This window comes from Papaver somniferum, chromosome 9 (assembly GCF_003573695.1).
Source record: "Papaver somniferum cultivar HN1 chromosome 9, ASM357369v1, whole genome shotgun sequence".
NCBI classification, from domain to species: Eukaryota; Viridiplantae; Streptophyta; class Magnoliopsida; order Ranunculales; family Papaveraceae; genus Papaver; species Papaver somniferum.
The window spans coordinates 16,548,772-16,609,719 of record NC_039366.1 but is presented as its reverse complement, the minus strand read 5'-3'; the positions used below and the strand labels follow the sequence as shown (position 1 = coordinate 16,609,719).

The 60,948-nt window shown below is 36.4% G+C and overlaps 3 protein-coding genes and 1 pseudogene across 8 annotated transcripts; 3 read left to right on the top strand and 1 right to left on the bottom strand.

The window, feature by feature from the left end:
• The first annotated feature begins 465 nt into the window (after positions 1-465).
• Positions 466-2,926, top strand: LOC113313451 (26S proteasome regulatory subunit 7 homolog A-like). The gene is made up of 9 exons (XM_026562218.1): positions 466-555; positions 652-733; positions 876-967; positions 1,306-1,383; positions 1,479-1,540; positions 1,655-1,799; positions 1,955-2,355; positions 2,470-2,645; positions 2,769-2,926. Exons 1-9 carry the CDS (start codon positions 466-468, stop codon positions 2,924-2,926), a joined length of 1,284 nt encoding a protein of 427 aa, XP_026418003.1.
• A 4,116-nt stretch (positions 2,927-7,042) lies between these two features.
• Positions 7,043-9,926, top strand: LOC113311470 (annotated as a pseudogene).
• Positions 9,927-17,896: 7,970 nt separating this feature from the next.
• Positions 17,897-25,217, top strand: LOC113313172 (probable sodium/metabolite cotransporter BASS4, chloroplastic). 6 transcript variants are annotated; one of them, XR_003341737.1, is made up of 15 exons: positions 17,897-18,262; positions 18,385-18,492; positions 18,582-18,649; positions 18,896-18,974; positions 19,071-19,129; positions 19,214-19,282; positions 19,426-19,539; positions 19,659-19,680; positions 19,844-19,911; positions 20,443-20,528; positions 20,722-20,851; positions 21,170-21,271; positions 21,388-21,482; positions 22,851-22,907; positions 24,912-25,217. XR_003341737.1 is itself a non-coding variant. In XM_026561911.1 (14 exons), exons 1-13 carry the CDS (start codon positions 17,953-17,955, stop codon positions 21,460-21,462), a joined length of 1,290 nt encoding a protein of 429 aa, XP_026417696.1. In that variant the 5' UTR covers positions 17,897-17,952; the 3' UTR covers positions 21,463-21,482; positions 24,912-25,202. The 6 variants fall into 6 exon arrangements, 2 of the variants coding, with proteins under 2 accessions (XP_026417696.1, XP_026417695.1); XR_003341739.1 differs by having other exon boundaries at positions 22,823-22,907; XR_003341738.1 differs by having other exon boundaries at positions 21,388-21,486.
• Positions 25,218-26,860: 1,643 nt separating this feature from the next.
• Positions 26,861-28,438, bottom strand: LOC113307751 (CEN-like protein 2). The gene is made up of 4 exons (XM_026556201.1): positions 28,112-28,438; positions 27,935-27,996; positions 27,488-27,528; positions 26,861-27,383 (listed from the first exon to the last, which is right to left on the bottom strand). Exons 1-4 carry the CDS (start codon positions 28,310-28,312, stop codon positions 27,166-27,168), a joined length of 522 nt encoding a protein of 173 aa, XP_026411986.1. The 5' UTR covers positions 28,313-28,438; the 3' UTR covers positions 26,861-27,165.
• Positions 28,439-60,948: the final 32,510 nt, after the last annotated feature.

The window sequence follows — 60,948 nt, the reverse complement described above, 5'->3', positions numbered from 1 at the left end:
GATTACGGAGAAGAAGAAGATAGAAGAAAATGAGAGGTTTCCTGAAAAGAGAAATTCTTTTGAGTTCGTTTTAATGGAAGAAAGAAAGAGAAAAGTTATTTCTTCAATATCTGCACGTACAATAAACAGGGCAGGCCGGTCTTTTTACAAGACTAAAACATTTTTGGACCACCGATTAAATGTTTTTTATGAATGGACCGTAGATTAAACGGGTCGCGGGTTTCTGGACTAATCAACAAATTTCTCGTTGGGATATGGGTTGGGTGTGGGTGCTCGTAAAATTGAGCGGGTTAAGCTGATGTGGCGGGTTTTTAATTTTGGTAGTTCCCGAATCATCTCCTCAACTTATTCCCAAAGCCAGGTCCGACTGATAAAAGGATATGAAAAATCCCTATATAAGCAGACCAGACCACTAACATAATATTTACTCCAGAAAACACTCTGCTGCAGAACAAGAAAACAACCATGGCTGACGAAGATCATAATATGGCTGACAACAACAACAAAAACCCTCCTCCATTAGATGAAGATGATATAGCGCTCCTTAAAACTTATGTATGCATCATCAACTCTATTCCATTCTGCTCTATATTTTTATTTCGAATAATTTGTCCGTAATATTGTTGTTTTGGGTTTTTAATGGTTATGTAGGATTTGGGACCGTATTCTTCAATCATATCTGCAACTGAGAAAGAATTGAAGGAGTTGTCTAAGAAGATTGACAAATCACGTGGTATGGAATTTGTCGCATAATAAATCCATTAAGTTTTTTGATTAGTACGTACTTGCTATGTCTAGTGCCGGCCTAGCTAGGGCTCTTCCTACTAGAAGAAGATTAATATTCTGTTGTTGTTGGGTTTTGCATTGGGAAACAGGTATTAAGGAGTCTGATACTGGTTTGGCTCCACCAAGCCAGTGGGATCTTAAAGCTGATGAAGCAATGTTACATGGCGAAAAACCACTTTTGGTATGCTTAATTTTCAATCCATCTTCTTCATTAAATTGAATAATTTGTTATAAGTAAATTAGACTAGTTCGAAAGATTACTGTGGAACGGGTTGTTATATGAGGGTTTAACGTGGGTACTTAATTAGGGAAGATAAACCCTTAAAGAAACAAGCACGACCGCAACAAAAAGACGAAGAAACGGACACAAGAAACAAAATCATATAAACCCTAGTTAATTCTTGTGTCCGCTTCTTCGTCTTTTTGTTGCGGCAGTGTTTGTTTCATAAACTAGTTCTTGATGATAGGCTTAAATTTATTTTCCAACTCCTCATCACTAGTTTGTCTTTAATTATATAGGTTGCAAGGTGCACAAAGATTATCAACCCGAATACTGAAGATGCGCAATACATGATTAATGTGAAGCAAGTTGCAAAGGTATTGTTGTATTATTTTGATATTAGTTATGTACCCTTGCTTCACTGTAGGGATCAACTTAAGTAACTTGGTACCCGAAAACTGTTGTTCTGCAGTATGTTGTTGGGCTGGATGAGAAATGCTCGCCAACTGATATTGAAGAAGGAATGCGCGTTGGGTAAGTATTTAATCCTGTCTGTATGTGTGTATGAGGAAGCTATAACTGTGTATATATTCTTTTGGAAATTCAACTGTTGTTTTATTTCCCTGTTGTGACTACCTATTATTTCAGGGTTGACCCAGTTAAATATCAGATTAATATTCCATTACCACCAAGGATTGATCCAACTGTTACAATGATGACCGTAGAAGAAAAACCAGATGTTACTTACAATGATGTTGGTGGATGTAAAGACCAAATTGAAAGGATGCGAGAGGTGCCTTTACTTTTTATCTCTTTCATTGTCTCGTTGATACTACCCATTATGTCGTGGTCATAGGAACTAGGAAATCAATGTACTTGACGAGCAGTTTTTCTGCATTAGATTTATCATTTATCATGAGTTGCTCATTCTGTTGCTGGTTTTTTTAGGTTGTTGAGCTACCAATGCTTCACCCGGAGAAATTTGTGAAGCTTGGGATTGATCCTCCAAAGGGTATCCTCTGCTATGGTCCACCTGGTACTGGAAAAACACTACTTGCTAGAGCTGTGGCAAACCGAACTGATGCATGCTTCATTCGTGTTATTGGAAGTGAGCTTGTTCAGAAATACATTGGTGAGGGAGCTCGTATGGTTCGGGAGATTTTTCAGTTGGCCCGTTCAAAGAAGGCTTGTATCCTGTTTTTTGACGAAGTAGATGCCATTGGGGGTGCGCGTTTTGATGATGGTGCTGGAGGAGATAACGAAGTTCAACGTACAATGCTTGAACTCATAAACCAGCTTGATGGATTCGATCCACGTGGAAACATTAAAGTACTCATGGCGACTAATAGGTTTGTAAAGTCTTTCCCTGATGATTTTGATTGGGTAGTATGATTCTACTAGAGTTGTTGTATTGCTTATTCTTGGTTATAAACATCATGTCTTCTTAACTTTTTGTTATCCAGGCCTGACACTTTGGACCCTGCGCTACTGCGTCCTGGACGATTGGATCGTAAAGTTGAATTTGGTTTACCTGATCTGGAAAGCAGGACCCAGATTTTTAAGATCCACACTAGAAGCATGAATATTGAGAGAGGTATTAGGTTTGAGCTCCTGGCTCGGCTTACCCCAAATTCCACTGGTAAGAGTTATTTGAATGTCTTTTATTTTGTTTTACTGGTTTGTTTTAACAACGCAATGTTACACCAATAGTAGATGTCTGTTTGCGGATCACTTATTTTGTTGCTTGATTTTGCACAACCAGGAGCGGACATAAGGAGTGTATGTACTGAGGCAGGAATGTATGCAATTAGGGAAAGGAGAAAGACCATTACTGAAAAGGATTTCCTAAATGCTGTTGAAAAGGTCATCAAGGGGTACAAGAAGTTTAGTGCCACTGCAAAGTATATGGCCTACAACTAAGTGGTCAATAACGGCGTCCTATGTGCTTTCAACTTTGATTAATGTCCTCTCACATTCGCTTAATCAGGACCTCTTGAAACTACCTTCAAACTGTATTTTTACTGTTCATTTCTTTCTGGAGGTTTTGTAGAACATGGGTATCATCTTATATCAAATTCCCAAGTAGTTCATAATTTTACATTATTCCATACAAAGCCTGTCACACTTGTATCAAATATTACATTATTTCATTATTTTACTAACAAGGCAGCAACAAAACCTCGAGTCCATGTCATCTCCTTGGGATCAGGCAGATGAATCTGGCATCTCGAAAGGTTTTCTCCCATGACGAAGAACTCATATGACAAGCAACCCACTGCATTCTTTGGTTTATCTTGATTCTTGCCAAGTTCCTCATTATTGACTAGTTCTGTTGATAGAAGCTTATGTGCTTTGTGACGAAGAACTCACAAGTTTTCTTATAACCAGCTATTGGACTACATAACAGTAAAAAATTTCTTAATAAAACTAGTGTTGAGCCCGTGCGTTGCACGGGTTTAAGTCTGTCATACCGAATTTGTTACTATTATATAAATGCATAAGTTAAGTAATTCAATGTTTTTATATTCGGGGATTTTGCTTAAATTTTGTAATTTTTTCCCAGTTCTGAAATTGTACTAATCATCTTCAGTTACCAATTGACAAATATTTTCTCTTCTATCAGTTTCATCAAGATATGATTAGATTTTCGTAATAAAAAAAAAAAGAAAATTATTACTTTTTTTTACAGATTCATCTTGGTTCAGAGAGATTATAAGTTTGGAATCTAATTAATGTTTCTATCGAGTTCTAATCCAAGGAAAAAATGCAACAGTAACAAATTAAAAGTTGCTATCATAAAAATTATAAAATAGTTAAATCGTCATCACTCTCATCACCTTCATTTTTACCATTGCTATGGTCGATAAATATTTTATATATAAGCGCCCGTCCGTTGCACGGGTTCAAATTGGTTGTCCCAAAGGTAATTAATCCATGTAAGCGTATAGGTTTTTATGTAAAAAATAGGTTATGTATATTGAAAGTGATTCGGCGCTCATTTACCTACTCATTCTATTTTGCTACGTCAATCCCACGATTCTTATTGGTCGGAGGCCAAGAGCATGATTCGACGCTCATTTACCCACCCGTTCTATTGTGCTACGTCAATCCTTGATTCTTATTGGTCGGGGGCCAAGAACATGATTCGGCGCTCATTTACCTATCCATTCTATTTTGCTACGTCAATCCTTGATTCTTATTGGTCGTGGCCCATGAAGAGCATGATTCGACGCTCGTTTACCCACCCATTCTACTGTGCTACGTCAATCCTTGATTCTTGTTGGTCGAGGGCCAAGAACATGATTCGGCGCTCATTTACCTATCCATTCTATTTTGCTACGTCAATCCTTGATTCTTATTGGTCGTGGCCCAGGAAGAGCATGATTCGGCGCTCATTTACCTATCCATTATAATTTGCTACGTCAATCCTTGATTCTTATTGGTCGTGGCCCAGGAGCTCTAGAATTCGAGTTTTTGGCCTAACTTTCAATGTGAGGCCAGCAAAATTATATATAAAATAACAAACCACACATCCTGCCGAAAAGATATATCCTTCTTTTCATAACAAAAAATCAGGTGGCCAAAGTTAGGAATCAATTCTCACCAGTCATGGTAGAAATGTATATTCAAATAATAGTTGCAGTATAGACCTAACAGGAGTTTTAATAACTTGCAGAAATATAACTGTACAGGGATCGCATATTACTTTCTAATTCCAGCAAAGTTGTATCCTGTTTTTTCAGATACAATGCAATTTCACAAATAAACATTACTGGTTTTGGAATACCCAGGCGGAAAACTCTTCATACAAGATATTGTGACTAACAAGGCAGCAACAAAACCTCAAGTACTTGTTGTCATCTCCTTGGTATGGCATCTGCATAGTCCAAAAACAAACCAATTTGAATTTTGCATCCTCCATTAGTCTTTAATCTCAAGAAACGGCCACCTGAACACGAACCATCCCCCTTTAAGTATTCAATGGAGTCGGAAGGCAAAGAGAATAGAGGATATTGAAGTCATCAAGCAAATATAAGTTGAGTTCCAGCATACAAGAGAAAAGACATAAAACTTCATAAAGAAATTTTAAACACAATCTTGATTGATTTTCTCCAACCCACGCTTTGCCATGACTAAGCTCCCATGATGAACGGAAGAACTCATATGACAAGGAACCCACTGCATTCATTGGTTTATCTTGATTCTTGCCGTCCAAAAAGTTCCTCATTAGGGACTAACTTTGTCAGACAGAAGCCTATGAGTATGAGCTTTTTGACGAAGAACTCACAACTGCTCATATTTGGATTAACAAGATTGAAGTCTAAATAATAGAATAAATTTCCAACAAACTACACATCCCACAGGGAAGTATATGCTTCGGTTCACAACCAAAAATCAGGCAACCGACGCATTAGTTATAGATAAACTTATAACCATGATAAAAGTATAAATCTCCATGAAATATATTTCTCACCTTATATGTCATTTCTAAATTGACAAAACAAACAAAGAGAAAAACATTAAACATACGAAAGAACCAAAGTGAATTCAAATAATGTACATACCGCCACTGACATATTAATCTCAGCAATTCCCTCAGTTCTGTAGCAGCTCTTGGTAATTCAACTGACGTTCGAATACCTTCATTAGTCCAGGAACATCTTGCTCATATTTTTTCACAAATTTCTCCAAAAAAGACTCATCTACCATTGCACAAAGTGTAGTTAGAGAAATGTCTTCTTTAATCAAACCCCTTGAGAAATGTCTTCTCAGAGGCCTTGAAACACTTAGGATCCTTCCTGAATGCTGATTGAACTTGATCCTCAGACCAACCCCCACATCTCTTGAAAACATCCATTTTGTTTCTCCAACAGTCTTCGCCCATTACTGTCAGCATATCAACAGCTTTAAGAAATGTGATTTCTACATGATTAAAACCCATTTCCTTAACCTTTTCTAGGATCTCTACAAATCTATTCGCCGTAAATACTTTTGGATGTAGGATTAGATACTTGGAAATATTAGTTTCAGGAACACCTTCATTTCTCAAAGGCTCTACATTTACCATCACTCTTCTGACTCGATCAGCACTGATAATCCACGCATCTCGTTTAATCATTTGAACGACGTTTTCATCAGACTGAACAATGCTCTTAAGTGCATCAAATGAAGGAATTTTTTCTTTATTTAAGGCTCGCGTCAGAATTCCTGGGAAACTTGAGATGAAATCCGCAAGTTAAATTTCAGAAAGCCCTTTGGATACGAAGAAATCAAATTTTGATTTAAGGGTTTCATGAGGATTGGAATGGAGGACCGATGGATTCCTATTGATTAGTTTAGAAATGTGGGATTCAGTAAATGAGTATTTGGTTCATAGAATGTGTGTACTCTGTGATTCATGTTCTTATCATATAATACACTCCCTATTTGGGTTTGTTTAGCCTAATTCCCAGTTGATCATCCTTGGAGATGTCCAGAGAATATACACTATTTATTATCGTGAAATGTTCACGTTTCTTTTTTTTCTTTTCGTATTTTGGAAGTTGAAGTACATAATTGTAAACAACAAATGATTTCTTCTGAATTAATTTATTTAGTTGACAATTTGGTTCATGTAAACTCTATAGGCATCCAACATATACTAAAAGGAAAAATGGCGTAAGCAGACGAAGTGGTGGCTTCTGACGCAACAATAATTACGAAACCTAACTGAATTGGGTTAGTGTTTCTACATCTAATACTTACTGCTTTTTGAAGCAACTATGATTAGATGTTACAATACTAACCCAATATCAATTGGAAAAAGAAAGACAACACGACCAGTTTTTTGTATGTTAGGAACTGAGTAAGTTAACCCAATGTCAATAAACAACAGGACATAATGTTTCAGAGTCAAGGAGTTAAAGAGACCGTCTTAGAAGAAGTAGGACCTACGATTAGAATCATACACAAAAATGTCAAACTACTGTGATTTGAGATGGGATTAACTGGAGTTCCACTAGGAATTTAATTTACATTTAAATTATATACTACTCGATGAAATTTATAGTTCAGATCCGTCTCCCTGAAGATGTTGAATCTTACCTACTTTCCAAGTTTTTTTATGTCGCATCCTTCAAAAATGAAGGTAAGTCCCATCTTTTGCAGAAGTGACAAGTGCAGTAGAATTTGTTAACAAAATCATACTTATCTTTAACTTTAATTATGTGTAACATTATTTCTTTCCATTTGAACTTAAGTCCATGAATTTATTTGATGGATTATATTTTACAAGGACAGAAAACGGAAATAGGATAACAAACTTAACCGTAACTGAAACCGAAACACAACACAAAGAGTCAAAGACTGTTGTGTTCACTATCTTCTAAGTACTCCTAATTCAGGGTATTCCTAATGCATCGTACAAAGGTCAATTTTACAACAATTGGCGGAAGGACCCTGCCAACCAATTTAAGAATTAAGATGTAAAGCAGTGGTAAATATAGTTCAACAGTGAGCACTTAATATCCAAGAAATCTAAACTCAAGCCCGTGCAACGCATGGGATAAACACCTAGTAACAACTAATTAGACTTAGACATTGCAAGACGCCAAGATGGAGCCGCTCAAATCATATTAACACACATCATAATACCCAAAACTTTTACAATACTGATTCAAGTATATCATTACACTTCCACAAAAGTAATATAGAAACCACAACCTTCAATCTCATTCTTCTTACTCTTTAGCATAAGTGCCCAGTAAGAAACCCATACAGCCCATAAGAGAAATACGCAATTTATTTAGACCATAAAAGAAAAAGAGGGATATTACATGTTGGTGGATGCAAAGACCAGATTGAAAGGATGCGAGAGGCACCCTTTATGTCGGTCATAGAAATCTTGTACTTACAAGCAGTTTTTCAGCATTAGATTTGTCATGAGGTGCTCATTCTGTATGTGGTTTCTTATTTAGGTTGTTGAGCTACCAATGCTTCACCCAGAGAAATTTGTGAAGCTTGGGATTGATCCCCCAAAGGGTAATTCTCTGCTATGGTCCACTTGGGAATGGAAAAACATACTTGCTAGAGCTGTAGCAAACCAAAATGATGCATGCTTCATTCGTGTTATTGGAAGTGAGCTTGTTCAGAAATACATTGGTGAGGGAATTTTTTCAGCTGGCCTGTTCAAAACCAGCTTGTATCTTGTTTTTTGACGAAGTAGGTGCCATCGAGGGTGCACGTTTTGAAGATGGTGCTGGCGGAGATAACGAAGTTCAACGCACATGCTTGAACTCATAAACCAGCTTGATGCATTCGATCCATGAGGAAACACTCATGGCAACTAACATGTTGGTTAACATCTATCCACGCTTGATGAATTTTTCCTTCCGAAGTAGCATAATTGATGCAGGGGGATCCTATGACAGATTTTTGCTTGCATTTCTAAATTTGAAAATTAATCTAGTAGTTATTAAAGTTCAGCTGTCTTTTGATTTCATTGGTGTGTGTTATATATGTTACATGCTGATTATGCTTGTTAACTTTTGTTTGACGAAGTAGGACCCTACTCTACTTCGTCCTGAACGATTGGATCGTAGAGTTGAATTTGGGTTACCTGATATGGAGAGAAGGACCCAGATTTTTTAGATCCACATTAGAAGCATGAATGTTGAAAGAGGTATTAGGTTTGAGCTCCTAGCACGGCTTACCCCAAATTCCACTGGTAACAGTTATTTGAATTTCTTTTATTTCGTTTTACTGGTTTATTTAGGGGTTCACTGTGACGGATCGGAGAATCTGGACTTGCAGCAAGCCGGGTTTCGGCCTGCTTCACAAACTCCGACTCTCCGATACGCCACTTAAGAGATCGGACCTGCAAATTTTTCAAAGACCCAAACTGCATTATAAGTAAACACACTTAGCATTTGTTCTCTAATTAATTATGAGAGACGACCAATAGTAGTCAAAATGAGAGGCAGCCAGTTGCCAAAAAATAATAGACTTATCTGGCCAGTTTCAATTCTAACAATTAATATGGCCAGTTGCCAAAAACGGAAGAAGGCCAGTTGACAACTCCAATAATTTATACACGGCCAGTTGCCGATGTTACAAATTGGCCCTGAACTAATGACCCGTGTCGGTAGGCATGAATACAAACTTAAATCTGAAGTCTATGAACACCCCTATTTGGGATACTCATTAAATCCCTAGAAATTCTACCACAAAAAGAGTACAAAGCAATCACTTGACTACTAACCTTGATGACATATAAACAAAACACTAGCTTTTCTTTCTTTTATGAGCTCTCTTTCAGCACCATTCAGGCACATCAACAAACACTTTGTGCCTAGGTATGCTAAACCATTTCCTTGTCACTTTCCCTTAATCTGAAGAGCCAAACTCCACTTCTAACCCAAACTTCGTTCCCTTCCTCAACTTCAAATTACATCTCTAACTCTTTGCGACGACGATCACGGTTCAGCTAGAACTCATAGTATCAGACTTTGTGCCTAGGTATGCTGTCACGGAGTTTCACATTCATCAATTCTGTTTTGCATGATGAATTCACGTTATAATTCCAATTACACAAGAAATACAATTTAAGATAGATAATCAACTTTCCAATAGGTAAATTATGCAATTGCAATTTAATGACGTGAAACTAGGTTGAGTTCGATTTTGACATCCATTAGTTTGGATTAATAGTGTGAACTATAGTGTTTGATGGATTTGTTTGTTAGGTTAGGGAAATAAGTTTAACAATGCAATGTCACGCCCCTAGTAGATCTCTGTTTGCATACATACCACTTATCTGTTTGATTTTGCACAACCGGGAGCGGATATAAGGAGTGTATGTACTGAGTCAAGAATGTATGAAATTAGGGCAAGGATAAAGACAATTACTGAGAATGATTTCCTAGAGGCCGTGAAAAGGTAATCAAGGGGTACAAGAAAGACAATTACTGAGAATTATTTCCTAGATGCCGTGAAAAGGTAATCAGTGCTACAGCAAGTATATGGCCTGCAACTAAGGGGGCGATGATGCTGCATCGCATGTCTTTCGACTTTGATTGCCCTCTCACATTCACTTATATATAGTCTGGACCTCTTGAAATGACCCTAAACTGTTTTTTTTTTTTTTTCTGTTAATTTCTTTTTTGGAGGTTTTGTAGAACATGGGTATCATCTTATATCAAATTCAAAAGTTGTTCGTAACTTTACACTATTCCATTCAAAGCATGTCTTAGTTATCTTTGAATTTAAACTAGCGATTGAATCATGGGTCTAATCTAGTGTTTAGAAGATGGCAGTACCAGAGATCACAATGCTACTTAGCTTACGAGTTCAAACATACTTTTGCGTTTATGTATTCAGCTATTGTATATAATACCTCACTACCGTCCCCATTAGATGATAATAAAGGAGACTGAAAACAAGGTTTGTGGTTGTGGAGATACCGAAGAGTTATTCCACTTCCACCATTTGCTGCAAACATACAATAACCCAAAAACTGTACTGACAAATGAAAAAGAAGATGCCAAAATTCCAATTGCAAGCCGACAACTGTGTTATTATACAACAACACATAAATAGGTGTAAAGTCTGGCGGCTTTGATGTGTATACTCAGAAGTTTCCAAATACCAATTGCCAGAGCACATGTAAGTTCAAGCCGTCAGCTGTGGTTTTTGTAGAGAAGCACATAAGTAAATGTAAAATCTGACGACTTTTGATGTGTATACTCATTGTCGTTGTAGCAAGAATCATTTCCAAAATTAAATTGGCCATAAATATTTTTGGTCAGGGTAGCATACTCTGAATCAAGGTGAGTGAAAGACGAAAGACAGAGGAAATGGACAGAGGCCCAGTAGATCAGCTTTTTACATTGTATTTACGAAATTGGTGGTCTATGTTTTCATCAATCAAAACTAAATTTCTGAAAACCGAATAACTAATTTAGAAACTGTATTAAAATAGAACAATCATTTAATAAGTTTTTAATCCGTTTGAATAACGATTTACACGAAGTTACATCCATTATTAACGAGTGTCCGCTAAAAACCCTTGTTGTAAAACTTCATGACAATGTATCCAAGTTGTCAACAACCACCATGGAACTGTGCCCTTTTTATGTCTTCATCCGTTTTAGTTTCGTAACTTAGGAAATCATCATTGTAAATAATAATAATACTACCTCCGTTTCAAAATAATAGGCAGGTTTGTGTGTATATTTACACACAAACTTGCCTATTTTTTTTAGAGATGGAGGGAGTATAATTTCTGGTTGAGAGGAAAAGTCATTAGGAATTCAGAAAATTTAAGGATTGGTTTTCCTAAAAGATAACTTACAATCAAGGCAGACCAAAAGATGCAAGCAGCGGGCCTTTGGGAGCACGAAAAGCAAGAGAAAGAAAGTTTCAAGAGGTGGAAGCAGATCTGCTTGGGAAGAACATTAGAGCAATAGAACATCCTGAGTTGTTTAAAGGAACACCCTTTTCTTTTTCCTGGATCATGCTGAAGTGGATAGTCTCTTTATAATGGTTGAGGATCAACAGTTTATTATTTATCCTGGATTCTTAGCTGAGATATCGTCTTATGCTACATTTTATTCCACCGCAGGATCCTGCTAGAAAAACATATCAAGGTTTGACATGAATAATAATATAGATGGGAATGATCTAGTTTCTCCACCATCAACTCTATCTTTTGAGCCAAGTGTCGCAAGACTATCACCAAGTAAAAAAAAAAGAGAAGGGCAATACGAATTGTCCGCAGCAAAATCTATACTTTCATCCCTGGGGATTTATTGGAATGGCTTCATCACGGGTTTACAGCTACTGATGAGAGGCAATTGGGATCAAACCTAAGACCTCAAGGTTAGACTTTGATATATTTCTATCCAATTTAATCTTCACAATCTTTGTGGATGTTGCAATAAATCGATAAACATTAATCTTTTGCCTGAATTTAAAATTTATGTGAACATATATATGGTATAGAATCATGCATATATTCATGATTGTTAGTAGAAAACAAGGAAGGCGAAAATCTATGAGAATAATCGACTGTAAGCCTTGTTGCTAAGATGAAATTCAATATCTCTAGTGCTTGAAACTATAAAGAGTTTACGCTCAATACTATATATATGCAAAGTCTGACCAACCACCATATATGTTGCTTTTGTATGCATTACCGAATCTGATGACACATTGTAAAAATATATTAAGAGTTCAATGTACCTAGTTTAACTTTTCATTGTATTTAGAAATAAATACAAAATGTTCACGATAATTGAAAAAGGTACGCACTTGACACCCACGGTTAAATTAAAATATCGATCACGTGGAAATATTAAATGCTTAAAAGATACAGTAAGTATCTTTCAAGATTTAGCAAACTCAATTTATTATACCCAATTAATGTTGGAGCAAAAATTTATGACTCATATTTTTAATAATTTACAATACCATGTAAGAGGTGTAAATGTAGTGAAATTATGAAACTAATATATAAATTTTCATATATTAGATTTTAGGAGATAGAGTTTAATGAATTCACAACTGTGAATATTTTGTTTATTCTTATTGATATATATATATAGTGAATTAGGTTACATAGGAATTAACTAAGAAGTTACAACAAATAGAGATATTCTAGGAATATGATTATATTTACGTAAGACTAAAACTAGTAAAGAACTAGTAAACTAGGAAACCTAGTAAACCTAGTAGACTACAGATATATCGCTAACACCCCCCCTCAAGTTGGAGGAGTCGATCCACATCGAATACCCAACTTGCTAACCAAATGCTGAAATTGCTTGACACCTAAAGGTTTTGTGAATAAATCTGCAAGCTGTTCAGAAGACTGTAGATGTTGTGGTTTGATTAAGCCGTTGAGCAGTTTTTCTCGGACAAAATAACAATCAATTTCGATGTGCTTCGTCCGCTCGTGGAACACTGGATTTTGAGCAATGTGGATAGCTGCTTGACTGTCACAGCAAACAATTATTGGAAGAATGCAAGGAATTCTTAAATCCTGAAACAAATAACGAAGCCATTGTAGTTTTGCAGTTAAATGTGCAAGGGCCCGATATTCAGCCTCAGCAGAGGAACGAACAACAGTTGGTTGCTTTTTAGATTTCCAGGAAACTGGGATGTTACCTATAGTAACAAGATAGCCAGTAGTGGATCGTCGGGTCATTGGACATCCTGCCCAATCAGAGTCGGTATATCCTTTGAGTATCAAGGGAGTGGAAGAGGACAAAAAAATTCCATGACCAATAGTACCTTTAAGGTATCGTAAAACATGATTAGCAGCATCCAGATGAGAAGAATGGGGACGTTGCATAAATTGACTTAAATAATTCACTGCATAAGTGATATCCGGTCGTGTGACTGTAAGATATAATAGACGACCAATTAAGCGCCGATAAATACTAGGATCTGGCAAAGGTGTACCAGCCTCGGATGTCAATTTCAGGTGCGCATCCATAGGAAATGAAGAGGTGCGCGATCCAGTGAGTCCAGAATCCTTTAGGATATCCAGAATGTACTTCCTTTGACAGAGGAAAATTCCTTTGGAAGAACGAGAAACTTCTATGCCCAAGAAGTATTGTAATTTTCCTAAATCTTTGATTGAGAAATAGGACGCAAGTCTTGATTTGAGAGAAGTGATGAAAATATTATCAGTACCAGTGATAATTATATCATCTACATAAATAAGGACAAAAATGGATGTGTTTCCTTTATGATATGTGAAGAGAGAATTATCACATAATGATTTTTGAAAACCTTCAGCAAGTAACACCGAAGAAAATTTGGCAAACCATTGCCTAGAAGCTTGCTTCAGCCCATATAAAGATTTTTTTAATCGAAGAACTTTGGAGTGGCCCTCAGAACCTAAACCAGGTGGTAATTTCATGTAAATTTCTTCATCAAGATCTCCTTGAAGAAATGCATTATTGACATCAAGTTGATGGAGAGACCAGCCTCGAATGGCAGCAATGGATAATAACACACGCATTGTGACTAGTTTAGCAACAGGAGAAAAAGTATCATAAAAATCAATTCCTTCTTGTTGGGTATATCCTTTTGCCACTAAGCGAGCTTTATATCGTTCTATTGAACCATCTGCATTAAATTTAATTTTAAACACCCATTTACAGCCTATTGAGACTTTACCCGGTGGAAGATCAACCTGAATCCAAGTGTCATTGGCTTGTAGAGCAAGAATTTCTTTGGCCATAGCTGCTCTCCATTTAGGGCATAGCTTGGCCTGTGAGTATGTTTTGGGTTCCTCCGTAAGAATTACATTAGCTAGGAAAGCTTTATGAGCAGGAGAAAATTTATCAAATGACAAATATTCAGTCATTGGATAAACTGAAGTGGAATTGCATTTTGGAATAGTGTAGTGATAATCCTTCAAGTACGAAGGAGCGGACTTTGTGCGAATTGGCCGTGATGATGATATATCTGTAGCAGGGGAAATTGGTGAAGATGAGGTGCAATGGGAAAGGTCAGAATAATTATTTCCAGTTTGCAAACGAGAGGATGTCATCTCAGCAGTAGTGAAGATAGGCCGAGGATTTATAGAAGAATCCTGTGCCATTGGGACAGGTGACGGCGTTGAAATAACAGATTTTTGTATAGAGTTATCTCCATGTGGAAGTAAAATGGAGTCATAGAAAGCAATATCAGAGTCGCGATCATGGTGAGTGATAGTTGATTGCGGAAGAGAACTGATATCATGAAATAGAAAAATAGTTTCATGAAATACAACATCTCTGGATGTGTAAATTGTCTTGGATTCAAGGTCATATATTTTATAGCCTTTCTGATTATAAGGATAGCCAACAAAAATGCCCAATCTAGTACGAGCGTCAAATTTGTGAGATGGACGTGGGTTGCGTCCAAAACAAAGACAACCAAAAATCCGTAAATGAGAATAAGATGGTAATGTGGATAATAACATTTCATGAGGAGATTTATGTGATAAAACTGGGGTTGGAATTTTGTTGATTAAATATGCCGCAGTTAATATGCATTCACCCCAAAAATTCAAAGGAACATTAGACTGAAAACGTAAGGCACGAGCTACATTGAGAAGATGTCTATGTTTACGTTCGACAATGCCATTTTGTTGGGGCGTGTAGACACAACTTGTTTGATGCAAAATACCATTCTGATGAAACCAAGATTGTAGTGTTTTAGATTTAAATTCAGAACCATTATCCGAACGAAAAGTTTGAAGTTGAGGAATGAATTTAGTATGATTCCCAGAAGTTATGGTAGCAATATTGTGTCCATATTGTCGGATTCCAAATTGGAAAATTTTTTGTAGACATGTGAGAGTCTCGGATTTTACAACCATGAGATAAACCCAAGTGCATCGAGTGTAATCATCAACTAAAGTGAGAAAATATCTGGCACCCGTAGAAGATGCTACGGAAAATGGCCCCCAAATATCAGCATGAATTAGCTGGAAAGCATAAGAAGATGTAGAACTACTTTTATTAAATGGTAACCTTGTTTGTTTAGACAAGGGACACACAATACAAGAGTGAGTATTTTTGGAATCAATGCAATCAAAAGTACGAGATAAGAAACGAAAACAATCCTCGCTGGGATGGCCTAATCGGCAATGCCATATATCCATTGGCTTCTTATTTGCAATAAAAGATAAATAGAAGGACGTAAGCTAAAATGATATAGGCCCGCAATGCGCCTACTCCATCCAATCTCCTTGTTCGTTTGAAGGTCCTGGAAGACACATGAGTCATGAGAAAATTTAATACAACACTTGGTTGTTTTGGTTAGTTGACTAACCGATATGAGATTGAATTTAAAACTGGGAACATGAAGAACATAAATTAATTTGATTGTTGGGGATAAATCAATATTGCCAATATGGCTCACAGAGGTAAACGATCCATCTGGCAATTGTACTTCAATTGGTTTATCAACCACCTCATAAGTGGTGAAATATGATGTAGAAGAGCATATATGGTGTGTAGCACCACTGTCGACAATACAGGTAGACAAAGAACAAGTAAACACATATGGGAAGGAAGGCAACAGGGCAGTAGAGACCGTACCTGCACAGTTTGCTGCTGGAGAAGACACAACACTGTTGTTGTTCGGGTTCAGTAGGTGAAGCAGCTGAGCGTACTGCTCAGGAGTGATCGATGGGGCCATGGGAGAAGCAGGTACAACAACGGAGGCTAGAGCATTGGGAGCAGCAGTGTGGACAACAACAGCAACGTGAGAGTTGTGGGCAGCAGCGTTGGAAGGGCCATTGGGATAGCCGTGAAGCTTCCAACAGACCTGGCGTGTGTGACCATGTCGATTACAGTGATCACAAAAGGGTCGAGGTCGTTTGTTGCCATAGGATGGATTCACAGGGACTGGACGGAAGTGCGAGCAATGACGCTGTGGTCTTGCGTCTGTGTGAGAAGCATTCAAAGCAGCCGATTCAATTAGTGGAACAGCAGCGGAATTTATTCCTTGTTTCTCTTCTTCTTGGCGTACGAGGTTGTACAACTTAGCAGCCGATGGCAATGGTTCAGTGACTAGGAGTTGGCTTCGCAAGGCAGAGAATCGATCTTGAAGCCCCTGTAAAAACTCCATAGCACGATCTTGATTATGGTGTTCAATAATAGACTTACCAGCATGGCAAATACATGGTGTTGGAGGCCGAAAAGAATCCAATTGATCCCAAAGAGTTTTGAGCTGGGTGTAGTATTGAGCAACTGAATGATGCTCCTGTTTCAAGGTGGAAATCGATTGCTTGATTGTATATAATTTTGTGGCATTGGACTGAGCAAAACGACTCTTCAAGTCCATCCACATCTCATGAGCAGTGTCGAAATACATTACACTACGACCAATTTCTGGTTCACAGGAATTACAAACCCAACTGCCAACAAGATCATCACAGCGTTGCCAGTACGGTATATCAGCTGGAATGTCTGGCTTAACAATTGTGCCATCGATGTAGCCTAGTGTGGCCTTGGCACTCAAAGCCTTACGGAAACCACGAACCCAAGTGGCATAGTTTTCACTTGTGAGAACTGGTTCATGTCTCATTAACTCCCACGCAAACCATTATCTTTCAGTTATTCGGGGGCTCTTGGTCAAAATCATGTATTTACACCATCATCTTCTTTCATGTATTTACACCATCATCTGCAATTAAACCTTCTTCACAACTCATCCAGTATTGCTTACTCCAACTCAATTCACGGCTGAGAGTTTCATAAAAATCTGAAATTCATTTCAAAATCTTCATTGAAAACAAGTTTTGATCATAATTCTATGATGACCAAACCGTGTTCTACAAACCCATTTAGGGATTTTTGCTGCTACCATTAATAACAGTAGTGAATTTAAATTGTAATGAAGAGAATCGGTAGTAAGAGTGTTCGTCGTTAATTCGAAGAAGAAGACGATTTGGTGCTGCTGTTGAGATCAATCGAATTTAGGCATGAATTTATTCTCTAAATCAGTCGAATATCTCCCTTTTTCTGAGATCTAGGTATAGTGGAGAAGAAGAAGAAAAAAAGACGAAGAAGAAGAAAAAAAAAAGACAGAAACATAATTTAATATATTTTGGGTTTGAGAATAATTTTCTTCCAGAATGGGTGCACGCCTGTAGTTTTGGGAACGTGGGTTTCACAGTAGAAACATCAGGGAGAATGAGTCTCCCTGTAATTTTCACATCTAAAATTAATTGTGGGCCTGACAATAAGAATATTATTTTTTTTGGGCCTGACAATAAGAATATTATTTTTTTTGGGCCTGCGCCTAAGTTTCCCATAAGTGAAAAGAGTAATAGCCCGGTCAACTTGGCGAACTCAAATCGGTTAAACAGGACTGGTTGGCCTTGGCTATAAACATCCAGGCCGGATAAACACAAAAATTAAATCAGAGCAAAAACTTCTCTTTCCGGAGATCTCTCTCTACTAATGGCGGGAACTCTCCACACCTTAAATCCCAAACCCTTGATTTCTCATCGAATCTTATTCAAAACACCACCACCATCATCATCATCATCTAATCTTATCAAATCCTCCCCTAATTTCTTCATTTCTTGCCCTAATTCACATTCACTTCGGTTGTATCGATCGATTTCTTCACATACTGTTGTCAAATCCAATCTAAGCTCCAATCAGGTAACTGATAATGGAGATCAACATGATAAGATATCGTTGAAGAAGACGGTTTCGTGGGAAAAATCGTTGTTCGATTTTGCTGGAACTAATTTCCTTCCATTAGGTAATGTTGTTGTTCAAATCAATAGCTTAGATTCAGAATAGATTGAGCAAATGAAATGATTGGAACCAATTGGATAGTGAATAATTTTCTGATCTGTTTTTTTTGTGTGTGTAATTTTCTAGCTCTTGTGAGTGGAGTAGTTCTAGGGCTTGTAAATCCTACTCTTGGTTGTCTTGCACATCAATATTCAGTATCCAAGTTCAGCACATTTGGGATTTTTCTCATATCTGGTAATTGATATTTAATTTGTTGTTGGATTTTTTCTTTTTCGTTTTAGTTTTATTTATCATAGAATACTTCTTATTTTGTGATGTATTAGGGTTGTTGTTGCGGAGTGAGGAAATTGGAGCTGCCACAGAAGCGTGGACTGCAGGATTGTTTGGGCTAGTATGATCTTAATTTCTTGAATCACCTTATGTATGTTGTATGTTCTTTCAATTTGAGTTTGCACTCCGTAGGTTGTTTTTAAAAACCTATTTTAGAATTCTTGTTGGCATGTAAGTGATAAGTAACAGCAAACTTTTATAGCGATAATGGACTTTTTTTTTCTTTTTCTTTTTGACATGATAAATTGTTGTTGTGTTCTACTATTTCTTTATAGCTTTATAAGCGTTTTCTATTTTGTTGTTGCAGGTTTCTATTCTACTTTTGGCGCCCTTTTTTTCAAAGGTTATCTTACAACTTCAGCTGGTACCGCAAGAATTTGTGACAGGCAAGCTTGCTGAACATTATTAGATTGGAGCTGGCGGTTAAAGAAAGATATTCTTGTTAGTATACTAATACTGGAACATTTGTCAAAGTCTTGCAGGGCTAGCTGTTTTCTCTTGCATGCCAACAACGTTGTCGAGTGGTGTGGCATTGACACAGGTATGCCGGCTCAATGTTCTGTGATGGAAGATATTTACTTGTGCATTTAGTATTGAAGTTAACAAAGGAGTCATGAATATTCAGCTTGCTGGTGGGAATACCGCTCTGGCTCTTGCAATTACAGTGATATCTAATCTGATTGGCATCTTGACTGTAAGTATCTCGAACTAGTAGTGGTATTATGTATTTATGATCAATTCGGTTTGTTCTATGAGCATTTCAGGATTAAAATAGTCTTTTCTTTTTTGCTGCGGATGTAGTGTCACTAAAATTGTTTGCTGGCATTCATTTTATAGGTTCCGTTGTCTATCTCGAAGTTTATAGCTGAAGGAGTTGGTGTATCTGTACCAACTAAGCAGCTGTTTAAAAGCCTTGTTGTCACACTTGTTGTCCCCCTAGTGTGGGGAAAGGTAATAGCTCTTTTTGGTTAGTAAAAGCAAAGTATATCAATTTTGTTCTTGTATTTGACATACATATATTAGCTTTCATGATGTTGTTGTTGGAAGCCTGAAATTATTTACTTTTGCAGGTTTCTCGAGATTGTTTCAAGGGTGAGTACGTCTTTCCGTTGCACCTTAACTTTTTTTTTTTTTTAATTTGATGAGAGATATTTAGTATCCTTTATTAAAGGCATACCACGTACACAATATGTAGCGACTTACAGAAGGGTTTTCTCTTTTTATACTTGGCTTGCTTGTTCTTTGCTTTGTATAGGAGTGTCAGAATTCGTTGATCAAAACCGCAAGAAGTTATCCATGCTTAGTGCAATCTTACTTAGTCTCGTAAGTTAATCTGGACATATTTTTTGTATTCTTTATTGAGATTTTCATTAGCTGAATATACGACATAATGAAAAATCATATTTGTAACTAGCAAATATTTTTGAAATTCAAGTGTTAGGGATTTGGTTTCTTGTGCTGATCAGCTTAAATTTAAAAGGTTCGGTACTAATGTCAGTGATGAGCTGATATTTTCCCCCCTGCCATATACTCCTGATTCAGTTTGATCAGTATTTGACGTTTTGAATTCCATGGATCAATCTGCAACCTTATGCTGATAATTATATGGACTAGCCACTAATAACAGCTCTTTATTTGTTGGAAATTTGATATGTTGGAAGTTCAATCGATTTTATGTAAACGCTCAAGATGACCAGAAGTAGTTTTTGTATGAAATGAATCAAAATTTACTTATCCAGCCCTTAAATATGATGTGATGGGTTTCTTAGCACCTGCATCATGATGTGAGGAGATTATATGTTGTTTCTTGTTTATGGCTCTCGGTTACAAGTCTTCTTGATCGTGATTATCCAGGTTCCATGGATGCAAGTGAGTAGATCAAGATCACTGTTGCTGATGGTCAAGCCAACAATGTTTCTTGTAGCTATTGGAATTGGAATGTAAATCAAATGTCAATCATTCTTCATTACTAGCTTTAATGTTGATGGTGTTATTTATTTTTCATATAGTAGTATGAGCTATTTTTGATTGAGTTCTATCAAATTGTATTTGGGCACAACATTCTTGTTGACGCATTCAATGTCTGATCATTTTCTTAATAACTGACAGTGTGACTCAATTCATCTATTGCAGGGTTTCACATCTCATTCTACTAGCATTTAATACAGTCGCAGTTCAGAGCCTATCAGTTGCTACTGGTGGTAAAGATTCTGTTTTCTCAGAGAAAGGGAATGCTCGTGCGCTCATAATTGTTGCTAGCCAGGTAAGATCTATAAAGTTGTAGTCTATAAGCAAAATATTAATGCTGACTGAATCTAGAAAGGGCATCACAGTCTAAATTGCCATCTGTGTCAATCCGCTGTGTATACTAAATAATCAGGTTATCAAATTGGGTGTACTTAATGAAACTATAATGTGTTGGGTAGTAAATGGGCGATTTTTTATTTTATTTTTTGTTATAGTAGATTGGCGATTTTGCTTGTCCTGCGTCATGCCTGTAGTTTTCATTTTGGTTCTCATCGTGTAAGAAACATGCTGTCTCATGAGTCAGTATTGAAGTAGTATCTCTTTCTTTCTGTAGAAAACCTTGCCTGTCATGGTAGCAGTTGTAGAACAGCTCCATGGTGCTTTGGGTGAATCAGCGCTGTTAGTTCTTCCTTGTGTGGCTGCTCATATTAATCAGGTTAATGATCATTTTCTTTGTCTCCATGCTTTTTTTTTTTTTGATACATCTTTGTCTCCATGCTGGTTCCAACTTAATATTGCAAAGAAACTTACAAAAATTTATGTTTTGCTTAGATCATCATCGACTCTTTTCTGGTTAACTACTGGCTCCAGAAGGATCGGGTATCCAGCAGTGTGAAGGAAGCTTGATGAAAGCTTTCATTTCTATGGTAGGTAAGACCGACTGGCAGCCTTCATTATTCTCTCATTGTAGTTTGTAGAGATCCCAATGTGGATATGGAGTGAGCATGCTTAAGAAATATTAACTTGGTCATGTGTTTCTCGCCACTTTTGCAATTTCTTGATCTTATATCTAACCTATCATGATAACCTAAACTATTAGCATGTGACAGTTTTTTATATGATCTTTTCCATTACATTACCTCCAGTTTAGTTCTTGTATTGAAGCATTAATGTCTAAATAGGAGAAATGTTATTAAACCCACAGTTGAAAACCCAGCTGACAGCTGTAGCCCACTCTTGTGGTGTCCACATGGAGATATCCAGTGGCTAATTCTCGTTGGTTATGTTCTCAAAAACATAGAACACAGTATTAACAAAACAATCCACGCTAAACTGGATCTTGAATCAGGTATAACATCTGAATTAATTATCCTTGGCTTATCTAGTAGAAGTGACGGAAGTTACAATACAAGCTAGATCCTGGTGAACTAGATGCGCAATGTTCCATGCATGTTATTCGTACTTTGTTTGACGCAGCAACTTAATAAGAGCTAGGCAAACGAGTGGATAAAATCCTGAACATGTAGGGTAGGGAAAATTAGCCTCACATGTTTAATCTCAACCGTTGTTTGCCCACTCTAGTTTGGAGGATGGTGAGATATTTTTTATGTCTCATTTTACGCTGTCTCTTAACTAGCATTCAGCAGACAAAGGCTGAGATTCAACACACGTGACCCTCTTCCTGTACTATTCTGTATGTTTAGGATCTTGTCTTCTCATTTTCCTTACAATAGTTAAGAGGATGAACAAAACGGTTATGAACAACATACTTTTTCATTGTTTGGATGGAGAAGTATGAAATTGATTTTTCTTTGTAGTGAGTGTAAGACCCCTCGAACAGTTAATTATATTTATTGGTTCAGTCTACCAATACTTTCCTGGTCATGCAGTCCTCTTAACTGGTCCATAATAACATATACTTCGAAATACGTCAGCAAATAGCATGCTGTTAAATCCGGGATTAGATCAGCTTTAGGTTATATTTTATTTTATGATAATATCAAAATTGACCTAAAGCTGTATTTTCATGGTTGGTGTAATTCATTGACATGATCCTCTTTAGTCTGACTTGGCTTGGCTTGGAAAAATCAGGAGGTCATCAACTTGTTTTCTTTTGTACATCGTTACAAACCTTTGAAAGTTGTGAAAGATTCCCTGTAGTTACCTTATGTTATTGTTCGTATCTATGTTTGACCAAAAACTATCTATCCATCACCTCTGACAACTTATTTTAGCTTGTGTAACTTTCAATCATTCTTAAATCAAGGCTGAGCTGTAAACTGAAACGTATCCAGATTGATGATCAGAGAGTTGGGCATGGTGGTGTTTATACTTCCGAACTTACCTGCTAGGTGAGTCATTCTCCTTTCTGTTGCATTTGCGTTACTTTTAAAAATCTATGACTTTTTCTTATTATGTATCAAAAGATTATAAAAAAACAAATTTGGAAGGAATAAATGCAGTGAATGTGGATTGAGGGTGGTTCACCCCATTTAGTATGGGACATACTTACTTGGTACATAAACCTCCCTCTGTCGATTTGTTAGAAGTACTTATATCTGTAGTGAGTTTGAATCCCCAACTGCACCAGCTTTTGTGGTGCCCATGTGTAAATACTCTAGTGCCTAATTTGTTGGCTTCGTGCTAAGGTATAAAAAGATCACCCAACACTAAAGTAGCTCTTAAATTGGTTTAACTCATGTGAGAAGAATAACCTGAATGACTTATCTGAGACTAGTAACATGCGAAGTTAGAGCTAACTAGGTTCAGGTGAAATGAGAAAAATAAATTTCCATTGTTCCAGGCATGTTGTTTAAACCTTGTTTCAGTCTTCATCTTAACCTGAGCTGATCAAACGAGGGGATGAAATCCCAAGGCAGAATAGGGCTTGTGTGTTTGATCTTTGTTGTTGTTTGCACAACGATGGTTAAGATGCTGCCATGCTGGCAATATACCCCATTTGCTTATCTTCTTGACCAGCACCGGACAAACAATGGTGAAGATTTGACTGAATTATTTTCTTCTATGCACTTTTGGCTTTCTCTTCTTGTTTGTCCAATGCCTGGTTATTAGGTCTGCCAAATGGACTGAGCAATACAGCTCTTTAATTTTTACATTTAGAAGTATGAGGTTGGGTTTGGAAAAAGTGCGATTGAACTAGTTTGAAAATGGGAGATTTTCAAGGTTCCAAGTGTGTTGCTTATGCTTGTGCCTCATTTGAACAATTAAAAACAGGTGGGTAAATGAGGAGTTGAATTCCAAAACAGGTGTGAGGTAATAGGAAAGTGAGCTCCGTAAGTGTAATCTCAGTCCTTTGCTCCTGGGTAGTGGGTTGGTATAAAATATTGTTTAATAGACTGTACCCAACCTCTTAGCCGAATTGGGCAACCAAAGACTGAAACTACACACGAGAATCCACTTTTCCCATTATTACCTCCTCACTTTTTGGGAGCACTAGTTTGAAGGGTGTGGGAAATAGGAGATTGGTGCTTATAATATGTACTAGGAGAAGTAATGAAGTATGAACATGGATTTGCTCAGAATGATTCTTAACAAACGTTTAGAAAACTACCTGAAAAACAACTGCACCTTAATTTGGACTCTGATCCTATTTCTTCTCTATCTATACTTCGAGCCTGAGTAGAAAAAGTATTTCTTCTGGTATCACGGCCGGATGTTGCGGCTTTTAGAGAAAGGACTGATCTGATGTTTATCACTCCATAGAATATTAACAGATATATGGTCTTTAGAATCTTGGACTCCCTTCTTACCGTTTTACTACAGTATCATGTAGAACTTCCTGCAATTTTTTTGAATATAAATTGAAATTTTGATCCCCATGAAGCATGTGCTCTTCTTTCGCGCAGTCTCTAGAACTATTTAGTGTTACATCTCTAATGTCTTGTTGCTATATGTACACCTTCTGTGGATGGGGCTGTTTGTACACCTTACTGTTTCTACTCAATCCCAGCAGTTGTGATGCTAAGAATAAAGCTGTATAGATGGCTTTTTTCTTAGTGACCATGGTGTTTGGAAAAATCCAAGACAGCAGTCTGCTGGAAACAGCCTGATCAATGGTGAGCAGACCATCAGTTGGATCACCCTTTGACACCCACAAGATTATGTTTTGATCTCTTTTGTACATATGCATAAGCTCAACCCATTATGGACAACTTCTTGTAAGTGCTAGTTGCTTGTGTACAGAAAGACCTTGCATGAATCTGTAGTAAATTTTACCTTTCAGTCAGTGGTCAATTTTTGCTAGTCAAAGTAACTGCTCAGTGAACAGAAACCCTATCATCCATAACTAATGCTTCTATCTGTCTGATGTGTTTATCTTTGCCCTAAATTTGCAGTTACTCCCGCGCACTGTGGGATTTCTAGGAAGAGAAGGAAACAGAGAAGAGACTCCACATGTGATGACTGTAAGAGAGTACACCTGAATTTGGGTAGACTAGTGTAGTATTAGTATTGGTGCATGAAGAGTAGTAGCTCTTGAGTACTACAAAGAGGTACAAACTGTTTAACCTCTACCTTGCAGACAGTAACATCCACAGTGACATGACATGGTGTGTACAGAGAGTGCCTCTCCAGTCCTAATCTGTTTACTATTTAAAGGATGAAAGCATGAATGAATTTACTCACCACATTTACAGTATCAACTTGGTTTTGGCCCCCCCCACACTTTTAACTTCTCGACTGTCCTTTCATTAGAGTTGTAAGTATAAGCTATTTGAGTAGGAGTAATGGGTGACAGTATCTTTACAACAATATCTCCAAAGTAAAAATGAGCGGTGGGGATAAATTCAAAATTGTTAATTTAGGATATGGTATGATATATACAGTATGCCGCCAGTAGCAGTGTCGTATTATGTGGTTTCATTAAGATGTCACTCTTGATGGTGGTCCTTAAAGTGCTCTCTTATAAATTATCTGATAGGTGTAATTGTGTATTGTCAAGCAGCTCAAGCTGATCCTTCTTTGTCTTCTTGCTGGTCGACTGCTTCTATATTTTAAGGGAAGCCGCATACGATGTGTGTGTTTTGTAAGTCCGCAGAGGAAATGTGATAGCTCCAAAATGGAGGATTTGACAAATCCATGTCAGGTGCTGGATTCCTGATTCTGACAATTTTTTGGTAAAAACTATTTAACAGACTGTAACAAGAATTGGGCTGGGTTCTCATTTTGCAGCATCTTGTCTAGCTTACCATCACCATCAGCTTAAGGTTGTGGATTGTTACAATTCCACCTGATACTAGTAGCAACTGGTTTTACAGGATACAAAGAACAAAATGTTCTCCATAACTATTAAGGAATACGGTGTTATCCTTGATTCTTTTTGTCAAAATACTTGGAATTGGAACTGATACTAGTAAAATATACGGTCAATCAAATAGGGAAGTACACAGAAATATAAAATCTCAGCATCTTCAACTTCTATTCCTATTCTTTTCAGAAACTTAAAACCCAAAAATAGGACACTAATTGATTGAAATTGTGAAAGTTCTATGTATATTCTTCTCCCCATTGGTGTGGTATATATGCACCAATAGTACTACTGTACCTACATTTCAACATGCTACGTGTTGGGTTATCAAGGGATTCTCAGAAGCAACGTGAAAAGTAAAATGAAATTCAAGGCTCAAAAGTTTTGAAAGGAAGTTGATTTGGAGCCACAAATCTTTTTACTTTGTTTATTTAGCCTTTTTTTGCCGCAATACTTTAAGAACCTGAACATAAGGTTCCAAATTTTGTCAGTGGCATAGTGGCCTTGTTGACATGATCTACCGAGATTCAGCTCCATCTTGCACGGATTCATCAGCAGGAAAAAAAAAGTTCCAAAAACATGTATTTGCGTTTTATTTTATTTTTATAATTTTGTTGTTTTGAGGCAAGCCATAACCCTATACTGAAGTTCCCTCAAGGGGAGAAATATCTAGGGAAATAGCTAAAAAATACCTCCAACTCTTGCACCGGGTTGGGTTGCTAGCAAGAACTGAATCACACAATGACCGAATTACTTCTTTTTTTTTTCTTATTTTTATTTTGTGGTTTTCCGAATGACTTTTTTTTTTTGTTCTTTGGATGGGTAAAGAATTTGGTGCTGACGAGTTTACGTCACTGGTATCATCACCCAATGATAATGTACTTTAGTGACACGGCAATGCGGCTAACGTTGCTCACGATGCCTTGAATTGTTACCAGATCTGTTATCCGAGGATGATGTTATCATAGATTATCCGAATGAACTACAATGTGTAACTTGGGTTGGAAAATAAGCAGAGAGATTGAACATGTAAGCATATGAAATCCAAATATAAAGCTTGTTATTACAACTAAGACACAAAGCACTGAAAGCAGGACCAGAAATACAAAAAAAAAGGGGAGAAGGAAAGATGATATTTTTGTACATTATTCTCTAGTTTGTTAACTATTCCTTGAGCAAGCTAGCTAGGGTCTTAGTGAATAATGTGTTTCTGATGATTGAAATCACCCACTTCTGATTTATTTTTAGCAAACATCTTTTAAATACATATAGTAGAGTAGTACACGTTATTATCCTCGATTATTTCTTTCATTTGGGTTGATTAATTAGGGATGCTAATTAATCTAACGTCGTCTCGCAGCAGTTTCCCTTTGTGCATTGAAGAAAACAGCAGCAACAGGTAGTCCAAGTTCATTAGCTTCTGCAAATTTTCTAGTATTGAAATGATCCCTTGATGATGGCGAACTAACTGATTGTCTTCTTTTCTGTTTGAACAATGCAAACACAAACCTGTGTATTCCTATATTTGGTTTTGGCATCTCATAACTCACTACTTCTTTTCCTGTAAACAAAGGCGATGATGATGAGAATAGGTAAGGATGGTGAAACTCATCCACATCCTAATTTACGGCTCAAAAAATGATGAAAATAGATGACATAAACTACCGAATGTCGCGTCAGTTGTGCCTGGAATGTCTGTCACTATCCTGTCAAGATGGAAACAACATATTCAGAGGTAAGTTCTCTCATTCTGTTATCATGAACTGTGTTCAAATAGTAGTTTCATTCTTAAACAATGAAATCTAGCAACCATATATGTGAGTTTCAAAGTGTGATGACTGATGATCAAGAATGTAATACAAATTTAGTACTGCTATGACTATACACAAACACACACACACAAATTTAGCGATGTACACACTTGGGTAGTACTAGTACTAGAACAAACTACATGTGAAACTCTGATATGTTTGTTGTTGGACATGAAAAAACATGAACTTGTGAGCCACGTGCCTGTCTTAGCTAAAACAGATAGATAAAGAAAATGGATGTTTAAAGCTGATCATATATAGATATCGATATCTATAGAGATAATATATATAATATGTATACCAGTGGAGATGTTCTCTAAGATATGGATCACTAGGTCCAGGAACATCAGGGTCTGTCATAATCTGCAAATTCAAAAAAGTAGGTTTATCATCATGAAAAGAACATATCAAACAAGTTTAATTATGCACAGAGTCATAGCAGATATAGTAAGGAGCATATATGTATATATATATATACCAGTGTAAAAAATGATCTCATATCTCCACCATGAACTTCAACTTTAGGTTTAGTAGTGACAGTAGAAGGAAAAAGTTCATGACCATTACACACTTGTTTATTGCAGTTAAAAGTTACAGACATTTTGATTGTTGGAGTGAAAGAATCAAGAACATCACCAATCACCCTTCCAACTAAAAGAGGTTCTAACATCTTTGCCATGATGATAACAAAAAGTTAGTTAATAAGAGAGGACCAGTAGTGATGATGATAATGAGAGACCAAAAAGAGAGATAGGGATAGCAGAAGAAGACAAATTTATTTGTGTGTAGGTTTCTTATTGGATATGGAAGTAGAAACCTCTTGTATTTATAGTGGCTTTGGAGCATTGATTGGTGAAATAAATAAGTATAAAAAATGGCACATCATGAACAGAAATAAACCCTTAAAGTGTTTGTAATTAAGTTATACCAAACTTTATTATTTAAATTATTATAGAGTCATCCCACTTAGAGTGTCCTTCCCACCGAACACATAACATTCTATCTCTCTCTCTATTTTGTTTGGTTAAGCACCTTTATAACAAGATTGCTAATGGGGTTACAAAATTGCTTGGGGTGTACCAGTCCCTTAACAATATGTATTTTGTCCTATATGTAGATTGGTACACTCCAAAATAATTTGGTACCCCTATTAGCAACCTTACTTTATAATCATTTTTCACTTGAGATCAAGAGGGTGTTTATGTACCACTACTTCAGAAGTAAGTTTACTGTGCAGGTGCCAAGAAGATGTACAAGTAATTCAGCACCTAAAAGTAAAGAAATTTTATTTTGTTTTTTGATTGATAAAGAAGAAATAAATATATTCTGGGTTTTAAGTGAAAGGTGTACATTCAAAATCGCAGGTACCTATTTGAAAGAAAATATAGCCAGACTTGCGAACCCATTTACCCATCAGATATAATTATAAACATGTAAATTGGTTTCTAATTAACCCGTGAACAATGCAGTGAGCGACTAGATGCGTTATTGCAAATGTAATCACTATAAAGAGAATTGCTTTTATGTCTCTAAGAATTCGCTTACTAATAGTGTAGTTTAGTTTAATAAATGTTTATAAATCTTCAAATATATTCTTGAGTTTGTGTTTGAGAGAAAATAGAAACAATTTTTGCTTCTTGTTGCTATGACAACTTCTAAAATTACTACATGATGTATTTCAAAGATACCTTTAGTAGTTGATTTTTATTACATATATTCCCATGTTTAAAGGGATGAAATTTCTTAATATGGTTTCCATTAACACTTGCTTTGACATTTCTAGATTTTCCATGTTTTTCTAATAAAAAGGAGAACATTCTGAAGACGATGATGACGAAGTGACATTTTAATCTTTTTCAATTGAGGTAAGAAAGGAATTTTCTCAAGGTATGGTTTTGTAAGGAACCTTCCCTTAAACTAAAAAGTAGTTTACTATTTATATGAGATTACAGAGCTGAGAATAAAGAGACTAATTAAAGAGAACTCCACAAAGTGCATGAGTTAGTGCTAAGTAGTCACTTCAAACTTCATTGAAAATTAAAAGAGGATTATACTAATAATTAAACATGCACTTCAACTAGAGTCGTTGTCTACATTTGTTAAAGCATACATGTTTCATTCTATAAGCGGAAACTAAAACTACTTTCCACGCTGTATTCACGCTTCAAAGCTAAGCTGTAGTCATACCCTTTGCTTCATCGTTCTTTACTTCATTAAAGCATCTGTTACTTGATACTGGCATACTGTTATAGAGTATCTGTTTGTCCCTCTTTACTTTCCTTCATAAGAGGAACAAAGAAAAAATCACAACAGGGTGCAAACTATGATAAATCATTTTCACACTTGACTGTTCAAAAAGAGGCGGAAAACATTGTTGATGACAGCATAGCTCTTCTGACCCCTCCAATTGACGGTATGGAAGATAAGAACATTTTAACATAACCTTTTTTTTTTAAACCTGGCGAGATTGGGGTATACCCAAATTAATTGGGGTGTACCCAGATTTATATGGACATAGTGCCCTTAATAAGGGGAGGCCAAATATGGGTGAAGTTACAATACTACCCTTGTCCTTTATAATTCTAATTATCCTAACTCAGTTTTATTCTTTTCATTTGATCTTCCTTCTTCTCTTCTCCTTCTCATCCACAACCATACGACTCTCCATCACACCACCATCAAAACTCATCGATTAATTCGTCGTAATCGTCGAAAATTTCGATTAATCTTTAAAAATGGCGGCACTACTGCCGAGGACTAGTAAGATGAAACAAACAAATAGAAAGCGCAATGATTTTAACCCCGGAATTGCAAAATTAGTGCAACAAAAAGAGATGAAAAAAGCAGTTGAAGAAGAAGAAATCAACGACGCTGAAAAAGGAGATATGACGCGATTGAGAAAGTAAGGGCCTACTTAAACTCACTTCAGTACTTCGATTTCATGTTTGCATGTCAAATTAGGTCAGAAAAATCAAAATTGTGAATTTGCAGTTATTCAGCCGGCAAGGTGTTTGTTCCACGACCTTGCCGACATTTCATAGCTAGGTTTAGTCGGCAAGCTCTTAGGTTGAAGGTCTTGCCGGCTATTTAGTATCTGTAACTGCTACTTGCAGGGTCGGCAAGGTATTCAACTTAGGACCCTGCCGGCGTCAGTTTTTTTTTAGCCGGTGGGTTATAAATTTTTACCCTGCCGGCTGTATTTCAATTTTTTTAGTATCTCGTGATGTCTTGAATTTTGAAAGTCAGAATGGTATTTGAATACCACCCTACCGGCTTTACGTTAGCCGGCATTGTTTTGATTATAGAACCTGCCGACTATTGATGTTGAAAATCCTGTGTTCAAGTTGTTATAAGCCGACATGTTATTGGAATAAGGCCCTGCCGACTATACTTTAGCCGGCATGTAGTTTAGATATCATCCCTTCCCACTTTTGTGCAGCCGACAAGGTTATATTTGTCGACCCTGCCGACTATTGAATTTTTTAAAAATTGTTCTTATTTATGTCGCAAAAGGGAAACAATAGAACTGCTACTCCTCCTTCAATACCTCCTCGTGTTGGTGAAAAACTCTTGACTGCAACACATCGAGGGGAATTTTTTGAGCCGGGGACGCTCAAGATCCGTGTACAGAATGATTCTCAACCACCATCGGAACCAAGTGATTCAGATAAAACTCCAGATGAAGACCAATCAATTCCATCTGGTAGAAGAGGTGATGATGCTGGTGTTGATGAAAGAACTCTGGCTGCTGGAGGAGGTAACAATGATGATGATGATGGTGATCAAGACATGCTACCTGTTGGAGGAGGTAATGATGATGATGATGACGATGATGGTAATGGAGATGAAGATAAGGATATCAAAGATGAAATTGTTGAAGAGGCAGTGGAATAAGAAGAAGAAGAAGAAGAAGAAGAAGGAGATGAAGAACAAACTCAAGCTAATGTTCAATAAACCCAAGCTTCAACTTCAACTGAAACCGGAAAGAATCACTAAACCAGCTGATTCCCACATGCCTCCACTTCACTTGATGGTTAGACTGAAACCAGTTGAGCCCCCAAAGGGGACCCCAGAAGATGGTGGAGATGTTCTTTTTGGATACAAAGACTCATGGGATGTCAAATCCATAATACTATGCTAAGTGATCTCAATCCGTCTTTGTTTTTTATTTAAGTGTATCTATCTTAAATTTGCGTCAAGTGTTTGTATTTCTTTTCTTTTCATTTTGTTTTTTTTTTGGTATTTAGGATCACAAGCATGCCATCCGTATCATGAGGCGCCAAGCTTCATGTTGAGTGACTAAGAATTGGAATCTTGAGGATGAATGTGACGAGGTGAAAGCGATTGTCAAGAACTCCGGGTTGTGTCCTGCGGTGGAGAGTTCGAATATTGAGCATGATAGAGTTACCGTATCTGCATTCTGTGAGAGGTTCTACGGAGAGACTTATACAATGTTATTCCCATTAGGTGAGATGACGATAAATCCCGATGATGCTCATCAACTTCTAGGCCTCGAGGTTGAGGGAAAAGCAATCAGTGAGGGCTTCAATAATGGCATTTCTTGGGATAACATCTTCAAATTGAGCAAGAAATTGTGCGGTTGGGATCAGATTGAGACGGAGTCTATGCTTGTGATGAAGGATGGTCATCTAAGAAAGAAGTTGAATAGTTCCGCCGACATGCTTTTGTTAAGTTACATTGCCGACTAAACCAGGGCCAGCAAGGTTGTGAACTGTCAGACTGTCGGCCCTGATAGCAGAAATTATTTGCATACAAGGTTCGGCAAGGTAAGCATATTAATATCTAAAATACCTGCCGACTATGTGTTGCAGAAAATACCTTCTCCTGATTCCTAAAATCATCATAAGGCCGACATGGTTATAAAATATGAACTTGCCGACTATATCATAGCCGGCACGCTAATGACCAAATACCTTTCACATAAGAAAATGAACTCATGATGCCTAAAATCATCATAAGGTCGGTATGGTAATAAAATTTCAACCATGTCGGCCAAACTTAGTCGGCATATTGGGAAACAAAAACCTCGCCGGAGAATTCAAAATTCAAATTTTTGCAAGTACAATTGCATAATTGGCTACCATAACGGCCAAATTTGGGCATCATCCTATAGATACACTACCTCTCTCTACAAAACAACACACAACTATTTGCATATACTCTCCTAAGCTCATATCATCATACACTCCATCTAACTCACCCAATAGCTCTTTACATACAACAATGACATCATTCGATTCAAATGAAGATTTGGCAATCACCAAAGCTTGGTACGCGGAAACTCGACTTAGACATCAGTCCTCCGTAAGGGTGGATGTCGTAACCTTTTGGGCTAGGGTACAAAACAAATTTAGGAAAGAATTTGGGAATCTTAATGGAAGAAGTGTTCAACAAGTCCATGATATGCACCTAGTCATCGAAAATGCGATACTTGCTTATTTAGCTCTCCAACCCCGGATTTTCAACGCTACCAACTTCAACTTGTCCATTGAACAATTTGTAAGTGTTTTTGTGGTTTATTTTACGTGATCCATGTTGTTTGATATTCCTACTAAACACCACTAACAAATTAAGTTTGTGTTTTGTTTTTGTAGCATAAAGTTGTCAAAGCGCGCTACTTGGAGGAAAAGGGGGAAGCATTCTCATTCGATGCAAGCTATGAATTCATGGTCTCCAAAATCTCGGAGTATGCCCCGGACTTCATGCATGCCGGAGATGACTGGGATTCCTCCAACGAAGATTGATGGTTTTAGTGTAGGTTTTGTGGGTATATCTCTATGTAAATCCTGACGAGACTATAACTCGTCCACTAGGGTCGCCTAGGGGTTCAAAGGCTTGATGCACATGCTAAGTGTCGTTTTTCCGTCGACAAGGAGTTATATTTTATGTTTCGATCAATGTAGTAACCAAAATTGCATGAATAAAGTGAATTACATCTTCCCATACTCTATTTTCTGTTGGGTATAACTACAGGTCGGCAAGGTTACATTGCCGACTTTTCAATAGCCGACAATATTAGAAATTATTAGCATGCCGACTTTTCAACAGCCGGTAATGTTATAAATTATGTGCATGCCGACTATATAATAGCCGGCATTGTAGGAAATATTTACATGCCGACCGTAAGATTGTTGGCCCAAGATAGTCGACATATTCTTCATTCAAAGACCCTTCCGGCCTAAAAAATGTCGGGTCTTCATCATCCGCGGACCATGTCGGAGAAACCTAGTCGGCACCATATGCAAGACCATGTCGGAGAAACCTAGTCGGCACCTTATTCAAACGTCGACCTTGCCAACCTCTCACATTTTCAAAACCAAAATTTTTGATCGAAATCGAACTCATAAGACAGACAAAAGGTTTAATCTACTGAATTCATAATTTTAAAATTTTAATCTAAACCCAATTAATTAACCTAATCAAAATTTTTAGTGTTAATTAAATAAGGATATATTAGCCATTTGAAAAATACAAGGTTAAGGGGTGGCTGCATCCTGGGTTACTTCTTCTCTCACGGTGGCTCCGTCCTCAAGTTGATCAAGTTGTCTACCAATAAAATAGGAGTTATACAAGCATACCGCACACAGAAGCCGAAGTTCGTCTTGTATGTCTGTTAACGAGACGAGCTCTATATGAATTTCGCGTTATATAAGCCGACTCATAATACGAGAAATCCAATGATTGCTTGAGCATTCAAACATTTTTTATCTCCCAAAAGATCCAATTTTTACCCCTTTTTGTTTCAAGTTATATAAAAAGAAGAAGAAGAAACATATATTAGTTCATGAACCCTAAATCAAGGACTCTTGTCAATGGCAATGCAAGTGCCAAGTACAAATAATGAGCCAATATTATATTATCACCACTGTTTGAAAAAGTTTAGTCCTCATCATGGATTCAATTAGATTGTATGAGCCTATGAGATCATCAGTGCATGCACCTCATGATCTTGCAAGTATTCAACAGTACTTGTTAGTTTCAGAAAGTGAGGCCCATTCCAGTGCTCAAGTCCTCTTCCGGGGTCTTTTTTTTTTCCAAGCACTGCTCTTCCACGGTGTAATGCTGTATCAACTATCAAGGCTATAGAGACACCCGGGCTTTTTGCTACAACCTTAGCTAAAACCATTATCCGATCCGACTCTTCCGATGTAGTTGCAGGAAATCCTACACTACACCCCTCACAAAATTTCATTAACATTCAACTCATTTTAGATTAACAATCTTAATTTTATTGATCAATCTTTGAACAATCTTACAAGAAAAGATAAAGGAATCAAGAATAACCACTATACTAGATTTTCTCTCTCCTATTTACTTGCCTCTCACTCAGAAAAAGATCACCCTCTCTTCTTTACAACTGAACGACTATTTATAAGGAAGTACATAGTGAATGACAGCTAATCTGTCCTTTATTTTCGGATATGGCTTGCGACATTCTCGCAACCTTACAAATATTAATCTCGCAAACTCTCTTATTTTCGCAGAACCATCACATTTTTCTCATGATTTTAGCTGACGTCGTTTATTATGTCATTTCTGAAATTGTTCTGCGATGCTGTTGTGTTGTGTTGTTGATCCATTTTCTTTTTACTTTCTCTTCTCTTTTTACTTTCTCATCTATGCAACTCTTTTGTTCTTCCATAAGTTCTGCTACTGTAATTCTTCCTTCTTTAATTTTCTTACTTTTTATTCATTCTCATACTCTACATTCAGATATGCCTCCAAGTGGCCACAAACATGAGAAAAACTTAAAAGACATCCAAAAAGATCTTGCTGAGAAAGGTTTCACACTTTCTACCATTCCTGGTGAAAGTGCCAAGTCAATTATTTATATCAAACTTTTCTCTGATCAACATTGTGATGATCAATCAATCATATTTTCGCTAGGTCAAATTCTCGCAGGTCTCCCCATTCCTCTTTATGACCCAGATACTCCTCTGTTCTATGAAATTCTTGCTCACTCGGGATTTTCGCGAGCTATCTTCCAATTGAGTGGGGATTGCATCCGTCTGATGCTAGAGTTCGCTAACCGTGGTGCTGATAAAGGATCTCTTTACTCCAAAGAACTTAGAGATCCTAAATTCGCAGACTTGGAAATAATTGCTGAAAAATACACAGTAGCGAGTTTCTTTGAAAATTATGAATTGATCTCCATGAAGAAAGAGAATACTCGCCGGGGTATTCGCTTGAAAAGGAAAGATAATATTGATGAACCTAAAATACTCATGCAAGACATTGATTGGCATTCTGGTAAGAACACAACTCCTCGCCAATCCAAAGATGATAAATGGTGTGTTTTTCCCTTGATGCTGAAAGGACCTTACATTGCTGGGTCAAATGTTCTTCCTGAGAATCTCGCTTCCTATCAACCTTGGGTATTATCTTGGCCCGAGAAGGAGAAAGAGGTATGTCTCTTCCAGTTTTACCCACTTTATATTTCTTTATTTGTCTTTATTCTTTTGTTCGCTGACTCTTGCGACATTCTACAAATCCAGAAACTGAAAGATAGCTATCACAGGACTGGGAAGGCTAGTACCTTGTTAGCTCTTCGCTCATACACAAATGAGGTAAGAAATATTCTCTTATGATTTTAAACAGTATACTGTTGCCTCTATTTCTTATTTCTATCTGTGTGTGAAGATTATTGCTGAAATAGAAGAGCCTGCCAATGTTGCGAAGACTGGAGATAAAAGCAAAGGTGCTCTTCGCAGGGAAAAACCAACTGCTCCTCCTTCAAAGAAGAGAAAAATCCGTTCTTCCTCTCCTTCAAATATTTCTTCTCATGAAAACTCCGAGAATGACGAGGATGATGAGGATAATGATGACCTTGCTGCAAATGAAGATTCTCCATCTGAATCTTTTATCGCTAAGCTCTCTGGCCTTTTTTCTGATTCTTTGCAAGGAATGGGAGATGGTCAATTCGCTATTACCTGCAAATCTCTCGCTACAATTTGCGATGTTCCTTTATTGGATGGTGATAATTCTCTTCGTGGGGTTTCTAGATCAGTGACTCCCAATTTCCTGCATTCTCTTAATAGTCTGGTATGCTTTCATCCTTTTACTTTTTTATTATTGTAACTCAAAATCTCTTTCTATTTTAATACTTTTTATATTTTCTCGCAGGCTGGAAAAGCTTCTTTAGCTGTTGCCTCAGATTTGGAGAGGAGACGCGAAATTGTTGAAAAGAAGAATCTTCAATTTCGTACAAAGAATGAGGAACTGGAAGCTGAAATCAAATGTTTTTGCGAGAAGCACAAACAACTAGAAATTGATTCTTCTTTGTATAAGAACAAAATCTCTAGTCTTCAGCAAGCTAATAATCAACTCTATGGTATGTTACTTTTCTCCTTTCCCTTCATTCATTCATCCTGTGGTTTTTATCTTATTTAATTGATCCTTTTTGCAGACATTTATGGTCTTTCTGATGAAGCTACCATTCTTCGTTCATTTCCTAATGCCTTGGATAATGATACCCTTCTTGAGCGTCTTAATAAATCTTTAAATAGTTTCTCAAATGATAAAATTTCATCTCTTTCTCTGAATGAACTAAGATCCAAATTTCTCCTCTTAGAAATTGACCATAGATCTAGTTTAGGCTTAGCCAACCGATTTAAGCGTCTCCTTCTTAATTCTAAAGAGAAAATCAATGAGTTAAGAACCAAAATTAGTGGTCTCATAGATGATAAGGATCGCATCTCTAATCAAGGTGCTAAGGCTTTGGCGAAATTCCAAGAGACCCTTCTTGAAGTTCAACTTGAACGAAATGAAGCTAACCGCAAGAACATCGAGCTCTGGGAAAGAGAAAACCAAATTCGTTCTCGTCTTCTTACAAATAATGAGGATGAATTTGCTTGGGATGCGAAAATCTTAGACGATGCCAGAAAAGATTTAGATGTAAATGTTAGTCTCCAAGTTGAGCATACAGCCTTGATTAGAGATATGATTTCTGACAGAGAAGGTTATTAACTGTTCTTCTTCACTAATCTTTTGTTTCTTATGAATTTTCATCAAGTTATTAATTGATTGCCTTTTGCTCGCAGATTCTGAAAGTAAAATTGAGGAACTTGAAGCTGAAAAAGAGGAACTCGCAAAGAATCTTTCTTCTCACAACGACAAGTATTCTAGATTAAAGAATCAAATCAAGATCACTGTTGCGAACTTTAAGAATGATGTTATGCATTTTCGCAATCAAACTATTCAAATGGTTTGTGATGACCATAGTATTCCTCATTCTGATTACCCTTGTCTCTTGGAGGAGATCCCAAAGAACATTCCCATTCTGACTATTTCTGATAGCGAAGCTGATGATGAAGGTTCTGATGGAGATGAAGGTTCTGATGGAGATGAAAGTTCTTATGCAGATGAAGAAGGGAACAAGTCTGATGAAGATGATGAAGGATCAACTAAGAAGTAGCCTTTGTTTCTTTCTTTGATCTTCTGTAATATTTGTACATTTATTCCTTCTTTATGTATATTTGCGAATTCTTTTGGTTCCCCATGTTCCTTAATATATGAGTTTCTTTCATTTTGACCTGCATTCATTAAAACAATTCTTCCTTGCAATACAGTTAATCAACATAATCATTAATTTTTGAATTTTTGCATAAATCTATCATATGGAGACAAATAACATTTTCTAATTTCATTCATTCCCATACTTGCCTCTGTTATTTGTATCCAAATGAGAGATTTTGCAGATTTTTCTTATTTTGTGCCTCAACTTCGCAGTTGTTTATGTATAATTTCGCAATCTTATGCGAAGTGAATTTTGATTCTTTTCAAAATCTCATTCTTGTGTGGTCTTATTTTGCCTTCCTAATTAAAGGTCTTATTATGCCACCTCTTGTCATTGCGACAAAATCGCAGGACGTTCTTGCACTTTCATGCAAAAACCCATTGATCTTGCCTTAACTTTTTCTTTTGTATTATGTCCTCTTCAAGAATGTTGCGATAATATGACAGGCCTAAATATTCTTGCGAAAATAAAGCCCCATGACATTGCCTCGACGAAATCGCAGGACGTCTTCGCACTTTCATGCGAAAACCCATTGATCTCGTCTTATCTTTTTCTTTTGTATTATTGCCTCTTCAGGATTGTCGCACAAATATGACAAGCCTTAATACCCTTGCGAGTAAAAAGCCTCATGACATTTGCGTCTTAAGACACTTATCAGCTCCCTAATGGAGGGTGCCGCCCTTATCTTCCCCCTGGTTGCCCCTTCAAGGAGGCGTACCTCTACCATACAAGGTTAGCTCCTCCCATCCAGTCTTAACAACAACCAGTTGTTTTCGCAGCCTCTTATCCCTTTTACCTATAGGGTTTATGGTTACGAGACTGCACCCTAAGTGGGGTTTTCTTCGGGCCGAGTGCAGTATAAGCCAAGACTTGTCAAGAATGGCAAGGTACGCTCAACGCCCCTGGCACTCTTGACTCAACCGTGTACCTCGGCGCCTTGATCAGATTCTGCACTCCTTGGGAGAGTCCTTATTACCTTAGTCGCCCAACCTAAGTCATATGCTTAAGCTGAGAATCCAAGGTGCCTCTCCCGGATGGGCTTTATTGACCCCAAATCTCCATGACTCAGGTTCCGGTGGCGGTGTAGCCTTTCCCTGAGCCATGCAACAGGTACCCCCTTATATGACGTACTTTAGGTCTTACATTTGCCTCTTGCGAAATTGTATTCGCGAACTAGGGTGTACGCCATAAAGGTTCGCCCCTTTCTCTTTTGTCATTGTTCTCTGATTGTCTTTGTAAATTCATTATCTCTGCGAGATTCTCGCACATCATCATATCGTATTTGCATTTCGCAATCTCAATTTTGTCATTCAATAAAATGTATTTTTGAGAATTTTATTTGCGAGAGTGTCGCAACAAATTACATTCATACATTTCTTATTTTTATTACCTTTGCATCCTCTGCTTCTTTGTTATTTTCTGCTACTGCTTCCTTGGTAGTGGTATGTTCACCATTTTTTATTCTGAGCTAGCATTAGTTTCGCAACATCTCTTCTTCTTTTCGTTTGATTGCATCCACCATCAATTTCTCACTTCTTTGTGTCTCTTTGATTTTTTGTCGCAAACTTTCCTTCTTGTTTGCTCTTCCTTCGCAGGATTCCACCTCAGTTTCGTAACACCTCTTTCTTTCAACCCAATCTCCCTTTATGATTCCTACACCGCTGGGGTGAGGAAATTTGATGCACTGGTGGAAAGTTGAATCTACACCTAGAATCCCATGTAGCCAAGGTCGACCAATTAATGCATTGTAGGGTGATTCTACATCAACGACACAGAATAGGATTTCAGAAGATATTCCCTTCAATGGAATTCGCATAGTAACCTCCCCTTTAGGCTTGTTGGCAGTACCATTAAAACCATATATCTTATATGTTGATGGTATAAGATCATCATCTCTTCCTCCCATAGTTTTATAAGTATGATAAAATAAGATGTTCACAGAGCTTCCAGTATCGATTAGAATCCTATTAATTGCCCATGAATCTTCAGCTTCATCATCCTCATCTTCTTTCGGTTTTGGATTAATTTCTAATTTTACTACCAATGGATTATCATGTACCTCTTCACCTTCGGGGATTTCTTTCGCGGTAAAAGAAATAATCTGTTTCTGCCATACCTCTAGTGGAGAGATTTTCGCAATATTCATAGTTTCGCTTCCATCATTATCTCTTGCGAACACTCTACTCAAAACATTGTCATGAAAATCTTCAATTGTCTTGTATGAATGTATGATAGAGTGACAGAATAGATTCTTTGCTTTTGCACCAACTTCTATGAAGAATGTTTCCTTCTTTTTCATCGTGTTTACTTTGTGATGCTCTGGTGGTGGTGGCAATGGTTGAGATTGTGGGTGCCCTACCAAAAAGTGGTTTAGTTTTCCTTGATCTATCATTTTCATAATAATTCTTTACATTTCTGCAATCATTTGTAGTATGTCCATGAAAATGATGATAAGAAAAAAACTCATGACTTCTGTGGTTTGGAGGTGGTTCCGTTCCCATGTTCCATGGTGTTGGTATATTCTCCATCAAAATTATAGCTTCCCGTATTTTCTCCACACTTGCATTTAGAGGTGGCATCTTGATTTCTTCCCATACTACCTTGTGACCTCCTTGTCATCTATTATAGTTTTGTCTTTGACCTCCATAAGTTTATTGTGGCTGATCGAGTCTTTGAATCTTGTTATTTCCACCATGATTGTAGAAATTTATTTCTCTTTCATACTCCTCTTGATCTCGGCTTCCCATAGCCACCAGTTTCTGTTGATTGTTACCCGTCACCTTCTCTTGTTGTACTTGCGAAGTGTTCGCCACTGTGTTTATTAGTTTGGGTAATAAGCTTGCACTCGCTGTTTGTGAACTGGTGTTCGCAACTGGGTGTGATTCCATTTCATTTTGCCTTTCCTCTAAAGCAATATATTCTTCTTGAAGTTCTCGCAATTCAGTCATTGTGATCGTATTCTTGACTCTGAAAATTTGGATATACAATAGGTTGGTTGCAAACATAGCATTGATAAATGATAAGATAAGATATCTCTCATCCACACGGCCAACCATTTCGCTACACATAGTCCTCCATCTTTTAGTTAGGTTCTTCAAACATTCGCCAATTCTTTGTTTTAATCCAAACACATCTTCAATACCAGGTCGCGAAGAATTATTACTTATACATGCCCCCAGGAATGTAGTCTGCAAATGATTAAAGGATGTTATTGTATTCTTTGGTAGACCTTCGAACCATTTTAATGCCTCCCCTGTTAAGCTGGATGCAAAATACTTGCATAATACGTCATCATGATTTTCCCATTGCAACATACACCTCACGTAGGCTTTAATGTGTTGAATTGCACAAGTTGTTCCATCAAAAATGCGGGCAAATTGCATTTCAGAGGTATTCCTCCTAGTTGTACTTCCCTTGTAAATGGAGTTTTCGCAGCTTCTTCTATAGCTTCATCTAATTGTCTTCTGCCTACCTCTCCTCTATTATTTAGCATTCCTCTCATTTCTTCTAATTCTTTCAAGATTTGTTTATTTACACCTGAATTTGGATCCATTGGTCTTTTTAATTTCGCCTCCCTTCTTCTGCGTTCATGTATTTCTTCTCTCTCGAAATTTTGCATTTCTTCTTCATTATCCTCATCTCGTCTTCTTCTGCGATTCTCTTCTTCATCTCTATCTTGAATTCACATATGATGATGTCTCTCATTTTCCCCTTCATGATTTTGTTCATTTCTTATTAATTATATTCGCTGTCTTTCAGCCATCCTCTGTACTCTATCATACTCTTCATTGATATTACCGTTATTCCGGTTTTGTGTACGCCTTCTTTCTCGATTGTCGTGATTGTTCTGGAGAATTGTCTCCTGAAGCTCTTGTTCTTCCATTTCCGCTCTCAATCTTTCACGTTCGCAAATTAAACGTGCTTGTTCAGCATAATGTCTTTCAATTTCTTCTTCAATCGTTTGTTGATTTCTTTGAGTTTCTCTCTCATGTAAAATTCTCCTTCCTTCCTCTCGATTCCCTTCGCCATCTTGATCATTTCTTCCCTGACGTTGTCCATTCTCTTGATTTCTATCATTTTGCCTATCATCAAAAGTTTCATTTTGTGGAACGTAACGATCATCAGTTCTTTCTCTATTTTCACGATATTCTTCTTTAGGATTTGATATTTCTTCTTGAATATTGTTTCCAGCATTAATTGTGGGTGAGTTTCGCCTCATCTCTCTTCTAGTCGATATTGAATATGATTTTTTAATACTTCTCGATCTTATACTCTGTAGTCTCATATTTTCCATCCTCAATTCGTGATTTTGCCTTGTTAGATTTGCACGTTCTTCTACCTCATCTCTTCTTTCTTCATGTATTCTTCGTCTCAATGTTCCTAACGCTCCAATTTCCCCATCTCCATGAATTATTCCTTCATCTGCTTCTTGATTTCTCTCTACGTGTCTATGGTTTCTGGTTTGCTTCTCTTCTTCTACTTCTTCTGCGGAATATGATTGCCAAGTGTGTATACTCACCCTATCATAATCTATATTCCTTCCTTGTACTAGTGTTTGTTGAACTGGTGGTTGAATTTGATTTTCTCCATTATTTCTCATTCTAGTAGATTCTACCATTTCACTTCTTTCTATTCCAGCAATTCTCTTGCTTCTTCTAACAGTGGTTAGTTGTTCTGATGTATTTCTTCTTCTAGCTATTTCTTCAATGTTAACAAATTGCAAGAGATTATGTAAAATTCTTAATCAATCACTCCAAATCTTCACAAATCTCAATATTAATTTCAATTTTTTCTAGAATAATCTTCAATGTTCCCTGTTTCTAGCGCCATTACGTAGTTGCAGGAAATCCTACACTACACCCCTCACAAGATTTCATTAACATTCAACTCATTTTAGATTAACAATCTTAATTTTATTGATCAATCTTTGAACAATCTTACAAGAAAAGATAAAGGAATCAAGAATAACCAATGCTCTAGATTTTCTCTCTCCTATTTACTTGCCTCTCACTCAGAAAAAGATCTCCTTCTCTCCTTTACAACTGAACGACTATTTATAGGGAAGTACATAGTGGATGACAACTAATCTGTCCTTTATTTTAGGATATGGCTTGCGACATTCTCGCAACCTTACAAATGTTAATCTCGCAAACTCTCTTATTTTCGCAGAACCATCACATTTTTCTCATGATTTTAGCTGACGTCGTTTATTATGTCATTTATGAAATTGTTCTGCGATGCTGTTGTGTTGTGTTGTTGATAATTTCGCTGAGGCATTATTGTTGCGAGTTTCTGATCCTACATCCAAAGGCCATTCACATGCAGAAAAATTAGACGTAAGAGTTTTGTTATTCGAGAATTTGTAACCTTATCATTACACAGACACTTATTTGAATAACAAATTATTTTTCTTTTCTTTTGCATTACTTAACTTAGAGGTGTAAATTGGGTTGTGCCAGCACGAGCACAGTCCAGCCCAACACGCTAAAATCTAAGTCCATCCCAGGCCAACACGTGATTTAGCCCAGCACGGTCCAACATGTTAGTTTCGTGCGCTGTGCTGGGTTAGCCTAATCGGCACAGTAGCACAACACAACACGTGACACGGATAAGCACGTGGCCCAGCACAGCACAACACGTTAATAAAGCACGTCATAGCATGCGCAAATACACCATATAACAAGACATAATACAATACTTTTTGTGTATATTTCACAAAAGAGTCACTATTCTAATTAGTTTTTGACATTTTATGCTGGCTTATTTTTATAAGAACACATATAATACCTAAATATTTGAAAAATATATTTCAATATCGTTGTTATAATGTCGTTACCTATATTTGACTAGAACATTAATTTACCTGATAATGATAAAATTTTATATTTGATGGAGTATTTCTTTTTATTGAATAAACTTGTTAATTTTACTTGAAATAATTTCAAATGATATGGTTGTCTATTTAGATTCTCGTGATAATGTCCGACTTAATGTATATCATTAAGTGATTTTAAATTGTTTATAACACGTGTGTCAGCACGACACAGCACGGCACATCACGTTTATTCGTGTGATGTGCCCGTGGGCTGTGTTGTGCCTAGCTTTTGACTAGTAAAGCACAGCACGACACAACACGTTTAAATCGTTGGTACGACACAGCATGGCACATGGCACGTGAAGCACGGGACTTCGTGTGTCGGGCTGTGCCGGATCGGCACGTTTTACACCTCTAACTTAACTGTTCAAAATGCGACAGTAATCGAAAGGAATTTCATGTTTCCTTTCATATGTTCAAAATGTATTGATGTCCCTGTTCATATGGTTGCATTTGCATGTTTCCTTGAGAAAAGGGAATCATTTAATAATTCCGACTTTTCTTCTCTTAAACCAACTTTAAAATATTAGGAAAGCATTTTTAGACTCTCTCTTTCTTTCGTATTCTCTGTCCATTGAATCGGGATCCTATCCTAATTAATTTACCAACAAAGTTTGGTGATTTGACAGCTTCACCAATTGTTGTTGTTTCATTTGAAGTTACAAAAGAAAAAAAAACAGGACGAATAAGTTTTAATCCCGCACTATAACCGTAAACCACGTTACACCACGAATAATCATTAGGAGTACAGTCTTTACTTTATTTTTTTGTGAATTAATGTTGTATTGAGCCTGTCTTAATCATAATTTAGAGATGATTTTTAGTTGGAAAAACAACTGGCTATAGCGTAGTCGAGTCCATAATGAACATGTACGATACTGCTAAGCCATCAAATTGGTTATCACGCACTCAAGTCCATAAGAACATACATAACTGGATGCAAATTTTAACGATTTAGAAATGCATACGTTTTCATTGTGTTTATAAGCACTCGAGTGTGCGGTAGCATTCTTTTATAACTCTAGGTAGCTAGCTAGAAGCCCAACACTAGATGGAAACCCACAGATTAGTTATACCACTACTACCATAGTCTTGGTATCTTGTGATTGTGAGTGCAAGTGCGAAATAATGTATCATGTTAGAGAGAATCATGCTTTTCTTTTTCCTTTTTCTTGTACGAGGTAATCTCCCTCAATGCGATGTGTTGTAAGCAATGTACTACAATTGGTGGATAAAATACTAATTTGGCTAAAACCTAAAAATGAAGCCCGAGTTTGCAAGCATTTGACACGCAGCCTTGTTAGGTTATACCGGGCAAAAGATGTATTCCTATTAACATATTCTAGACACATATCATTGGTAGTACTGGATGTACTTTCTTAAAGTAGACTACTACAGCTAAAACAGCTGGGGCATGGACAGAACGAGAGCGCGTATGCCCATTGGCCGTGGGTTCCTCCAAGAGAAATCCACTAAGTCAGAACTGTTCTGTAATCCAAGATCTACTGGGGAGACAAGAAGGACTTCACATGACTAAGCTTATGCAAATTACAGTCTTTTGGCATTTTACTAGTTCAACAGCGGCTGGAAATACATTTTAAAAGGAACATTTAATTGAAAAGAATATGAATTTGGTGACGAAACATGATATGCTGTTTCTAATCAAATATATGTGAATGCATTTACATGTTTTCGCTTAAAACTTTAATCATGCACTTTAAATAAAATGACTTCAATAATCAAAGAACAATTAGGTTTATGTTTTTTAACGGAATAATTCGCATTATTTTTTCATCAAAAAAATAATTATCAATTTAAATTGGTGTAGTACATAATTGCATTGTTAATTTCGTTGTCCGTTAAAAAGTTAAGCAACAAAACTTGATGATTTGACAACTTCACCAATTGCCTGGTTTCATTTTAAGCTACAAAAATTAAATGAAAAGAAAATTAGAAGTTAATTTGGAATAATGAGTTTTGGTCGCTTATCCAAGAATCACGATCAAAAGTGAATAATGTCCCTCTATACCTTGTATGGTTAATGACCTTTCAAATTTCAACTCTCTATATGCTGATGCCATATTCAAAAACGCCACCTTCCTTCTTAAGGAAGGGACGAAAGTTCGATTTCCATTAATGGAAATGTTAGTGTAACTTTGGCAACCACCCTCCCTTTGTAGATTGGTTACATGCAAATCCATTGAAATATGATCATGAAATAATATTGGAGTTTGAGTTGGACCTCCTCAGAGGACAACTTTGGTGAGGTGGTTCCCAGAAACATCAATCATTAGAAAAGTCCACATGACTTGTGAAGACTTGAATGATCTGGGTAAGTCTAATTACATGGTCATCGATGATTCGTAAACAAATAGTAGATAGTTGATAATCATATGCAACTTTCTTAAAAAAAAAATTGTGTGCGAAAATGGGAAGAAATGATTTCCACTTAAAACTAACCTCTAGTTCGTTAAAAAAAAGATTCGTTCAATTTCATGCAGACCTCAACTTAGAGTGCTTTAGGTGGTAATGTTTTCGGTGGTAACCCCCAAAAATAAATGGATGCAGCCCCAAAGAAATTTATTGGGAAGTGTGAAATCAGGCCCATTCTTGGAACAGGCTCAATAAAGGTTGGCCCATTGTTTGCCATGATAGACTACAGCACCTCATAATTGGTCAAGAGTACATACAAGCTAGGGTTAGGAAGGAGACGGGAATAGCAATCTGAGAAACCGTATATATATAGGTACATATCTCTCTCTTTATCTTTGATGATGATTTTCGATTGAAGCTTTATATGTTGTTCTGTTTTTCAAAGTTACGGCCCAGTTTATTACTAAGGAATAAGTCATTTTCTGATTTCTTTCTTGTAGGAAATACCAATTGGTCCTAAGAATAATATATTAGAGTTATTTTGGTCCAGTTGACCTAGTCAATTGTCTGTTTGGTCCTTTTTAAAAATATAAGTTGTTGTTTGGTCCAAAAAATTATTGTTTGGTCTAGGATGGACAATATTCACACAGGATGATGTCATCAATGATGTCACAGTCCTTTAATAGTAGTAAAAATACCCATTTTTCTCTTTTCTCTCTGTTAGTAAAAATAAATAAATAAAAACTTAAATATCTTTTGAACCATATGTCCAAAAATGATAAGTTTTATATATATTCGGAAAGCCCTCGACGATAGCTTTCCAACGAGTACCACTGTCGTTATGTTTCGGAGCTTTTAATTTTTGCCTTATTTTTTAGCTATAAAATGAATTATTATACGAGTTCATTCTACAAAATGAACTACTTTAATGAATTATTATACGAGTTCACTACTTTAATGAACTATCATGCTAGTTAGTTCATTCCAAAAAGTGAACCATTTGGATTAAATAACATACGAGTTCATTCTACAAAATGAACTACCATACGACTTCATTCTACAAAATGAACTGGTATAATGAACTATTATTACGAGTTCATTATACAATATGAACACCTATCACGGGTTCATTCTACAATATGAACTACCGTTTACGAGCTCATTTTATAAAATGAACTACCATAATGAACAACTATTACGAGTTCATTCTACAATATGAACTACCATTCTTAATTACTATTACGAGTTCATTTTACAACATGAATTATCAATTCTACAATATGAACAACTATTATGAGTTCATTCGAAATTAAGAACATCTATCACTAGTTCATTCTTCAATGTGAACTATAATAATGAACTACCATTGCGACTTCATTCTTCAAATTGAACAATTATTATGAGTTTATTCAACAAAATAAATTGCTATTGTATACGAGTTCATTCTACGAAATGAACTGCTAGAACTAGAATGAACTACCATGTTATAAAATAGTGTCCATTCTAGAATATGAACTTCTATTATACCGAGAAAATAAATTAAAAGCTCTGAAACATAGCCACAATGGTATTCGTTGGAAAGCTATCGTCGAGGGCTTTCCGAATATCTAAAATTTATTAATTTTTGACTTATATTTTGAGAGATATGTAATTTTTAAATTTTTTATCTATTAAGGTTAAGAGGAGAGAAAAATTAGTAGAAAAAATAAAGAAAAGAGAGAAAATCAGAAAAATGATTCACGTGAGAAGGAAAGAAAATAAAAAAAGGACCAAACCATATTTTTCCCTCTGGTATTCTTTTGCTGTTTCAATGGAGATAAGTGAATTCTCGTAATGAAAAAAAAGACGATGATGATGATTCTGCCAAACACCAAGCCTTCCGCAAGCATCTTAAATTCTGTTGGAATCATCACTGTAAGGATCGCCTTTGGGATGGATTAAACTTATCTAACAACCCAGAGATGTATAATGAAGAGCAGCGCATGCATAGGCAGGGAACACTTGCTCGCCATTTAAAGAAAACATATGCCCAGAGATTGTTGCCACCTGAGTATCGGTTTAGGAAAGCAGTGTCTTCTGTGACAGAAGAAGTATCAAAGAGAATAAAGCGCAAGAAAAGCTTGGTATCAAAAGACAAAAAGAAGCTGGGGACAAAATGTGCTTCGGGCGGAAAGGATGATGCTGATAAACCTCTTGTTCCTGCTCCCGTGAAGCTGAAGATGGAAAAAAAGAAGAAGAGGGTTGTGAAGTTAGGCGGAGTCGCGTTCATTTCCCAATGTACAAGGAGGTGACCACACTATAATTGGTACCGTTGAAGCTATGTAAACGGGTTCCTATATACATCCCCCAGTTCCAGTTTCCATGCACATGTCATGTACAAGGATTTAAATGATTGTTGACGACAATATGCCGCTTATCTTGCACTTCCAACTCAGTTCCCTTAGAATCATATTATGGGACTTCATTGTGCTTGAAATCAACTCAATTCCCTTAGAATCACTCGATGACATTAAATGCAGCTTAACAAGCGTTAAGTATTATGTGAACAAGGTGGAGGTGAACTGGAAGTCTATTGTGAAAAAAATTTGGATTTCCCAGGGAAGTTCATAGAAAATGGTGGAACTCGAGGATATTGAGACTATTGAGTGTTACTACTCGGAACAAGAATCCTACTACCCAGTGTATACTATTGATACTGATGAGCCCAACTATGTACCACTACCAGAGTCCTTAATGAGAAATGTCAAAATATGACTAGGCTGATTAGAGTAACTAGGCTGTGATCCCTCCTTCAGTTCTTGGAGATTAACCGAGTTGGTGCAAACTATATGGAGACAGATTAATGCTCCCTCAGTCCCGAAAAAATAAAAAGTAAAAAAATGAGACTTTTTTTTTTCCTCCCAAAATAAGTGATGTTTTTCATTTTTTTATAACCTATTTTTCTAATCAGATCCTTTGCCATTTAAAAAAGTGGTTAACGTTTTCTCAAAAAAAAAAAATATATATAACGCGCTCCGTTGCTTAGGTCTCTTAAAAACAATTATGACAATATAACATCTACAAATACACTTATCTTTTGGTTTTTGAAATATGTCAATTTTAAATTTCAACACATAAAGAAAAGAAAACCTTTCTCATGCTTAATTGGGATAATACCAAATGAATCACTTTGTTAGGAGTGAGGAAGTACTATGTACATGCATTTGCTTCAGATATAAAATTTTCTTCGGTTTTATTTATTATTAGCAGTTTAGACGATGAGGTTACATTTTGGTGTTAGAAAACAATGATGTGGCCCATGTGCCGCATCATAATAAGGAATGGTTACGAGCAACCGACGTGTCTCTTCACTTAGGTTGTGTCTCATTCACTTGAAAGAAGATATCCGTTGGAATTAGTTCTCATGCCTATTGACTCTTGATGGAAGAGTCCCTTAAGGAGATATAAAAGGGTCCCTGCTCTCACTGGAAAAACAATCTCAACCAATATTCTGTAATCATCAAAGAGAGATCTAAGGAACAGTAAGAGAGCGGAAGATCTTGTAATAATTGTTTCAATACTTCTTTCTGGCATTCGTACATCACTTGCAAAAGGTTTGGCTTTCTGGTTTTCATTATTGGTTCTTATTTATTCCAATCAAACTGACAATGACCGGAGGTATGTGACCCTATCTTATTTCCGCATAAAGAATTCTATCATTTGGTATCAGAGCATAGGCTGCTCTGGTCCTTGTTTTATTTGATAATACTATGATTGGGAATGTGATGTATATCTAGTCCAAAATTTACATGGTCCTTGATTCTGTTACATGGATGAAGTCACAATTTCTTAATTATGTCGGTTAGACTAGAGAAATAACATGGAATCAATTTTTCATACAGACATCAAGATATCTTGCCATTGCATCTCATAAATGTATCCCAAATTGAATGGGTATTAATTTCTTATATATTCCGTTGACTTCTGAATCCATGGAGGAGAGGACTCTGTTGTTTCCTAAGTTTGTCAGTGAAGAAGAAAACGGTTAAGAAATATATATTTTCCTCAATTATCTCTTGTTTAGGTAATTAAGATCATTCCATATACTACCTTCGTCCAAATTGGTTGACCTAGTAGTACAATTTAGAAATAATTTATTTCTCAGACAAAAATGAATAGGTCTTTTATTTTAGGACGGAGGGAGTATTTACTATTCTGAAAATGCGTTTTGAAACTGTCCTTAGATTAATTAAGGAGTACGATATGTTGTCTTCACGGATCAATGAATTGGTATATATTGTTTCCTTAATTACCTCATGCATATATTTTCAAGGACCGAAGATAGTGCATATTTAAGATTGTGCACGAAACAGAGAAATACAATAACAAGATGAGATACGTTACATACGTAGGGTAGGCTCCGGATCGTCTGTTACGATTTCCCTAGGGAAGCAGATCTTCTGTACCGAGAATTTGCCTGTCCCTCTGTCCGTGCCTATCAAAAGATGCCACGTGGTTAGAACATTAACGTCGTACAATTTGCCGTCCATCACTCTGTGTGACTAATTTAGAGATAAATATTCTTTAATGGAAATATAAAAATAATCCAAACAAGTTTTTCGACTTTCATGGTGATAATCCAACATCGAGACTTTATTTTGTTATCAAAGATGACTGATGAAATGATCAATCAAATCCCTGCTCCACATATATTTATACGAAACTCCCCAATAAGTTACAGGAAAGATTCCATAAAAGTGCAATTAAAATCACAACCTAAATACATGGAAGAACCATAATTCATTATCAATTGTATGTCTGTATCACTTCAAAAAATAACAATTACAGAGTTTTTTTTTTTTTTTTTGTCTTAGAGTTTTGTTTTATTAACAACTATAAAGGTTTATTTTGTTCTTTTTCCATTTTCTGATTAATCTTATAAATTGCAGAAATTCATGGTTGTTCATTCCTTTCAGAACCCTTTGTAAGTTAATTGGGGATCAAAGGTCTTATAAAAATATAAGGATGTGGATAAGAATGGGGTTTGACTGTTTGTGTTATATCTTATGCACAGAGTTGTGAAGTTCACTTTTAACTCTTGGATTTGAAAAATGGAGAGAAGACGAAGACGAATCTTGATTAGTTTTTCTTAATTACTGTGCATTTTAAATTAATGAATTGAATTAGTTATTAGCGAATAAACTCCGTTAACCATAAAAGGAATAGTGGCATGTGGCATTCCTTGATAGGCAAGGATAGAGGGACAAGTACATTTCCGGCCCAGAGGATCTGCACCCAAAATTCACGGCATCTTATAGATTTAATTAGAAGCTTTAAATTATTGCAAATAACCATAAATGATATAGACCATGCTTCACAGGGAAGTTTTCGGGTGTTATTTGGGATATGATTTAAATGAAATATTAGATTGAAAATTTCTTAATACCCACAGGTAAAAGATATTTTTAATTTGATATTTTAAATTTATTAGTCATATCATATAGCATCATATATACGTGTATGTCATTTGTATGTATGATAGATATATTGTGTTATTGTAACTTTTACCCACACGAGAGTTACAATAACTCAAAGTTTTAAACTAGATTAGTAAACATTTGTTGAATTTCTAGAGTTTGTTTGCTTCCTTAATTAATTGTGAGCATATTTTATATTATATGTAGCTATGCAATCCGGTTTTTTGAATGGTTCATCCTCTTGTATCCCAATATTGAATGGTGACAATTATAAGGAATTGAAGGAGAAAATTCTCTTATATTTAGGATGCATAGACCTTGATTTAGCAAAGAATGAACACCAATTTCTATTGCAACTGGCACTCAGGCTGAGAAAGCAGCATATGAATGGTTGGAGTGATCCAATCGTCTAAGTTTGATGCTTATCAAGTCCCACAGTAATAAGAGTATCAGAGGTTCAATTCCTGAATGTGACGACGTGAGGGACTATCTTCAATCTATTGAAGAACAATTTTCTACTTCTGACAAGGTCTTAGCAGGCACCTTAATGAGAAAATTGTCATCAATGAGGTATAATGGGACTTCTAGTGTACGTGAACACATTATGAAGATTAGACATATTTCTAATTGGGGCTTTATAAGTGGAACTTTCATAAGATTTCCTTGTCCATTTAGTACTCACTTCCCTACCATCTCAATTTGGGTCATTCAAAATCTCTTACAACACACAAAAGGAAAAATGTCCTATGAATGAATTATTGACTATGTGTGTTCAAGAGGAAGGAAGGTTGAAGCAGGAGAAACTAGAGATTTCTCAGGGAAAAGGACAAGGAGAGAAAGGGGAAAGTTCTTTTCAAAAAGAGAAGAACAATAATTCGTACGTCGGTCAACAAGATTAACTTAAAGAAACCCATTAAGTGCTTCTTCAGCAAAAAGAAAGGCCACGTGAAGAAAGATTGCCTCAAGTATAAATCATGGTTTGAAAAGAAAGGTAATCTAATCATCTCATTAGTATTTTTGAATCCAATATGATTGATTTTCATCATAATACTTGGTGGATTGATTATGATTTTGCAATTCGCATTACCAATACTATGCAGGACTTCCTCTGCCAAAGGAAACCGACAAACAATGAATTTTGCATTTATTCTGGAAACAGGATGCCTTCTACTGTAAAAGTTGTTGGAGCCTATAAACTTGTCCTTGACCTTGGCTTTAGTTTTATTTTGGATTTGAAAAGAACTTTTTACATTTCTTCATGTTCTAGAAATCTTATTTCTGTTTCAAGACTTGTGTTTTCTTGGTTTTTAACTTAATAATTTTTTGAGATTGTTAAAAGACTCGGATGTTGTTAGTTTTGCAAAACTTTAAAATTGTTTATATAAGCTTAATTTAGATTCTTCTTTTAACCATAACCTTTGCATCACAACTGAAAGTATTAGCATAAAGCGTAGTATTGTGAATGAGGAATCATCTATGTTATGTCATAGAAGATTGGGGCATCTCCATTACAAGGTTAAAGAGGTTAGTGAAAGAGGGTGTTTTGAAAACTCTTGATTTCTCTGATTTCGGTACTTGTGTAGATTGTATAAAGGGAAAACATACTAACAAGACAAAGAAAGGTGCTAGGAGAAGTTCCAATATATTGGAAATTATTCATACTGATATATGTGAACCGTTTACACCTCTATTTTTTGAATGGTCAAAAATGGTTTATCAACTTTATTAATGATCATACAAGATTTTTGTATCTCTATCTTCTTAGTGACAGAAGTGAAGCATTAAATGTTTTTAAATCATTTAAAGCCGAAGTAGATAAACAAAATGAAGAAGCAATAAAGATCGTAAGATCAGATAGATGAGGTGAATATTATGGAAGATACACGGAGAAAAATAGTTGAGGCTAGAAATGCAAGATTTATAGAGGATGGAAACATCAGTGGGAGTCTTCAAACAATAGTCATTGAAGAAGTGTGTGATCCAGTAACTACACATGCACATTCTTTAGAATTACCGCTTCGCATGACATTCCACGAAATGTCATACAAGAAGAAGTAGTGATTCAAAAACTGTCCCTTAAGAAGATCCTCAATATCAAGGAAATATGCAATGGCCTCAGACTATAAAGTGTACTTTCAAGAATTGACTATGACATCGGAGTTGAGGATGATAAACTTGCGTTTTCGTAAGCTGTTAATATTACAAAAAAGTGTTGAATTTAATGTCAACTATGAAGACAGAGTTGTAGCTATATGGTTACAATTTTTTTATCACAGGGCTCAGAATTCTGAATTATATACCTAAGCCATTAGTATTCTACTGTGATAACTCAACTGTAGTTTTCTAATCTAACATCAAGTAAAGTGGGAGTTAGAACATATCGTGCCTTTTTTTTTCCAGAAAGTGTATCCAGTTAAATCACGTGAATAAAGAGCACATTAACACTGAATTTATGTTTGCTAGTCCATTGACAAAAGGATTACATCCTCTATTATATATAGAGAGAGCATATTAAGCGTGTGGGTCTGATCAACCCCTGGTGTATTATGTATTGTGCATTTAGACATTTTCTGAATTATGTGACTTGTAGCATTTAGGAATAAAATTTCTATATTTTCTATTCGAGTTGTAAACATAAGGTTTTGGGGAATTTGGAAATGTCTCGTTGGAGACAACTGTTGGAACTGAGTAAGTAATTGGTACTTACTCATAAAGTCATTATGATGGACCTATTTATGAAAACGATGTTATCGTGATACATGAAAGGGATTGCTCGCTAATAGAGTTTTGACCGCCATGATTCGTACAATATTTTTGTTTATAGGATCCATTTTATTGAGGACTATGATTGTTCATATAAAGAATATTCCAAATCGATCTTCATATAAGATAAATGGGAACATCAATTTATGTCACATGGGCCAAGTGAGAGAATGTTATAAAACAGTGATATGGCCCATGTATCGCATTATAATAAAGGAATGGTTACGAGTAACCAGGGATGTTCATGGTCGGTTTTGGTTCGGTTTCTAGCCAAACCAAAACCGAAACCAATATTATCGGTTTCTAAAAATCTAAACCAAACCAATCCATTAACCATTGGTTCGGTTTCCGAATGGTTCCAGACGGTTTCGGTTTGTCCCAGTGGTTTTTTGTTAACCAATAATTATGTCAAACCAAAAAAAAAAAAAAATTACACAAATTTACAGAAAAAAAAGTCGTAGCTGCAGATAGTATTGGTTTACAAAAATTTACAGACAAAAAATAAATAAAAAGAATATCAAGAATAGTTAAAAGCTTACTCTAAATCTAGAGATCAAAAGAAGATATATAATATATCTTAATTTAGTTAATGACAAACAAAAAAGAAGGAAGAGGGAAAGAAGAAAGTCGAGTAGTAGCACTGGCTGTTGTAGCTGGGGATGGAGAAGGGAGGCGACTGAGAGAATGAGAAAGAGGGAGAGTATTATAATGAAATATTAGATTTAGGGTTTCTATTTATCCTCTAAATCAATGGGTAGAATCTAATACTTGTAAATCAACTGTAGAAACTAAGTTTAAAAATTAATCGGTTTTCCAATGGTTTTTGGTTCGGTTTTAGAGGTCAAACCAAACCAAAACCAACACTATCGGTTTTCCACTTTCTACACCATAACCAATCCATTAGTAAATGGTTCGGTTTGGTTTCTTCCTAATTGGTCTGGTTCGGTCCGGTTCCAGCGAAAAACCGAAACCATGTTCAGTCCTACGAGTAACCGACGTGTGTCTTCACTTAGGTTGTGTATCTTTCACTTGAAAGAAGATATCTATTGTAATTAGTTCTCATGCATGTTGACTCTTGATGGAAGAGTAACTTAACGAGATATAAAAGGGTCCCTGCTCTCACTGGAAAAAAAATCTCAACCAATATTATGTAACCATCAAACAGAGAGATCTAAGGAACAGTAATAGAGCAAAAGATCTTGTAGTAATTGTTTCAATACTTCTTTCTGGCATTCGTACATCACTTGCAAAAGGTTTGGCTTTCTGGTTTTCATTATTGGTTCTTATTTATTCCAATCAAATCAATAATGACCGGAGGTATGTGATTCTATCTTATTTTCGCATAAAGAATTCTATCATTTGGTGGAAGTATAATGCATAATGAGGAAATTATTGTACGAAACATATTACATTGGCAGCTATGTTGTGTGAGGCGCGAGGCGAGGCGTCAAGTCCTCCGCCTCACGCCTTTTGCATTTAGGCGCGTGTAATGCACCTGAGGCGACCAGAAACAAATATAGCTAGTGGCTCACGCATTTTGTTCCATATTGGTGAGGCGACTCCTTTCCACCTCGTGAACCTAGCGCTCGCCTTTCACAATATAGGGCGTAAGTAGCTTTGATCTATTGGAGGGCAGTTGGATACACCTTCGGAAGAAAATAACTTCTAAAAAAAATCAGAAATTAAGATGGAAGCAAAACTTGAAAATGACTTCCGACTAGAAGTATACAAGTTAAAGAAAAAAAAATTCTTCTGATTTTTTGAATTAACTTCTGCTTCTGTCAGTCGAACGCCCTCTTGGATTCCACAGAACGCCCTCTTGAATTGACTTCTGATTATGTTGGTGTTAGGTACATTTTTTTATAACAAAAATTCTCACTGTTGATACATGAAAATAGTTACCCCTTAGCAAGTCCAGGGAGTCCTCATAGGAGAGGGTAAGCCATCAGGAAAATAGAGACTTGGGGACTAAGGCCCATGTCCAATGGGGTATGTCTATGGAATAGAGGGGATAAAGACGGAATTGATTAGATTCTAGAGGTTATATTAGGGGGAATGGCAACGATGGTAAATAAGGGCATGATGTCATAAGAAGAAGGAGTTTTGGGAAAAGCCTATAAAAGGAGGAATATAATACAACGGAAAGCAAACTCCCTCTTACTATTCTAGGAAAAGGTGTAGTCATTGTTGTGACTAGGACGTGTAGGACTTATATCATCTTTGTAGGATCAGAATCTCGCAACGACAATATTTCAGCAAAATTATCAACAACACAATACAACAACGTCGCAGAACAATTTCAGGAAGAATATAATTAATGACGTCAGCTAAGATCACGAAAAAGATGTGATAGTCCTGCGAAAATTATAGAGCTTGCGAAATTAATATTTGTAAGGTTGCGAGAATATCGCAGATCATACCCGAAAATAAAGGACAGATTAGCTGTCATCCACTATGTATTTCCCTATAAAATAGTCGTTCAAGTTGTAAAGAAAGGAGAGAGATCTTTTTTGAGGAAGAAACAAGTAAATAGGAGAGGGAAAGTTTAGACCAGAGATCATTCTTGATTTCTTTATCTTTTCTTGTAAGAATATCCAAAGATTGATCAATAAAATTAAGAGTGTAAACCTAAAAATGAGTTGATTAATAATGAAATCATACGAGGGGTATATTATAGGATTTCCTGCAACTCATAATGGCGCTAGAAACAGGGACCTTGAAGATCGGAAATTGAAGATTGTTGTTAAGAATATTCAAATCAAGAAAGTGATTAAATAAATCAGTGAACCAGTTAAAAGAAAGATGAATAGAATTAATGAAAATGACGAAAGATTGGAGTGTAATATGATAACAAAAACGATGGTTAATGAATTCCATGAAAACATCAAAGGAAGAATACATAAACGAAATTTTGAAGGAAGGAAAGTTATGGCGGTAGAAAAGACATCACCCTTGAAAGATTGGGAAAAGAAAAAAATTACATTCATGACGGCAGAAATACCAAAAGAAAATTTGAACCACACATCTCCATTGGTTATCACAGTGCCTATTACGCGAAAAGAGAAGGAGACAACGACAAAATCCATAGGAGAATGTATATTGAACAGAACTTTAATCGATACAGGAAGTTCAGTGGATATAATATTTTATCACGCATTCCGGCAAATGGGGTTTAAAGATGAAGAAATGTCCAGTTCAACATATTTTGTTCACGACTTTGGAAAATCCACAACAAAACCTAAAGGAGAAATAGTGGTACGAATTCCACTTGGAAAAATCGAAACACATGTAACATTGTGTGTGGTGGATATGGAATCGCCATATAATATGTTATTAGGAAGACCATGGATACATGCGATAAAAGCTGTGGTATCAACGTTGCATCAATGTATTAAATTCCCAACACCAAATGGAATAGGTGAAATCAGAGGAGATGTTGACAATGAGAAATTATGTCATCAAATTGAAGTAAAGCATTATGAAGGACAAGCAAAAAAGAAACAATTTCGCAGAAAGTTGGCAAAGGAAGCAAAGAAAGAAGAAGAATTTAGAGTATATATGATAAGGGCAAAAGAAGGCAAAGGAATACCCATCGAAATTTCGGAAGAAGAAGAAGGACCTATGAAAACAATAAAAGAACCAACACCAATGGGAGAACCTAAACCCAGTTACACTGCCGCAGAACCAACAAAAGAAATAAACGTTGGGACTATAGAGGAACCTCTAATATTGAGAATTGGAACCAAAATGGATATGTAAGAAGAAGAAATAACTGTTAACTTGTTGCGAGAATATAAAGATGTTTTCGCAGGAAGCATGGATGAGATACCTGGAATAGATCCATCAATTGCATGCCACAAGTTGGAGATTAACAAAAATGTGAGACCATTTAAACAGAGAATAAGAAAAATTGCAACAACTTACCATTCCCAGATAAAAGAAGAACTACAGAAAATGCTTGATGCGGGAATTATAAGAGAAGCTAAATACCCAGAATTGATAGCGAATATGGTCATTGTCCCAAAGAAAAACAAAGGAATCAGGATTTGCATAGATTTCACTGATTTAAACAAAGCTTGCCCCAAAGATAGTTTCCCGTTACCAGATATTCCTCAAATGGTGGAATCCGCAGCGGGAAACGATAGGGTATCATCTTTAGATGGGTACAAAGGGTATAACCAAATCCCTCTCGCTGAAGAAGATCAAGAAAATACTGCTTTATTTGCCCCTAGAGGTTTATATTGTTACACAAAAATGCCATTTGGTTTGCGAAATGCGGGAGCGACATACCAAAGAATGGTAGAGAAGGTGTTCGCAAAATGGATACACAAAACATTAGAAGTATACGTGGATGACATGTTAGTAAAGAGTAAAGAATCTAAAGACCATGTACCAGACCTGAGGGAGATTTTTGAACAAATGCGGCAATATAACATTAAATTGAATCCTGAGAAGTGTATTATTGGAGTTGCATCGGGAAAAATTTTAGGCTACATTGTATCAAAGGAAGGAATACAGGTTGATCCAGAAAAAGTGCAAGCATTTCGTGACATGCCAACACCAGCAACAATAAAAGATGTACAGAAGTTGAATGGGCTTCTAGCTTCGCTGGGGAGATTCATTTCGCGATCATCAGACAAATGCAAATATTTTTTCGATATACTCAAGAAGGGTGCGAAATTTAAATGGACTGATGAATGTGAAAAAGCTTTTCAAGGGATCAAAAAACATCTTATGAATACAACTATTTACAAAAAGAAGAATCAGGAAAAGAATTATTGATCTATCTTGCGACGACGTTGCATGCATTAAGTGTTGTGTTATTGCGAGTAGACGCAGGAGTGGAGAAACCTATTTATTACATTAGCAAAACTTTTAATACTGCCGAGAAGAATTATTCAAAGATTGAAAAGTTAATCTTAGCATTAGTTTATGCATCATTTAAGCTCCGCATATACTTTCAAGCACACGAGATAAAGGTATTAACAAAAGTACCAATTGAATCAGTGATGAAGAATTCTAAAAGATCAGGAAGAGTGGAGAGATGGAATGCAAAAGTAGGCCACTTTGATATTAAATATGAAAATTTTCTTCACTAAAATCACAAGTTGTTGCAGATTTCTTGGCAGAATTTCCTTTAGAAGAATATGAAGCAGTAGAAGAAGAGCATGGAGATCCAAAAGATTTATTAACAGAACCAAATAGATGGGAGATATTGGTAGATGGATCATCAAATGGAGAAGGAAATGGAATTGGAATTGTTTTAATTTCACCAGAAGGAATAAAGATGGCTTTTTCATTCAGATTGGAATTTGCATCCACTAATAATGAAACAGAATATGAAGCTGTGATGCATGTCTTAAAATTCGCAATAGAAATGAAGCTAGAAAATGCCAGGATCACTAGTGATTCGCAGCTAGTTATTCGCCAAATAAAGGGAGAGTATACTACAAATGAACCATCCTTGAAGAAATACAAGAAGCTGGTTGAAGAATTCTCAGCGAAAATCCCAAAAATAAAATGGAGGCACATTTCAAGAAAGGATAACAGACTCGCAGACGCTTTTGCTTTCATCTCAAGCATGATGACAGATCCAACTGCGAGATGCATAAAAATACAAACACTTCTGTCACCATCAATCAATAAAGAAGAAGAAGACGTGGATGTGATGATAATAGAAAATGAAGAAGAAGAACAAATGAACAATCTCGCAGACTGGAGAATGGAACTTCATGCATATTTTGCGAAAGGAGAAACACCAACAAATAGATTGGAAACACACAAGTTAAAAAGCCCTGCAACGAATTATGAATTAAGAGATGGGTTGCTATAACGAAAATCCTTTAATGGACCATCACTCAGATGTTTGACACGAGAGGAAGGAGGAAAGGTGCTAAAAATGTTACATAGTGGGGATGATGGAAATCATAGTGGAGGAAGATCTTTGGCACATAGAGAAAAAATGCAAGGTTATTACTGGCCATATATGCATGAAGATGCAAAACAAATATCAAGACGTTGCGAAGATTGTCAGCGGCATGGAAAGAAAATACATGCACCTTTAACACCATTGTCATCTTCAACCAGTGTGTGGCCTTTTGGAAAGTGGGGGTTAGACATTGTGGGGTCATTTTTACCAGGATCTGGACAAATAAGGTACTGAATAGTCGCAACAGATTATTTCACAAAATGGACAGAAGTGAAGGCAGTACAGCATATTCGCGACAGAGATATCTTTACATTCATATTCGAAAATATCATTTGCAGATTCGGAATTCCTGCACAATTGGTATCTGATAATGGGAAACAAT

Excerpts from the sequence above, each read along its gene's own strand:
- LOC113313451 (XM_026562218.1), top strand. The coding sequence starts at position 466 with ATGGCTGACGAAGATCATAATATGGCTGACAACAACAACAAAAACCCT. Across the intron at positions 556-651 it reads TAGCGCTCCTTAAAACTTAT|GATTTGGGACCGTATTCTTC; the intron begins GTATGCATCATC and ends ATGGTTATGTAG. Across the intron at positions 1,541-1,654 it reads GAAGAAGGAATGCGCGTTGG|GGTTGACCCAGTTAAATATC; the intron begins GTAAGTATTTAA and ends CTATTATTTCAG.
- LOC113313172 (XM_026561911.1), top strand. The coding sequence starts at position 17,953 with ATGGCGGGAACTCTCCACACCTTAAATCCCAAACCCTTGATTTCTCAT. Across the intron at positions 18,650-18,895 it reads CTGCAGGATTGTTTGGGCTA|GTTTCTATTCTACTTTTGGC; the intron begins GTATGATCTTAA and ends TTGTTGTTGCAG. Across the intron at positions 19,912-20,442 it reads GTGCAATCTTACTTAGTCTC|GTTCCATGGATGCAAGTGAG; the intron begins GTAAGTTAATCT and ends GTGATTATCCAG.
- LOC113307751 (XM_026556201.1), bottom strand. The coding sequence starts at position 28,312 with ATGGCAAAGATGTTAGAACCTCTTTTAGTTGGAAGGGTGATTGGTGAT. Across the intron at positions 27,997-28,111 it reads TGAGATCATTTTTTACACTG|ATTATGACAGACCCTGATGT; the intron begins GTATATATATAT and ends TTGAATTTGCAG. Across the intron at positions 27,529-27,934 it reads CTTAGAGAACATCTCCACTG|GATAGTGACAGACATTCCAG; the intron begins GTATACATATTA and ends CCATCTTGACAG.